The 72,089-nt window shown below is 40.4% G+C and overlaps 2 protein-coding genes and 1 pseudogene across 2 annotated transcripts in view; 2 read left to right on the forward strand and 1 right to left on the reverse strand.

Moving 5' to 3' along the window:
• Positions 1–27,682: 27,682 nt before the first annotated feature.
• On the reverse strand, positions 27,683–27,783 carry LOC117126390 (annotated as a pseudogene).
• Positions 27,784–28,390: 607 nt separating this feature from the next.
• On the forward strand, positions 28,391–29,350 carry LOC103841465. Its single transcript, XM_009118007.2, has 2 exons — positions 28,391–28,580; positions 28,740–29,350. Exons 1-2 carry the CDS (start codon positions 28,391–28,393, stop codon positions 29,348–29,350), a joined length of 801 nt encoding a protein of 266 aa, XP_009116255.2.
• A 40,480-nt stretch (positions 29,351–69,830) lies between these two features.
• Positions 69,831–72,089, forward strand: part of LOC103841512 — a 2,416-nt gene continuing 157 nt past the window's right edge. The window contains exons 1-10 of the mRNA XM_018658047.2: positions 69,831–69,977; positions 70,087–70,351; positions 70,428–70,524; positions 70,618–70,742; positions 70,857–70,941; positions 71,027–71,117; positions 71,245–71,447; positions 71,551–71,674; positions 71,748–71,963; positions 72,082–72,089. The exon at positions 72,082–72,089 is cut by the window's right edge and continues 157 nt beyond it. Of these exons, the coding sequence (XP_018513563.2) occupies positions 69,831–69,977; positions 70,087–70,351; positions 70,428–70,524; positions 70,618–70,742; positions 70,857–70,941; positions 71,027–71,117; positions 71,245–71,447; positions 71,551–71,674; positions 71,748–71,963; positions 72,082–72,089 (1,361 nt within the window). The remainder of the gene's footprint in view (positions 69,978–70,086; positions 70,352–70,427; positions 70,525–70,617; positions 70,743–70,856; positions 70,942–71,026; positions 71,118–71,244; positions 71,448–71,550; positions 71,675–71,747; positions 71,964–72,081) is intronic.

Genomic DNA, 72,089 nt, shown 5'->3' on the forward strand with positions numbered 1-72,089 from the left:
GAAGACACTTCGATTTGATGAGTAGAGGTGGCTGGTGATGGAGAAGAAATTGGCTTAAAGAAGGTTGAATCTCCAGTGACGGCGCATAGCTTTTTTTTTTTTTTTTTTTCTTCAAACGGCTATTCTATTACTCAAGCTTGAGGTGGTCTGAGGAACCAGACCGGAACAGAACAACCAATGTAATACAACTCCCTATGGAAGGATCTCGCTATCTTAGCTAATGAATAAGACAATACATTTTCTTGACGAGGTACAAAAACAATCGAGAAATCCGTGAATCTTGCTTTCAGCTTCATAAACTCCTCCAGCTCGGTAGAGAAGCTCGGCCATGCTCCCGGCTCTTTGGTCATCGCGATTAATTCCTTGCAGTCAGTCCCAAATGATTGGCATGTCGATACCTGTAGCATACACTCCATTGCCCACGATAGTGCTTCCAGTTCAGAATGCAATGGAGAAATTCGCCGTCGTTGATTTCTTGCTCCCAATAGTTGCAACGCTCCACTTGAACTTACCCATGTCCACCCATAACCACTAAAGAGTGTGTCATGTGTCCATGACCCATCTATCATGCATCGCTCGGAGGTTGGGATCTCTACCGTGATTTGTTCTCCCACGATTTCGTCTGGTCTTTGGTTTGCGTCAAACCAAGCTTGGCATTCAGATTCAGCATGTCTGACAGTTTCCAAAGGGTCCCTTTCGATGCCTCTAAAGAGTTTGTCATTCCTCGCTTTCCAAATATACCATATGATCCAAGGATACGGGTCCCTGTCCAGTTCCGGTTCTGCAATATCATTCTTCCTCCAGAATAGGTAATCAATATTCGAAAACTGACTTCCACTTGGGAATAGATTCGGCGACGTTGGAGTCAATGCATGCGCCCAAGTCTGGACTGCAGGAGGGCACTCAAAAATGGCATGATTTACAGTTTCGTCATCTGCACCACAACGAGGGCAGTAGTTGTCACATCGCATATGACGATGGTTCAGGTTACTCGTTACTGCTAGTTGGCCCGATATCACCTGCCAAACAAGATGTTTCATTTTTGTCGGAGCTTTAATCTTCCAAGCGTAGGCCTGAAGCTTTGTAATACTAGGCTCCTGTGTCTCCGGTGACTGATCCTTAAGTATATTTTTTGCCACCCAGTAACCTGATTTGACAGTGTACATCCCATGCTTTGTATAGCTCCAGCAATATCCATCCCGTCGATAGTCCTGGCTTATGGCCAGTGACTGAATCAATGAGATGTCCTCTTGATGTACATAATTCTGTAGCATTTCAGTATTCCATCTCTTTGGATTTCCGATCATCAAACTTCTTACTGGCATCATCGGGTGAAGCACTGGTGCAATTGGTCTAGCTGGTCTCGCTGGTATCGTTGGGATCCACAGATCTTCCCATATCCTGATTTCATTTCCAGAGTGCACCTTTTGTCTAATTCCCAGTGTTATCAATGGCTTTGCAGCCATTATACTCCTCCACCCATACGAGGGGTTGTTAGCTTCATTTAGTCGCAATGGCGAGCTATATCTAAAGTATCGTCCTCTCAAGACTCGTGCCAGTAGAGAGTCCGGAAATTGCACTAATCTCCACAATTGCTTGCCAAGTAAAGCGAGGTTAAATTCATGGATCATCCTGAAACCTATTCCTCCTTCCTCCCTTGATTTCGGCGCATAGCTTTAGGTTTTTAGGAAGGTACATATTAACTTATATATGCATACACGATTTATAATAAACCACTAAAGACAAACTTTTGGGTTGGTTTGGTTTAATTATAATTCTATTTAAACAAACCAAAATCGGTTAGCATAACCGGGTCGTTACAATCTTCTCCCGAGCTCTCTCGTATTTATCTCCTATCATTCTGTAACGACCTGAATTTCGGTTCTGGAATTTGTTAGCCTGCTAAGGCCCAAGCATTCCCGCAGGCCCATTGTTTTGGCTATAAATACCCAGCTCCAACCTTGTTTTCTCCACTTGCATGTAAAACAAAAATCAGAAATTTTATAAAGAGAGAAAGTTCATGAAAGAGGAGTGTGATCTCTTGCAAAGCTGAGCCATCGCCGGAGCTCATTACGACCACCGCACGCCGAGACATTAACAAGCTCTTCATCACCGTTCACTGCAGCTGAGAATCGCCGGAAACCGCCATACTTGAGCTTTGTTTTCGTCCGTTCAGTACACCGGTTATATCTTCCAAACCGTTGAGAATTTCGCGCATACAAACCCATAATCGTGCTCCTCTCGTCGAGACGAAGCCGTAGACACCGACCACGCCGCAATCAGAGCCCAGACGAAGCCGCTAGAGTCTCCGGGAGATTCGCCTCCGCACGCGCTGCCATGAATCATTCTCACCCCATCGCCGCCGGACCACCGCCTCGCCGTTGCCGGATCGCCGCCGTTGTCCGCCGACGTCCGCCGTCACCGCCGGTAAGCCACCGCCGTCACCACCGGTGACTGTCGCCGGTGACACGGTCAACCCAGCCGAGTCAACTCGGTTGACTCAGTTAACCGTTGGTTTGACTGGTTTGACAGGCTTAAATTGATTTCGGTTCGGTTAGGGTAAACCAGTCGGTTAAGTCAAATTGATTTAGGTTAAGGGTTGACAGGATTTGACCTTTGACCAGCGAGTTGAATTTTTTTCAGACTTTGACCAGCCACGTTTCAAACCGTTCGAAAGGCGTTCTGACTCTATTTTTCGCCATGGTTTCAGATTTGGAGTCTACTTGAGCATTATGAGTTCAGAGATTCCACTTCTCTTCATCGCTAGGGTGAGGGCTATGTGGGAACCGAAATTCGCACTGTAGATTTACGTTTAAATTAGGAAACTAGGAAAACCCTAATTTCCCAGAGGTCCCGGATGTGGGAACCGAAATTCGCACTGTCGATTTCCGTTTAAATAAGGAAATTAGGAAAACCCTAATTTCCCAGAGGACCCGGATCTCTGCGAGAGCCAACGACAAGTAACCAAACAAATGCGGAAAATATGAGAAAACATGATAAAACGAATTTACAAAGAAAGTAGATCTTATTTCGAATTCGCGTAAGAGCGTTGCAATCATTACAAGAGAATACAAAGGCTTTGGCCGCAGGGGCCGTCAGCGAGTTACCTAGTTCTAGCAACATAAAACCCTAATCCTAGTTGAGTCGCAGCTCGATAACAAAGGACGAAATAGATAAAGAAAAGGTTTTTGATTGATTTCGGACTGAACCTTGTTAAAGGCTGCCTACGTACCCCTTTCGAGGATCAAGCCGAACGTAGTTCAATTGATAGAGCTGGACAAGAGATCAAACTGCCTGGGCGAGTTCGTCTAGTAATTGAGTGCCAGTCATAGAAACCGAACTTGTCGAGAATAAGCCTAAAGTTTCTAAGTGCTGAGAATTCCGAATCTAAAAAGTTCCCCCCCCCCTTGCTCGTCGCCTAGGACTCCTTATATACTAGCTCCAAGGTCGGTTTACGCTTTTACTCTTCTGCCCTTAAGCCGTCATAGCATAAAAATGGAGATATTCCATTTTTTCCGATCTTCACAATTATCTTCAAAACTTCCGTATTTATCCGCGGAAACTTGACATTTATCCTTCCTTGTGGACCAAGCGTAAACCAGGCTGTGGTTTATGGGCTTTTGGTTAGGAAAATCATAGGATGGGCCTCGAGTCGTGTTTTAGGTCCCTTTGGGCCGTCTTCCGACTCGACACGTTTACTACGAGTTTTCCGCGGTTTCTAATCCGCGAAGTTTGATCGATGAATTAGAATGGCGGGAAACATGGACTGAGCTTGCTACGGTCTTCGGGAGATAGCATTCGAAGGTTTTGACGAGAATGCAAGAACTGGTGTCGTATTGACGTTCGGAAAGGTTCAATCGCTACACAGCGACCAAACTTTGGCTCGAGCCCGGTCGCTTCGTAGCGATCGAGCGGGACGAGCGCTCGGTCGCTACGTAGCGACCGAGCGGGACGATCGCTCGGTCGCTACGTAGCGACCGAGCTTTGGCTCGAGCTCGGTCGCTACGTAGCGACCGAGCGGGACGATCGCCTCGGTCGCTACGTAGCGACCGAGCTTGGCTGAGCTCGGTCGCTACGTAGCGACCGAGCGGGACGATCGCTCGGTCGCTACGTAGCGACCGAGCGGGACGATCGCTCGGTCGCTACGTAGCGACCGAGCTTTGGCTTGAGCTCGGTCGCTACGTAGCGACCGAGCTGGACGATCGCTCGGTCGCTACGTAGCGACCGAGCGGGACGATCGCTCGGTCGCTACGTAGCGACCGAGCTTGGCTGAGCTCGGTCGCTACGTAGCGACCGAGCGGGACGATCGCTCGGTCGCTACGTAGCGACCGAGCTTTGGCTCGGGCTCGGTCGCTACGTAGCGACCGAGCGGGACGATCGCTCGGTCGCTACGTAGCGACCGAGCTTTGGCTTGAGCTCGGTCGCTACGTAGCGACCGAGCGGGACGATCGCTCGGTCGCTACGTAGCGACCGAGCTGTGTGCATGCTTAGTCGCCGCGTATCGATCGAGCTTGGCTTGTCCGCGGTCTGATTTCCATACTCGAGCTTGTCCGCAGCCGATTTGGATACATGTCCGTTGCCTTCGGACAATCGGTATTTAGTGGTTCGATTGAGATTTGGACGATATTTTACTGCAAGGCTGTTCGTAAAGATATCTTTACGAAGATTACTTTTCGTAAAAACGGTTATGCTGATTTTTACGGACTTTTAGACATTGATTCCGTCGTGACCGATTTTGACCCCAACAGTTAGCCCCCCAGCTCGTTAGAACCATGAGCTTCTAGCGTGAGGTTCTGGCGAGTGGCTTTAGGCAAGTTAGGTGAGTTAGGCGGAATTAATGGTCGAAAAGGTCTGTGGTAAGTGATCTTCTCGCTCTCCTAAAAGTAGAAAACGCGATAAGATTGGGGCTGCGCCTTATGACGGCTGCCTACGTACCCTTGTTGAAAGGATCAAGCCTTTCGTAGTTCATCTTGGAGTTAAGGTTCTTATGACTAGTTTTCCAGTAGGACCTTTATGGTCTAGTTTTTATGTAGCGGCTATAAGGCGTGTTGCTGCCGATGGCGTTTTGTATGGGTGTAGAGGGAAGACTACGAGTTGTCGTCTCGTAATCTAACTCTGTGTGAATTGCCATATCCATAATCTGTTTCGAGAGTTTTCCGCAGTGTGTAAACTTGCGGGATTTTTCTGAAGACGTTCGAATATTGGCAAAGAGACAAATTTTGGGATCTCGTATCAGGGTGTTTGATACTATGCCTAGAGATGTTAGAGACCAGTGCGCTGGGTTTAGGGCAAGACCTAGGTTTACTCCTGGTTTTAGAGGGTGCGATGACTAATTCGACTTACGTATCCCGTTTCAGTTTCATCCTGATTCCATACCGATTTAAAATCCGCGATAGGTTTTCGGCTTATACGACTTGTATGGTTGGAATCGAGCATCTCTCCGGAGACCGGAAGTGCTGGACCAAAATTTCGGATTTCTTTTATAGCGCTATTATCCTTGTGTCGGATGTAAGAGAGTCATCTTCTACGAGATGGCTAAGTCTGTTTAGGACGTTAAGAGTTTGTTGTGATCAGCAACAAACTTAATGGTAAAAATTACTATTTTGAGTCTTCGCGAAGAATATGTTTTGAGAAGATGTTAGTGCGTATGACTGTCTGGTCTTCCATGAAAGTGTTTTTATCGAGGAAGGAAATTTCGTCGAAGAACTAATCTTCAGGCGTCCGCGACGTCTCGCGATGCTGAAGATTTGTTATTCTTTCGTATGCCACGTTTCGTGATTGAAATGTTCGCGGGCTTTGAAGTTATTTCGCGATGTTGCAAGGGTTTAGTATTGGCCCTGTGTTTGAGAAACATTCTGGTTTGACTATGAATGTTTGCAGCCAAAAATTGTTGTTCCTGCTCGGATGCTAATAGTTTTATTTGCGATCGAGGAATTATGACTGAGGTGTCGTGTAAATTTGTCCATGGGAACAAGCGTTTTCCTTCATGGTGCTTTGTGAAGAGTTGGCTTTCCGAGATGTATTTCGTGCATTTTTTAGGATGTTTCGTATAGCTCTGGAAGCTTTGTTACGAATTTTCCCTTACATGCCGCGTATTATGGTTAAAACGTTGCGGGCTTAAAGTGAATTGTGGAGCGTATTGAACTTGGTCAATTTTCGAAAAGTTTAGATTTTCCGTTAACCGTTTGGTTGTTAGGACTTAGTTTCATTACGAAGAATTTATCATATGATTTCCGACTGTGGGCTATACGATAATTTATCATACCATATAACCGATTTTACGAAGGTCGTAAATCAGTGATATGTATACATATGTCAAAGTAGCATTGTTTCTGCGGGTTCTACGAGAAACGTTCCCGCTGTGATTTTGATCTTAGGTGAAAGTTGCTTGGAGTTACCCATGGAGTATTACCGAAGTTTATTTCAATACGATCTAGTCGCGGAACGTTTTTCATAGGTTTTTCGAGAGGATTCTCATGACACATTCGTTTCTTGAACGAATTGGTCAACCAGAAGTGGATCCAGCTAACCATCGGGAGGAAAGTGCTCCTTTTAATGTGCACGATGCTACATATATTCTCGAGTTTTCTTCGTCGCAAATGTTTTCGATGTTTTTCCGTGACTTACTTGGTACAACGGAAACTGAAAGAAATGCTTTGGTGATTGAAGATTTCTCGTAGAAAATTTTAAAACGAAACTGGCTTTCTGAAGCCGGAAAAGGCTTCAATACTTTGGCTAATCGTCGAGTTTCAGTTTGATATTGGTACAAGATTTCTGTACGCATGATTGCGACAAGAAATGATGTGTAGTTTTTGAGATTATGTTCATGATCGTCTGGATATGTTGCTAGCGTTTAGACGAATATTAAGATTGTCGTTTGCCTATTCTTGACGATTTGCAGAAGTTTTTTGAAGTTTGGGAGTATACGAGTATAGTATACGTACCTACTCCCCCCCTTTTTTTTTTTTTACGAAAGAAAACGGTTGAACCGATACTTTGAAGGGTTGTGCACGTTTCCTCTTCTGATGTTTGGAATGATCGATAATTCGGGACGATTTATAGACGATGCTTGGACTCTGATTTGGTTGTTTTCCACGTTGACGACTTGGGATATGTCGGTCCCGAGAAAATTGCCAGAAACGAATCGGTTTTAAGACGACGTTCATGTCTCTAACTTTTTCTCTCTTTAGGAAGCGAGCTTGATATGCGTGGCAATCGTTTCTCGACTTTTGGAGAGTTAGACCGGTTTGCAAGATCTGGATGAACAATTATGGAACAATATATCGAGACAGGAAAAATCGCTTAAAACTTAGTTCGCTAGACTATCCGCCTAGGTTTTACATTCCCTAAAGTTCTATGGCAGCCTCAAAGTAATTTCCTACGAAAATTCCAAGTCTGATTTCAAAAATTTCAAGTCGGAAATACCTTAGTTCTCTCGAAGATGCAGTTTTGTCCCTTCTCAGTTTTGCGTGCTCATTTCCGTTTCCTATTCTCGTGCATGTTCGCCATTTCCGATATTGGTGTTTATCCTTTGAAACTTGACATTTATCTTCCGAACTTGACTGTTATCTTCTCCTTAGATAAGACGTCGATTTTTGTAAAAAGGTTCAGCGTAATCGTATAGTTAAGGCGGCTAAGATGTTAAGTTAACCGTTGCCGTTTTATACGATTAATCTGAATCCATGCGAGAAAATAGGTCTTTGCGGTTTTTTTTTTTTATATCATAAAGTCTCAATGGTAACTTCAATCGAGGCGAAACAAGCGACGTTTCGATCGAGATTCGAAAGTGAACGCAAAGATGGAGGTAGGGTGAGCAGAAACAAGCCAATGAGTTTAAGATGAGTTTTACTTGTTTTTGTCGTAAAATCTCAACGGAAACTCCGATTGAGACGAAACGAAAAGCGTTTCGATGAGAATTCAAAGGAGAACGCAAAGGAGGACTCCTTTGAGGCCTGAAAGGTCGCTATAACGAGTGAGGATCTCATCTCGGTCGCTATAGCGAGTGGAAGGGAGCCGAGATGAGTCCAACTTGTTTTTGTCGTAAATTCTCGACGGAAACTCCGATCGAGACGAAACGAAAAGCATTTCGAAGAGGATTCAAAGGAGAACGCAAAGGAAGAACCCTTTGAGGACTTACAGGTCGCTACGTAGCGACTGACAGTCTGACAGGTCGCTACGTAGCGAGTGGAAGCAAGCCGAGAAGCGTTCTACTTGTTTTCGTCGTAAAATCTCAACGGAAACTCCGATTGAGACGAAACGAAAAGCGTTTCGACGAGGATTCAAAAGAGAACGCAAAGGAAGAACCCTTTGAGAACTTACAGGTCGCTACGTAGCGACTGACAGTCTGACAGGTCGCTACGTAGCGAGTGGAAGCAAGCCGAGAAGCGTTCTACTTGTTTTCGTCGTAAAATCTCAACGGAAACTCCGATTGAGACGAAACGAAAAGCGTCTCGACGAGGATTCAAAAGAGAACCCAAAGGAGGACCTGTCTGAGGCCTTACAGGTCGCTACGTAGCGACTGACAGTCTGACAGGTCGCTACGTAGCGAGTGGAAGCAAGCCGAGACGAGTCCCACTTGTTTTCGTCGTAAAATCTCAACGGAAACTCCGATTGAGACGAAACGAAAGGCGTTTCGACGAGGATTCAAAAGAGAACCCAAAGGAGGACCTGACTGAGGCCTTACAGGTCGCTACGTAGCGACTGACAGTCTGACAGGTCGCTACGTAGCGAGTGGAAGCAAGCCGAGACGAGTCCCACTTGTTTTCGTCGTAAAATCTCAACGGAAACTCCGATTGAGACGAAACGAAAAGCATTTCGACGAGGATTCAAAAGAGAACCCAAAGGAGGACCTGACTGAGGCCTTACAGGTCGCTACGTAGCGACTGACAGTCTGACAGGTCGCTACGTAGCGAGTGGAAGCAAGCCGAGACGAGTCCCACTTGTTTTCGTCGTAAAATCTCAACGGAAACTCCGATTGAGACGAAACGAAAAGCGTTTCGACGAGGATTCAAAAGAGAACCCAAAGGAGGACCTGTCTGAGGCCTTACAGGTCGCTACGTAGCGACTGACAGTCTGACAGGTCGCTACGTAGCGAGTGGAGAGTTGGCTTGAGCTCGGTCACTACGTAGCGACCGAGCAGTGTGTGTGCTCGGTCGCTACGTAGCGACCGAGCAGTGTGCGTGCTCGGTCGCTACGTAGCGACCGAGCAGCGTGTGCGTGCTCGGTCGCTACGTAGCGACCGAGCAGCGTGTGTGCTCGGTCGCTACGTAGCGACCGAGCAGTGTGCGTGCTCGGTCGCTACGTAGCGACCGAGCAGCGTGTTCGTGCTCGGTCGCTACGTAGCGACCGAGCAGCGTGCGTGTTCGGTCGCTACGTAGCGACCGAGCAGCGTGTGTGCTCGGTCGCTACGTAGCGACCGAGCAGCGTGTGTGCTCGGTCGCTACGTAGCGACCGAGCAGCGTGTGTGCTCGGTCGCTACGTAGCGACCGAGCAGCGTGTTCGTGCTCGGTCGCTACGTAGCGACCGAGCAGCGTGCGTGTTCGGTCGCTACGTAGCGACCAGCAGCGTGTGTGCTCGGTCGCTACGTAGCGACCGAGCAGCATGTGTGCTCGTCGCTACGTAGCGACCGAGCAGCGTGCGTGCTCGGTCGCTACGTAGCGACCGAGCAGCGTGTGTGCTTGGTCGCTACGTAGCGACCGAGCAGCGTGTGTGCTCGGTCGCTACGTAGCGACCGAGCAGCGTGTGCGTGCTCGGTCGCTACGTAGCGACCGAGCAGTGTGCGTGCTCGGTCGCTACGTAGCGACCGAGCTGTGTAATCGTTTTGTTGTGTTTCCTTTTTCCGCGATTAACGTAGGGGTTTTTCAGCGGTTTTTTTGGGAGAACAAGTTTTATCCTTCCGAAATGTTTTCGGAAAACGTGTTTTGGTAAAACCCTCACGCATCGAGATTTGTTGACGGGGTTTTGATAAGATTTATCGTTTCCCTTCTTGTTTACATGGAGAAATCGCGAGCTTGTTTTAGTGCTCTTCCTGTGGCGGAAGGTCGCGACTAAGTTTTCGATTTTGTTGAAAACTACGGCGTTTGCGTAAGCGTTGGCCATAGGAGCAGTCAGTGCTGCGAGTTTGTTTTTCATATATCCAAACATCGTTTCGATCAAGCGTTTTGTGGCCATGAGTAAGAGTAATCCGTAACCCCCCCTCCTTCTAGCGCCAAACTGTGGGAACCGAAATTCGCACTGTCGATTTCCGTTTAAATAAGGAAACTAGGAAAACCCTAATTTCCCAGAGGTCCCGGATCTCTGCGAGAGCCAACGACAAGTGACCAAATATATGCGGAAATATGAGAAACATAAAAACGAGTTTAGAAAGAAAGTAGATCTTATTTCGAGTTCGCGTAAGAGCGTTGCGATCATTACAAGAGAATACAAAGGCTTTGGCCGCAGGGGCCGTCAGCGAGTTACCTAGTTCTAGCAACATAAAACCCTAATCCTAGTTGAGTCGCAGCTCGATAACAAAGGACGAAAAGATAAAGAAAAGGTTTTTGATTGATTTCGGACTGAACCTTGTTAAAGGCTGCCTACGTACCCCTTTCGAGGATCAAGCCGAACGTAGTTCAATTGATAGAGCTGGACAAGAGATCGAACTGCCTGGGCGAGTTCGTCTAGTAATTGAGTGCCAGTCATAGAAACCGAACTTGTCGAGAATAAGCCTAAAGTTTCTAAGTGCAGAGAATTCCGAATCTAAAAGGTTCCCCCCCTTGCTCCTCGCCTAGGACTCCTTATATACTAGCTCCAAGGTCGGTTTACGCTTTTACTCTTCTGCCCTTAAGCCGTCATAGCATAAAAATGGAGATATTCCATTTTTCCCGATCTTCACAATTATCTTCAAAACTTCCGTATTTATCCGCGGAAACTTGACATTTATCCTTCCTTGTGGACCAAGCGTAAACCAGGCTGTGGTTTACGGGCTTTTGGTTAGGAAAATCATAGGATGGGCCTCGAGTCGTGTTTTAGGTCCCTTTGGGCCGTCTTCCGACTCGACACGTTTACTACGAGTTTTCCGCGGTTTCTAATCCGCGAAGTTTGATCGATGAATTAGAATGGCGGGAAACATGGACTGAGCTTGCTACGGTCTTCGGGAGATAGCATTCGAAGGTTTTGACGAGAATGCAAGAACTGGTGTCGTATTGACGTTCGGAAAGGTTCAATCGCTACACAGCGACCAAACTTTGGCTCGAGCCCGGTCGCTTCGTAGCGATCGAGCGGGACGAGCGCTCGGTCGCTACGTAGCGACCGAGCGGGACGATCGCTCGGTCGCTACGTCGCGACCGAGCTTTGGCTCGAGCTCGGTCGCTACGTAGCGACCGAGCGGGACGATCGCTCGGTCGCTACGTAGCGACCGAGCTTTGGCTCGAGCTCGGTCGCTACGTAGCGACCGAGCGGGACGATCGCCTCGGTCGCTACGTAGCGACCGAGCTTGGCTGAGCTCGGTCGCTACGTAGCGACCGAGAGGGACGATCGCTCGGTCGCTACGTAGCGACCGAGCGGGACGATCGCTCGGTCGCTACGTAGCGACCGAGCTTTGGCTTGAGCTCGGTCGCTACGTAGCGACCGAGCTGGACGATCGCTCGGTCGCTACGTAGCGACCGAGCGGGACGATCGCTCGGTCGCTACGTAGCGACCGAGCTTGGCTGAGCTCGGTCGCTACGTAGCGACCGAGCGGGACGATCGCTCGGTCGCTACGTAGCGACCGAGCTTTGGCTCGGGCTCGGTCGCTACGTAGCGACCGAGCGGGACGATCGCTCGGTCGCTACGTAGCGACCGAGCTTTGGCTTGAGCTCGGTCGCTACGTAGCGACCGAGCGGACGATCGCTCGGTCGCTACGTAGCGACCGAGCTGTGTGCATGCTTAGTCGCCGCGTATCGATCGAGCTTGGCTTGTCCGCGGTCTGATTTCCATACTCGAGCTTGTCCGCAGCCGATTTGGATACATGTCCGTTGCCTTCGGACAATCGGTATTTAGTGGTTCGATTGAGATTTGGACGATATTTTACTGCAAGGCTGTTCGTAAAGATATCTTTACGAAGATTACTTTTCGTAAAAACGGTTATGCTGATTTTTACGGACTTTTAGACATTGATTCCGTCGTGACCGATTTTGACCCCAACACCGGATCTCTGCGAGAGCCAACGACAAGTGACCAAATATATGCGAAAATCATGAAAAGATAACAAACGAGTTTAGAGAAAACAGTAGATCTTATTTCGAGTCCGCGTAAGAGCGTTGCGATCATTACAAGAGATCATAAAAGCTTTGGCCGCAAAGGCTGTCAGCGAGTTACTTAGTTCTAGCGGCCTAAAACCTCAAACCTAGTTGAGTCGCAGCTCGATAACAAAAGACGAAAAAGATACATAAAAGGTTTTTGATGAATTTTGGACTGAACCTTGTTAAAGGCTGCCTACGTACCCGTTTCGAGGATCAAGCCAAACGTAGTTCAATTGATAGAGCTGGACAAGAGATCGAACTGCCTGGGCGAGTTTGTCTAGTAATTGAGTGCCAGTCATAGAAACCTAACTTGTCGAGAATAAAACCTAAAGTTTCTAAGTGCAGAGAATTCTAAGTCTAAAAGAGTTCCCCCCCCTCCATGCCTCTCGCCTTGGACTCCTTATAAACTCCTCCAAGGTCGGTTTAAGATTTTCCCCTTCTGCCCTTAAGCCGTCTTAAGGGAAAATTGGAGATATTCCATTTTTTCCGATCTTCAAGTTTATCTTCGGAAATTTGACATTTATCCGCGGAAACTTGACATTTATCTTGCCTTACGAACCAAACATAAACCGTCATAGGGTTTACAGGCTTTTGGTTAAAAAGTCGTAAGTGAGCTTCGAGCAGCATTTTAGGTCTCTTTGGACAGTCTTTCGAGTCGAAACGTTTATTACGGTTTCTTCGATAAAAACAAACTTTCCGCGGTTTTTATCGTAAAATTTTACTGATGACTCTGATCGATAAGGAACAAGGAATGGTTAAGCCGTGGCTTACGGGAGATATCATTTGAAGAGAGTGCATGGATTTGCGTCGTATCGACGTTTGGTAGAGTCCGGTCGCTATGTAGCGACCGAGCCGTGTAGATGCTCAGTCGTTACGTATCAACCGAGCTTGGTGCAGCGACCGAGCTTGGTGCAGCGACCGAGCTTGGCGTAGCGACCGAGCTTGGCGTAGCGACTGAGCTTGGCCTAGAGACCGAGCTTGGCGTAGCGACCGAGCTTGGTGTAGCGACCGAGCTTGGCATAGCGACCGAGCTTGGCGTTGCGACCGAGCTTTGGCGTAGCGACCGAGCTTTGGCGTAGCGACCGAGCTTTGGCGTAGCGACCGAGCTTGGCGTAGCGACCGAGCTTGGCGTAGCGACCAAGCTTGGTGTAGCGACCGAGCTTGGCGTAGAGACCGAGCTTGGCGTAGCGACCGAGCTCCGCGTAGCGACAGAGCTCAGCGTAGCGACCAAGCATTGGCGTAGCGACCGAGCATTGGCGTAGCGACCGAGCTTTGGCGTAGCGACCGAGCCTTGGCGTAGCGACCGAGCTTTGGCGTAGCGACCGAGCTTTGGCGTAGCGACCGAGCTTTGCATAGCGACCGAGCTTGGCGTAGCGACCGAGTATTGGCGTAGCGACCGAGCTTTGGCGTAGCTACCGAGCTTTGGTGTAGCGACCGAGCTTTGGCGTAGCGACCCAGCTTGGCATAGCAACCGAGCTTTGGCGTAGCGACCGAGCTTTGCGTAGCGACCGAGCTTTGCGTAGCGACCGAGCTTGGCATAGCGACCGAGCTTGGCGTAGCGACCGAGATTGGCGTAGCGACCGAGCTTGGCATAGCGACCGAGCTTGGCTTGAGCTCGGTCACTACGTAACGACCGAGCTTGGCAAGAGCTCAATCGCTACGTAGCGATCGAGCCTTGTTCTTGCTCGGTCGCTATGTAACGACCAAGCTTAGCTTGTGCGTGGTCTGATGGCCATACTTGATACGGTCCGTGGCCAGTTTGGATACTTGTTCATTGCTTTCGGACAATCGGTGTTTAGTTTTTATGAATCAACCGAGATTGGAACAAGATTTTACCGCAATGCTCTTCGTAAAAATTCTTTTTACGAAGATTACTTTTCGTAAAAAAAAATGTTCATGCTGATTTTTATGGATATTCGGACGTTAACTTCGTCGTGACCGTTTTTTACCCCAACAGTTAGCCCCCCAGCCTGTTAGAATCGTGGATCGTTGATGAAATTCTAGCGTGCGGTTAGACGAGTTAGGCAAGATAGGCATGTTGGACGAAGTTCGTATCCGAAGATTCGTAGACAAACATTGACGAATAAACACTTATGCATATAAAAAAAAAGTTTTTTTTTACTGGGGCTGCGTCTTATGCAGGCTGCCTACGTACCCTTGTCGAAGGGATCAAGCCTTTCGTAGTTCGTTTTTGAGTGAAGATGCTTACGATCTGTTTTCCAATGAGACCGTTACGGTTTAGTTATGTGTCATGTAGAGATTATCAGGCATGTTGCTGCTGATGGCATTTTATATGGGTGTATAAGGAAGACTACGAGTTGTCATCTCGTAATCTAACTCTGTGTGAACTGCTATATCCGTGATCTGTTTCGAGAGTTTTTTGCAGTGTGTAACCTTGCGGGATTTCTGAAGACGCTCGAATATTGGCAAAGAGACAAATTTTGGGATCTCGTATCAAAGTGTTTGATACTATGCCTAGAGATGTTAGAGACCATTGTGCTGGGTTTAGGCAAGACCTAGGTTTACTCCTGGTTTTAGAGGGTGCGATGACTAATTCGACTTACGTATCCCATTTCAGTTTCATCCTGATTCCATACCGATTTAAAGTCCGCGATAGGTTCTCGGCTTATATGACTTATATGGTTGGAACCGAACATCTCTCCCAAGGATAATTTTTAAGCCTCCTGGAAGTGCTGACCAAAAATTTTGGGTTTCTTTTATAGCGCTATTATCCTTGTGTCGGATGTACGAGAGTCATCTCTACGAGATGGCTAAGTCTGTTTAGGATGTTTAGAATTTGTTGTGATCAGCAACAAACTTAATGGTAAAAATTACAATTTTGAGTCTTCGCGAAGAATACGTTTTGAGAAGATGTTAGTGCGTATGACTGTCTGGTCTTCCATGAAGGTGTTTTTATCGAGGAAGAAAATTTCGTCGAAGAATTAATCTTCAGGCGTCTGCGACGTCTCGTGATGCTGAAGATTTGTTATTCTTTCGTTTGCCGCGTTTCGTGCTTGAAATGTTCGCGGACTTGAAGATATTTCGCGATGTTGCAAGGGTTTAGTCTTAGCCCGGCGTTTGAGAAACATTCTGGTTTGACTACGGATGTTCGCAGCCAAAATTGTTGTTCTTGTTTGGATGCTAATAAATTGATTTGCGATCGAGGAATTATGACTGAGGTGTCGCATAAATTTGTCCATGGGAAGAAGCGTTTTCCTTCATAATGCTTTGTGAAGTGTTGGCCTTCCGAGATCTATTTCGTGCATTTTTCAGGATGTTTCGTATAGCTCTAGAAGCTTTGTTACGAATTTTTCCATACATGCCGCGTGTTATGGGTAAAATGTTGCGGGCTTAAAGTGAATTGTGGAGTGTATTGAACTTGGTTAATTTTCGAATAGTTTTGATTTTCCGTTAACCGTTTGGTTGTTAGAACTGAGTTTCGTTACGAAGAATTTATCATATGACTTCCGACTGTGGGCAATACGACGTTTTTAGACAAATCGTAGATTGTCGTTTAGCCGCTAAGTGATGGAGCGATGGTTTCTCAAATAGTTTGGCTTGGCGTGAGAGATGTGCTGTGATTTCGATCTTAGGTGAAAGTTACTTGGAGTTACTCATGGAGTGTTACCGAAGTTTATTTCAATATGATCTAGTCGCAGAACGTTTTTCATAGGTTTTTTTTAGAGGATTCTCATGACACATTCGTTTCTTGAACGAATTGGTCAACCAGAGGTGGATCTAGCTAACCATCGGGAGGAAAGTGCTCCTTTTAATGTGCATGTTGCTACATCTATTTTCGAGTTTTCTTCATCGCAAATGTTTTCGAAGTTTGGGAGTATACGAGTATAGTATACGTACCTACTCCCCTTTTTGTTTACGAAAGAAAACGGTTGAACCGATACTTTGAAGAGTTGTGTACGTTTCTTCGTCAGAGGTTTGGAATGATCGATAATACGGGAAGTTTTAAAGATGACAATGGACTCTGATATGAGTTTCTCCCTTCTCTCCTCTCAGAGAAACAATGAAATGAAATCGTAAAGAAGTCTGTAAAGCGTAGCCGTCAACAATGGCTTAGAAATAACATAAATAGGGTTTTTGGTCGTCCAAGGGGATTCTGGTAATTTGTGGTTACTTCTGGTCATAAAATATAGAAGGCCCACGATCTGGGATCTCCATCGATCGACGTGCAGAGTGCTGCATCGATCGACGCAGATTCCTCTTCTCGGCAGCTTCCTCTCGCGAGGCAGACTGACCACTCTTCAGTAAAACGGGCATAACCTCTGCTACAGAATGATGATTGACCTGAGACTGGTGGCATTGGAAAGCTAACTCAAAGCGCTATCGTATGTCAAAATATGGGCTCAATCTAACGGTCGGAAGGACTCCATCTATAGTTAAACATCTGACGCGTCTGTGCAACTCTGCACCTCCAAAGGCTCCAAAAGACTCCAAAATCACCATATTTCTCCTAAACGTCCCTGAACCTGTAAATACTCTAAATAGACTCCAAAACATAATAATTGTATCTTAAAACACTTTAAAACAGTTATAGACCATAATTAAAAATGGGTAAAATATATGGTCTATCAACTTCCCCAGACTTATCCTTTTGCTTGTCCTCAAGCAAAACCAACAGGCAGTCTCTCTGAAAGAGGTTTTGAAAACAGCAGGGACTCACATGATTTAAAACTTAGAATCATCACCTCTACAATATCGCAATCCACATCTAAGAAGTCCTAATCACAAAAGCACATTATACAATATCCTAGCTTAGCAACCAAATTCACCTAGCCAACATCTTAGCAAATCATGTCTGACATTCCCCTGTACCAACCTCATTTCTTAACATAAATAAATGTGTATGCTTTACCTTGGGAGTATCGATCACAAGACACATGGACTCTTACCCCAACAGGTATCTGAGTAAACAAGTAGTCTTGTTCTGGTTTCTTTTACTCTATATCTCCCTTCTCTGAATCCTTTTTATCTCAATTCCAATGAACAAAGATGCTGATGCAGTCCATCTTATTCACCTTCTTTTCGATTTTTATTATTATTATTATTGTTATTTTTTTATTTTCTTTTTCTTGACAAAGTGTAGGCGAATAGTAGGGTCATCGGTAATGTACCTACCCCTCACTTTCAACAATGTGTGATCATTCTCTTAGAGTAGAATAATGAGGTCATCGGTAATGTACCTACCCCTCTAAACCGCAAGAAATCATCTCAATCTTTTATTTTATTTTATTAGGATGCCAAAGGGAGGAGATAAGGAAACCAAAATCACTCAGACTTTTACCTTTCAAACCTGAAGGAGGAATCTGATCCAGTGTATACCAAGCTCCAAGACAAGCAGTTAAGTCAAATTAGGTTGGAGGTCAGCTTCGGTTCCTTCAAACAATCTCAGCAAGTGTGAACATAGTTGACTAGTTGATCCACTTTAGTATCTTTAGTACTATCTGCAATCAGTAAATCTAGAATGGTGCTAAAGAATGGTTAGATAACATGCATGAATCTAATAAGTTCATTATCCCCTTCTTGACTCAATAAAAACAGTTTTGAAAACATTTTATAAAACTAAATAGATAAACAAATATCAGTAAACATCCCCCCCAAACTTAAATTGCACTGCCCCTAGTGTATATATATCTAGTCGGAGTTATGGTTAGAACATAAATAATAAGTAGACAATTTAACAAGTAAGAACGATAACCTGCTCGACATCAGTATCGATCGACACAATGAATAGACAATCGATCGATGTTGATGAAGTGATGTCGATTGATAGTGGCATGGTCTCATCGGTCGATGGCTAGTGCAATCATTCGACACAATGAAGAGACAATCGATTGTTGGATATGAAGCGCTGTCTATCGATATCGAGCCGGTGTCATCGGTCGATGTGCTGAGCAATCGTCTACTCGGATCTGTTTTTTTTTTTAACTAACTAAAACACAATATTAGTAGAACCTCCCCCAGACTTAAACAACACTATCACTAGCGCTATCCAGTCTAAGATTGGTGGGAAAATAAATCATAAGGACAAATTTAACAAGGAAAAATGGTATACCTGCTTGGATGTGAGTGTCGAGCAACACAGTTAAGTGGCGATCGATACTCTTGATGCTCTGTCGATCGATGCTACGTAGCCATCATCGATTCTACTGCAATCTCGTATTCCTCGGATCTTGTCCTTTTACTTAACATAAACAAAACATTTAATACAATTAATAAATAAATAATAAAACCAATAATCAATAAAAATAATAATAATAATTTTTTTTTGATGAACAGTGCTTTGCTACAGTGTCGCTCGATGTTGCTGCTATTGTGTCGTCGTTACTATTCATCTTTTTTTTTTTTTAACCTGAAATCTTTAGAAAACAAAGAATCAGTAATAAATGAAAGATAAACCATATTTAAAATTACCTAACAGTGGGTTGCCTCCCACTCACCGCTTATTTTTAGTCATTAGCTTGACTTCTGGAGATCCGACTAAGTCCGCATAAGAATGAGAACTTGCTCCAAACCAAGTCTCAGTGTCTACTCTTTGAAGCTTTATCATTCTTGTGTGAAAGCCTCCTCCATAGACTTTTCTCCTTTGTCTATCATCTCAACAATAAGGAGTGCTTTAAGCTTTGCATATGGATGTGAGAAGCATCTGCTGCGCACTCTTGATTTTCTGATACTATCTGAAAAGTAAGGAGTCAATGGTAATTGAGAACCTCCTTTGGTTCGTTTCCGCTTCTTCCAATTTCTCCCCTTCTTTCCCACAGACTTGTGTAATCTCACTCTGGATTTCCTGGCATCATCTGAGAAGTGAGGAATCAATGATATCTGAGAACCTTCATTGATTCTCTTTTTCTTCTTCCAGTTCCTCCATTTCTTTCCCCCAGACTTGTCTGAATGCGTGGTGGTATCTCCATAAAAAATATTTCCACACAATTCATACTCATTCTGCTCTGATTCGCGTCTGGTGTCGATCGATGGTATCTGATCGGTATCGATCGATGATGAAGTGTTAGTGTCGATCAATTTTGTTCTGTTGATGTTGCTCGATGGTACTTCTGCTGGGCAGTTATCTACTTCATCTCTAAATCGCAGCCCTCTCTGATAAGCTTCTACATGATGTTGATCATTCAATACCTCAATGTAAGAACTCAGATACACACCTTTATCTGGTGGGATAGGAGATTCAACTTCAAACACTGCACATGGAACCATAATCTTCACAGGATCATGTATCCTCTTCACTCTTTTGCAAATCCCAACAGCTTCTTCTGCGCATATAGGTGGTCTTATATGTTCGAGAATATCAATGTGTGATGTCTTAGACATGTGCATTATCTCCTCAATCGTTCCTGGTTCAATTGGGTATCCAGATAGTTCATCCAAACATGGGTGTCGATCGATACAATCTGGCGGGCGTCGATCGATACAGTCGGGTGTATGTTGATCGATGTTAGACGGCGACTGTAGATCGATGTCGTAGGGTGGGTGTCGATCGATCTCATCAGGTTTATGTCGGTCGATGTCGTCAGCCTTTAAGGAATTTTCCAGACCTTTTCCCAAAGTGTGGTGATCATCAAACTTCTGCTTCGGGTTCTCGTCTAAATCCCCAAGCCATTCCTCCAGCTCCAAGAAGTCTTCCATAGTTACTTCTTCACTCGAATCCAAATCTCCAAGCTGTTGCCCATCCTCTAACTCTAAGAATTCTTCTATTTCCAAGAAATCTTCCATGGTGATTTCTTTTTCTACTTTTTGGCAGGATAACAACTTGATACATCGATGCTCTTCAGTGTCGAGTCTGCAATGTCCTGCGGAAAACTCGATTTTTCAGGTATTTCGAGTGGTATCTATCGACAAGAGGAGTTTGTGTTGATCGATGTTTGAAGGCTGTGGTCGATCGATGTTGAAGTAGGAGTGTCGATCGGTTCTGAGCTCATGTCACTAATATCGACTTTTTCCATTCTGCTCAGCTCTCCAGACACATGTTGTTCATCATCTTCCACCATATATTCTTTCATAGATCTCATCTCAATCTCTAGACTTGCTGCAGCATCATAGAGAAACTTGTTGACGAAAGCGTTTGCAATGTCATTCCAAGCATTGAGAGATCTTGGTGGTAGCTTCTTCAACCAATGAGCTGCATCCCCAGCAAGAGAGTATGGGAATAATTTGCAAAAGTAGTAGTTTTCAGAGACTCCATTGCATTTAATGGTCGAGGCTAGATCTAAAAATGTCTCCAGGTGGCTAGTGGGATCTTCATGAGGAAAACCATGGAAAGAATGCTGACCCACAAGAGAGATATATGCAGGGTGCAGCTCAAGAACAGTATTCTGAAGTGCTGAACTACGTAATGCAGAATTCTTAGCATAGGCGTCCTCAGGACTGTTATAGTCTCTAATTGCCTTCGGTCGTCCAGTCCTTAACATACACAGTGGTAGCATCAGGGATTGTAGAAGGTATCAATTGATGAAAAATATATGTATCGATCGTTTCTGAAGTGCGGCTATCGATCAATTCTGAGTTACTACTGTCGATCGATGCTGAAGTCAGATATTTTGTATCAGCTTCTTCTACTTTGCTCTGATCTCCTAATACATGATATTCATCATCCTCAACTGTATCATGGTTGACCATCTTTTCTCTGTTCAGGTCGTCCTTCTGCTTACTCTCATCTGCATGGTGAACCTGAATGTTTGGCTGCTTGACACGAGTTGTCGGTGTTCCAATATCTCCATTCTCCTCGCTGTAGATGAAGTCAATAATTTGACTCATACTAATCATTATTCCTTTCTCCCGATCTTTAATCATCTTGTCAAGCCTTTTACTTCGTGTTGCTACAGCCTCGCTGAAAAATTTTCCTATGAAGGCTTCTTTGATGTCTTCCCAGCAGGTTAGAGATCTTGGTTGCAGCTTACTGAACCAGCTAAAAGCATCTCTAGATAAACAATCGGAGAAGATCTTGCAGATAATGTGGTCTGCAGATATTTCATCGTGCTTGTTTGCTGAGGCTAACTCCTCAAGTCTCTTGATAAGATCTTTGGGATCATCATGAGGAAGACCGTAAAACAGATCCTCACTTCCCCAATCATACCATTGACTTGTCAGATTAAAGGTATTCATCTCAGCCACATCAATTACATCAGGGATTACACTACCCTTTTCATTAATTAATTGTCCTGTGCGGCTGCAAGGGCGACCTTCTTCGTCTCGCCAAATACCTTTCTTGTCGATCTTAAGTATGAGCGCTTTGACCTTCTCTGTCTCTCCGTAACTGATGTTCGTCATTGGAGGAACAGTGCCGTGATGAATAGTGTTTCGATGAACAGTGTTCGGATGAACAGTATCGCGATGAACAGTGTTCGGATGAACAGTGTCGAGATGAACAGTGTTCGGATGTTGGAGATTATAATTCCTATAGGTACCTATTTGTTGCATGCTTGATATGTTAGAGCTCAACCGCTTAACTCAGTGATCAGCTGTCGCATGTTTCACTGGTTAACAAGGTAGATCTCGTGTCTCAACGGTTAGTATGTTGACAACGTAAGAGTGTCGATCGATGGTCCTATTGGGACATCGACCGATACACCTTTGCCTACGTCGACCGATAGTCAGTTGAGGACATCGATCGACGGGTTCTAGCCAGGCCTATGCGCGAGTATGATATGCCCTATTAAGATACTAAATTTGCGGTTAGCCCTCTCTAGCAATCCTAATATGATAGATAGATGTCACGATGGGATAACAAGGGTGCTTGAGTATGCAATCCTATGATCAAGTTCTAGTTAATTACTCTAAAACAAGCAATGAATACAAATCTATCATGAATATCACAACAAGGCAGATCTATAGTTTGGAGCTAATCCCACAAACCTATCTAAACCCTAAACCTAACAGGTGGATCTATTCAGACATGAAGTTAGTCACATAAATCATAGATGAAATAGATGTAAAACTGAAATAGAAATGATTAAGAAAACCAATGGAGTTCCAGGAGGACTCTGATAGGAGTTCCTCCCATCTCTCCTCTCAGAGAAACAATAGAAATGAAAGCGTAAAGAAGTCTGTAAAGCGTAGCCGTCAACAATGGCTTAGAAATAACATAAATAGGGTTTCTGGTCGTCCAAGGGCATTCTGGTAATTTGTGGTTACTTCTGGTCATTAAATATAGAAGGCCCACGATCTGGGATCTCCATCGATCGACGTCCAGAGTGCTGCATCGATCGACGCGGATTCCTCTTCTCGGCAGCTTTCTCTCGCGAGGCAGACTGACCACTCTTCAGTAAAACGGGCATAACCTCTGCTATAGAATGCTGATTGACCTGAGACCGGTGGAATTAGAAAGCTAACTCAAAGCTCTATCTGGTGTCAAAATATGGGCTCAATCTAACGGTCGGAAGGTCTCCATCCATAGCTAAACATCTGACGCGTTTGTGCAACTCTGCACCTCCAAAGGCTCCAAAAGACTCCAAAATCAACATATTTCTCCTAAACGTCCCTGAACCTGTAAATACTCTAAATAGACTCCAAAACATAATAATTGTATCTTTAAACACTTTAAAACAGTTATAGACCATGATTAAAAATGGGTAAAATATATGGTCTATCACGTTTCAATGAGGATTCAAACGAGAACGCAAGGGAGGACCTTTCTGAGGCCTTACAGGTCGCTATGTAGCGAGTGGAGAGTTGGCTCGTAGCGACCGAGCTGTGTGCGTGCTCGGTCACTACGTAGCGACCGTCCTGTGTTCTTGCTCGGTCACTACGTAGCGACCGAGCTGTGTGAGTGCTCGGTCGCTACGTAGCGACCGAGCTGTGTGCGTGCTCGGTCGCTACGTAGCGACCGAGCTGTGTGCGTGCTCGGTCGCTACGTAGCAACCGAGCTTGGCTAGAGCTTGATCGCTACGTAGCGACCGAGCTGTTTAATCGATTTGCTGCGCTTCCTTTTTTGCAACCAAGCTTGGCTAGAGTTCGATCACATCGTTTCGATCAAGCGTTTTGTGGCCATGAGTATGAGTAATTCGTAACCTCCCTTCCTTCTAGCGCCAAACTGTGGGAACCGAAATTCGCACTGTAGATTTACATTTAAATTAGGAAACTAGGAAAACCCTAATTTCCCAGAGATCCCAGATCTCTACAAGAGCCAACGACAAGTGACCAAATATATGCGGAAATCATGAAAAGATAACAAACGAGTTTTGAGAAAATAGTGGATCTTATTTCGAGTCCGCGTAAGAGCGTTGCGATCATTACAAGAGATCATAAAAGCTTTAGCCGCAAAGGCTGTCAGCGAGTTACTTAGTTCTAGCGGCCTAAAAGCTCAAATCTAGTTGAGTCGCAGCTCGATAACAAAAGACGAAAAAGATATATAAAAGGTTTTTGATTGATTTCGGAATGAACCTTGTTAAAGGCTGCCTACGTACCACTTTCGAGGATCAAGCGGAACGTAGTTCAATTGATAGAGGTGGACAAGAGATCGAACTGCCTGGGCGAGTTCGTCTAGTAATTGAGTGCCAGTCATAGAAACCTAACTTGTCGAGAATAAAGCCTAAAGTTTCTAAGTGCAGAGAATTCTAAGTCTAAAAGAGTTTCCCCCCCTCCATGCCTCTCGCCTAGGAGTCCTTATATACTCCTCCAAGTTCGGTTTAAGACTTTTCCCTTCTGCCCTTAAGCCGTCTTAAGTGAAAAATGGAGATATTCCATTTTTTTCGATCTTCAAGTTTATCTTCGGAAACATGACATTTATCCGCGGAAACTTGACATTTATCTTGCCTTACGAACCAAGCATAAACCGTCATAGGGTTTACGGGCTTTTGGTTAAAAACTCGTAAGTGGGCTTCGAGGCGCATTTTAGGTCTCTTTGGACAGTCTTTCGAGTCAAAACGTTTATTACAGTTTCTTCGATAAAAACAAATTTTCCGCGGTTTTTATCGTAAAGTTTTACTGATGACGCTGATCAATAAGTAACAAGAAATGGTTAACCCGTGGCCTACGAGAGATATCATTAGACGAGAATGCATGGATTTGCGTTGTATCGACGTTTGGGAGAGTCCGGTAGCTATGTAGCGGCCGAGCCGTGTAGATGCTCGGTCGCTACGTATCGACCGAGCTTGGCATAGCGACTGAGCTTGGCGTAGCAACCGAGGTTGGCGTAGCGACCGAGCTTGGCGAGCGAACGAGCTTGGCGTAGTGACCGAGCTTGGCGTAGCGAACGAGCTTGGCGTAGCGACCGAGCTTGGCGTAGCGACCGAGCTTGGCGTAGCGACAGAGCTTGGCGTAGCGACCGAGCTTGGCGTAGCGACAGAGCTTGGCGTAGCGACAGAGCTTGGCGTAGCGACCAAGCTTGGCGTAGCGACCAAGCTTTGGCGTAGCGACCGAGCTTTGGCGTAGCGACCGAGCTGGTGTAGCGACCGAGCTTGGCGTAGCGACCAAGCTTTGGTGTAGCAACCGAGCTTGGCGTAGCGACCGAGCTTTGGGTAGCGACCGAGCTTTGGCGTAGCGACCGAGCTTGGCATAGCAACCGAGCTTTGGTGTAGCGACCGAGCTTTGGCATAGCAACCGAGCTTGGCGTAGCAACCGAGCTTGGCGTAGTGACCGAGCTTTGGTGTAGCGACCGAGCTTTGGCGTAGCGACCGAGCTTGGCGTAGCGACCGTGCATTGGCGTAACGATCGAACTTGGCATAGCGACCGAGCTTTGGGGTAGCGACCAAGCTTGGTGTAGCGACCAAGCCTTGGTGTAGCGACCGAGCTTTGGCGTAGCGACCGAGCTTTGCGTAGCGACCGAGCTTGGCGTAGTGACCGAGCTTGGCGTAGTGACCGAGCTTTGGCGTAGCGACCGAGCTTTGGCGTAGCGACCGAGCTTGGCGTAGCGACCGAGCATTGGCGTAACGATCGAACTTGGCGTAGCGACCGAGCTTTGGGGTAGCGACCAAGCTTGGTGTAGCAACCAAGCCTTGGTGTAGCGACCGAGCTTTGGCGTAGCGACCGAGCTTTGCGTAGCGACTGAGCTTGTCGTAGCGACCGAGCTTGGCGTAGCGACCGAGCATGCCGTAGCGACCGAGCTTGGCGTAGCGACCGAGCTTGGCGTAGCGACCGAGCCTGGCATAGCGACCGAGCTTGGCGTAGCGACCGGCGTTGTGAAGCGACTGGCGTGGTGAAGCGACTGGCGTGGTGAAGCGACCGAGCGTGGCGTAGCGACCGAGCCTGGCGTAGCTACCGAGCTTGGCGTAGCGACCGAGCTTGGCGTAGCGACCAAGCTTGGCATAGCGACCGAGCTTGGCGTAGCGACCGAGCTTGGCATAGCAACCAAGCTTGGCTTGAGCTCGGTCGCTACATAACGACCGAGCTTGGCAAGAGCTCAATCGCTACGTAGCGATCGAGCCTTGTTCTTGCTCGGTCGCTATGTTACGACCAAGCTTGGCTTGTGCGTGGTCCGATGGCCATACTTGATACGGTCCGTGGCCAGTTTGGATACTTGTCCGTTGCTTTTGCACAATCGGTGTTTAGTTTTTATGAATCAACCGAGATTAAAACAAGATTTTACAGCAATGCTCTTTGTAAAGATTCTTTTTACGAAGATTACTTTTCGTAAAAAAAAAACGTTCATGCTGATTTTCATGGATATTCGGACATTAACTTCGTCGTGACCGTTTTTGACCCCAACAGGCTACTACGATTAAATCTCGAACTAGTTTAGTACTACCGTTATGGAAAGTATAGTTTCGAAACATGATCCGTCTCTGTGAATCGAGTTTGTTTGAGAGTTTTTTTTGTTCATTATTCTTATTGATTGTTAAACCTGAATTAGGATAATAGAGGATTCAACAGTTGATTGAAATGATTGATGTTAAGAACTGTTATATATATATATATATATATATATATATATATATATATATATATATATATATATATATATATGTATATATGTGAGTCCATGTGTTGAGATTGCAGGGTGCAGAGGTGTCTGCATTAGGCCAAGGGATTTGCGGGCTGCAAAGGTGTTTGCACTAGGCCGCGGGATTTGTTGGGCACAAAGACGTTTGTACTAAGCCGTATGTTTGAGAGATCGCGGAGTATGGAGATATTTGTACTAGGCCGCGTGTTTTGCGGGGTACACAGACGTTTGTACTAGGATTCTTGTTTGTGGAGATTGCGGGAGTACAGAGTGGACTACTGTACTTATGAAACTTGTAGAGTTATATATATTTATATCCTTATGAGAAAATACAGTATGCTATCATCGCATTGGTTGAAGTATGTCTAGTCCACTAGACATATATAGATTGTTCTGTGTGGTGTAATAGGCACCGTGATTGTCTCATGCTAGAGCTAGGCCTAGATAGTTGTAGTACTATAAACTGAGCCAGTGGTTTGCGGTTTAGCATCTCATACTGACATATGGTGTTTTTAGTGCCATTATATGTGTGCTTTGAGTTAATTCTCAGTCGTGCTTAATTGATATCATTCCAGGTTTGGAGCAGGTGAAAGAGCAAAGAAGAGAGATTCATGAAGTCAGATGTCATTTTGGAGATTCGATGCGGAACAGCCAGTTAGATCAACCCAAAGGTTTTTCTCGAAGAGAACAAGCGTCGGACTGTTCCCGATCATAAAGGACACTTCCCATTCTGGAAGTTTGCCCTAGATTCCATCCTCTTAGCTCTTTGCCACCGGCGCCTCCATATAAAAAGGCCTATGCTATTATTTCTTTTACTTACGCTAGTTTTAGAAGAGACCAAGAACTATTTTGGATTTAGCAACTTGTAAGGGAGAAGGCTTCATCTCTCATTCTCACGAGAAGATTATCCTGAACCGTTGTCTTTCTACTTTATTTTATATGCAGTATTATTTAGAAACCATGTCTGTGTCATCATGCTTTATGATTGAGTAGTCGGCTAAGCTTGCTTAGGGTTGTAGGGTGTTAGTCGCATGAGCTGAACACAAATAAGTGATCTTAACTGTTCTTCATTCATATTTTTCTTACTGCTTGCATTGAATTGATCACTTAATGTTTGATCTCTAGTTTAATCACCTAGCTAACCGCTTAGGAGATAAATTGACATATATTGAATGAGCTTCACAACTCTAATCAGCGAGAGTAGATATTAGGGTATTAAGTGAACTAATCGGACCTGATCTCTAAGGCTTGCTATCGCGTTTTGTTCCAAGTGAGAGCTTAGGACTCAGGACCGATCAGCAAAAGGAGCAAGTCCACGATAGTGGATTGTTCTAGCCGAGTGATCCGAGTTCTAGACTGCACCTCATTGCACTTGAATAGTTGTTCGGTTCCATTCTCTCTTCAGGGGAAAGCTTCTCGCTGGTTGCAATCTCTCCCAACCGGTTCTCTCACTTCATGGGAACAGGTTCGATCAGCATTCCTGAGCCACTTCTACACAAAGTCCAAAACCGCGGCTCTACGGCACAAAATCTCCAATTTTAAGCAGAAGTCTGATGAACCTTTTCATGAAGCTTGGGAAAGGTACAAGGAGTACCAGAGAGAGTGCCCACACCATGGGTGTGACGATGACTACATATTGGAGGTGTTCTACGATGGAGTGAGCTATGAGTTCCGAAACACCCTTGACTCTTTGAGTAATAGAGACTTCATGACTCAAACCACACCTGGTGCGTTCGAGCTGATTGAGAACATGGCTTCAAGTTCACTAAACAAGAACAAGGAGCATGACCGCTCGAAGAGTGTGAACAGCATAGATGATCTCGCTGCAAAGGTGGACCAACTGCTTAAGGGAAACCAAAGCCAAGTGTTCATAATGGAAGAAGCAACTCCTGAGAAGAGTGCCGGTGACCTGGCGTTTGAGGCTGAAATATCAAGAGACGATCAGCAAGAGGTGAGCTACTTGAATGGGCAAGGATATCAGCTCAAAAACTACCACCCAAACCCTAACGTGCGGAACAACCAACAGCTTTTCTAGCCTAAGCAAGACAAACCAGCTGATCCTGCACAGAGTAACCAAGGTCAGTATGCTGTGTATCAAAAGAAGTACCAACCCCCGACTTATGTTCTAAGCCAACCGCAGAACAACCCACCTCAGATGTAGAAACACCAGAACACTCAACCAGCTACCTCCGCTCCTGTCGTTGCTCTGCAAGATGAGACAAAGGCTATGTTGCAGCAGCTGATCCAAGGACAACATCTCCAGGGGAAGGTTCTAAACCACGTTACTACCGAGATCAATACCAGAATGAACCATATGTTCAGAGATTTAAGCACCAAGTACGACAATGTCGCGAGCCATATGAGACAGATGGACATTCAGATTGCTCAGACTGCTGAGAGCGTTACAAGGCAGCAAAGTACTCTACCTTGTAAAACTGACAAAAACCCTAAGGAGTGCAATGCGGTTTAACTGAGAAGCGGAAAGCAACTGCCTGAGCCAGAGAAGAAGAGGTTCACTACGGCTGAGAAAGGGAAGCAGAAATAGTCGGAACAACTACCAGCCGATACCCCGACAGTTGAGAAGAATACAGAACCAGCAGTTGGAACCAATTCGCCAGGACCAGAACAACCAGCTCAAGCTGTTCGCCCGATCCCAGAGACTGTTCCTCCTCGCGAATACACTCCTAAAGTCCCTTACCCTGTTCCAGCAAATGCTACTCGTAAGGAGAGAGGAGATGAAGTGCAGAAAGATGCTGGAGGACCAAACCGTCTGACTCCCCTTGATGGATGCTATCCAAATGATGCCCTCCATGCGCAGCTTTATGAAGGGATTGACTCAGGAAAAATATCAGAGGAGAGCGAATTCATGACAGTTTCGAAGGAGTACAGCGCAGTACTTCAGAACAGGCAGATAAAGAAGCGAGGAGACCCCGACAAGTTCGTCCGCTCTATCCAGATTGGGAAGACAGTTTTTGCATGCTCCTTGGTTGATCTTGGATCCAGCGTGAACCTCATGCCCTACTATGTAGAACGACGTCTAGGATACACGCATTTCAAACTAACTAAGATGTCATTGGTGTTTGCGGATAGATCAGTCAAATCCCCGGTTGGTTTTCTAGAGGATCTCCTAGTAAAAGTCGGAAACACCTCTGTTCCAGCAAACTTCGTAATTCTGGAGCTGAAATAAAAATCTAAAGATCCTCTCATCTTAGGAAGATCATTTCTATGTATTATTAGAGCCATCATTGATGTGCGACAAGGGAAGATTTATCTGAACCTTGGGGACATAGTCATGCAGTGCAAGATGGATGAGTTGCTAAAGAAGCCGATGTTAGATGGGTAGACCTTTGAGGTTGATGAAGGGATTGACCCGCTGCAACCTCGCGAAGGAATGATCGAGGAGATTCTTACATAAGATCCACTTGAGCTTGCACTAGTAAGAGCTGAGGCCGAGCAGAGTGTCGTAAACATTGATGCAGACGGGTATGCTAAAATGCTTGATTCCGCGAGGAGTATGGGAAGACTGGTGTCGAGTCTAAGTCTGGGGGAGGCAAGCAACAGGGACGAGAACACTCCAGCTGGAGCGACCCCTACACCGAACTTGCCTGTTCCGCCGAATCAACCTGATGATCCCTGGAGCGAGCTAAAAGCTCCCAAGGTTGAGCTAAAACCCCTTCCCAAGGGGCTCAGATACGCTTTCTTAAGTCCGAATTCCACCTATCATGTCATTGTGAACGCTGAACTCAATAATATGGAAACTGCATTGCTTTTGTGTGAGCTTAGAAAGTATCGTAAGGCATTAAGATATTCACTAGCTGACATACCTGCCATTTTACCTGATTTATGCATGCATAGAATACACCTAGAAGATGAATCAATGACTTATGTCGAACAGCAGAGGAGGTTAAACCCAAATCTAAAAGATGTTGTTAAGAAAGAGATTATGAAACTTCTTGAAGCGGGTGTAATTTATGCCATATCTGATAATAAGTGGGTTAGCCCTGTTCATGTAGTACCTAAGAAGGGTGGGATCACTATTATCACAAATGAAAAGAATGAATTGATCCCTACTAGAACAGTGACAGGACATCGCATGTGCATTGATATCAGAAAATTAAATGCAGCAACTAGAAAGGATTACTTTCCACTTTCTTTTATTGATCAAATGCTTGAGAGATTGGCTAACCACCCATATTACTGTTTTTTAGATGGTTATTCAGGTTTCTTTCAGATCCCTATCCATCCACACGATCAGGAAAAGACGACGTTCACATGCCCTTACGGAACGTACGCGTACAGGAGAATGCCATTCGACCTGTGCAATGCGCTAGTAACATTTCAGCTCTGCCTGATGTCAATCTTTACTGACCTGATTGAAGACATTATGAAGGTTTCATGGACGATTTCAGCGTCTATGGAAGCTCCTTTAGTGTCTGTTTGTCAAACTTGTGCAGAGTACTAAAAAGGTGTGAGAAGAAACATCTGGTGCTAAATTGGGAGAAGTGACACTTCATGGTCAGAGATAGGATTGTTCTGGGGCATAAGATCTCCGAGAAAGGCATTGAGGTGGATAAGACAAAGATCGAGATGATGATGAGCTTGCAACCACCAACAACTGTGAAAGCTATCAAGAGTTTCTTGGGTCACGCGGGTTTTTACAGAAGGTTCATCCAGGATTTTTCAAAAATAGCGAGACCACTCACCAGACTGCTCTGCAAGGAGATCAAGTTTGATTTCGACAGTGAGTGCTTAGCTGCGTTCCATACCATCAAAGGAGCTCTAGTCAGAGTACCTGTTGTACAACCGCCAGACTGGGATCTCCCCATTGAAATCATGACTGATGCCAGCGACTTTGCAGTTGGAGCAGTCCTTGGGCAGCGCAAGGATAAGAAACTTCATGTGATCTATTACGCAAGCAAAACCATGGATGAAGCTCAATGCAGATACGCTACGACTGAGAAGGAACTTCTGGCTATTGTTTTTGCATTCGAGAAGTTCAGATCCTACCTGGTGGGATCTAAGGTGATTGTGCACACCGACCATGCTGGTTTTAAGTACCTGCTCACAAAGAAAGATGCAAAACCGAGGTTGTTGAGGTGGATTCTTCTTCTCCAAGAATTTGATCTTGAGATAAAAGACAAGAGGGGAGTCGCGAATGGGAGTGCAGACCATTTGTCCAGAATGAAGATTGAGGACGACATAACTCTTGATGAAGAACACACAGTGGAACACGTCAATGCGATTGGTCTGCGTTTCGCGGAACAACCTATGGGAATTACATCCGATTGTTCTCGCATGGCGGAACAACCTTTGTGCATGACATCCGATTGTTCTCGCGTAGCGGAACACCTAGTAGCCGCGATCCAAAAGCAGTACTCTCACCTCCCTTGGTTTGCGGATATTGCGAATTTCTTTGCTGCTGAAAAGCAACCACTTAAGTTCACTGGAAACAAGAAGAGGAAATTTTTAAGAGAGGCGAGACAGTATGTTTGGGATGAACCGTACTTGTACAAACATTGCAAGGATGGCTTATTCAGAAGGTGTGTTCCAGAGGCAGATATTCCAGGGATCCTACATCATTGCCATGGTTCTTCTTACGCAGGTCACTTCGCTACGTTCAAAACGGTTTCCAAAATCCTTCAAGCGGGTTTTTGGTGGCTAACTATGTTCAGAGATGCTCACGCCTACATAGCTCGATGCGATGCATGCCAGCGACTTGGGAACATCAGCAAGAGGAACGAGATGCCTCAGAATTAAATTTTAGAGGTTGAGGTGTTCGACTGTTGGGGAGTTGATTTCATGGGACCCTTCCCTCTGTCCTTCAAGAACGAGTACATCCTCGTCGCCGTTGACTATGTCTCTAAGTGGGTAGAAGCTATGGTGAGTCCCACTAACGATGCAAAAGTGGTGACTAAGATGTTCAGCTCCATCATCTTTCCGAGATTTGGGGTACCTAGAGTGGTCATTAGCGATGGCGGAACACACTTCATCAACAAGGCATTTCAGGGCCTGTTGAAGAAGAATGGATAGAAACACAAGGTGGCAACCGCTTATCATCCCCAGAAAACTATCAACACCTCGCGCAAGCACTGGTCACTTAAGCTGGACGATGCTCTATGGGTCTACAGAACAGCCTACAAAACGCCGCTAGGGACAACTCCCTATCACCTGGTCTACGGTAAGGCTTGTCACCTTCCTGTCGAACTCGAATATAAGGCTACATGGGCGGTCAAGTTACTGAATTTCGACATCAAGCCAGCAACTGATAGGCGCATGATCCAAGTTCACGAGCTGGAAGAGATAAGGCACCTCGCCTATGAGAGCTCCAAATTTATAAGGAGAAGACAAAGGCCTACCATGACAAGCGAATCATTGCCAGACGTTTCGAACCAAACGATAAGGTCTTGCTCTTAAATTTCAGGCTTAGGCTGTTTCCAGGCAAGCTGAAGTCCAGATGGTTCGGACCCTTCACCGTTAAGGAAGTTCGACCTTACAGAGCTGTTGTGTTACTGGACAGAAAGGGGGACGAGTTTGTAGTCAATGGTCAGCACATAAAGCATTACCTTGATGACTCCACTATCGCAGAGGGTGAAGAAATTCCCCTAAGTGATCTCCCATCAGCCTAATCGGCTGAGCCAAGTCAAACTAATGACTTTAACTAAGCGCTTGGTGGGAGGCAACCCACTGGTGACTGTATATATTGTTTTCTATAGTCTATTTTATTTCTTTTCAGATTTATTTTGTAGGTCAAAAACAAGAAAATCCGGACACTTCAGTCAGAACTACCAAAGGACTGTTCTTCTGGTGGAACAACCCATTGCATGTTCCAGGTAAGTGTTCTGGACCCAAAAAAAATAATATATATATATATATATATAAAATTAAGGAGAGTGATTAGGGTTTCGCATATTTAAGGCCCCACCCTTCAACTTTTCCATTTTCACTCCGCCGTACACTGCTCCCTCCCATGCGATTTTGAAGCAATCACCACATCATAAACTCTCAAACTTTTTAAGTGATTCTTGCTTCTAATCCTTTTTGCATTTTCTAGTTCTTTTTGCAGACCATTTGCTCCATTCATCACGGTAAGAGGCTCAGCAATCACCATTCAATCACGATTTTGGTTTGAAAAGCTCACCCTTCTAAACGATTTGAATAGTTCGGTTCTTGTTAGAAATAGCTTGGCTCGAACCCCCCTTTTGCTGTAGGGTTGATTTAGAAGTGGAACTTTTTGTCTCTTAGCCCTAGAGAATCGCGGTTTTGATAGGCATTGAACATTTGAATTTTGATTGTGCTAAGTAGAAATGTTCTGATTACGCGAGTGATTGTTCCGGTTTGTTGAAAGCGGGTTGCTTAGAAAGAAAAAGGAACAGTTCCTTCAAGGGACTTACTTTGATTCCTTTTCTTCTATGCAACCGAGAATGGAACTAATAAAGAACTTTTGGTTGCCTTGCAGATGCCTCCACGCACCAAGCAATCGGCCAATAGAATAAAGAGGACGAACAACACCCCCCCCCCCCCCCCAAAGCGAGCACAACAACCTCTCTCCGCTTTTTACCCATGGCCGCGAGAACAAGAGAATGAGCCAATCAATCTTGATGATCCTATGCTTCTGGATTTCAATTGCGAAGGGTGGAACAAGGAGACAGCTAGTCAGTACAGTGCTCTCCTCAAGGTCGAGATACTGCCTACCCGTTTCTGCCACGCCGAGACTCTCGTTGAGCTTGGTATCAACGAGGATGTGTTCGAGACACTGCAAGCGATGGGGATCGCTCCCCTTTGTTACGCTATGCACGAGCTCTACCCTGATCTAGTCCGCCAAGTGCTCGCCACCGCCACAATCACTTATGAGGACTGCGCTGCTCCTTCCTACGCCAACTGTTCCTTATCATTCATGCTGATGGAGAATATTGCTCCCTGTCCCTCGACAAACTCAATGAAATCTATGAGATTGCGAATGAGCCGAGAGAGGTAGCAGTAGCAAAAAAGTTTGCCCCATCCAACACCTTTTGGGACTTCATTGCGAATGGGAACTTCACACCACGCAAGGCCTACCAGTCCCAGATCAGGAACCCGGCACTTAGAGTCATTGCAAAGATCATCTCAAAACTCCTGTTTGCCAAGGATCAGACTTCAAAGGTGACAAACGGAGAGCTGCAAACCCTGTATGCAGGCATTGAGGATGAGATCTGCGCCTCAGGGTCATGCATTCCCATTCAGAAAGTCAGGATGAACCCAGGCTTTCATTTCATCACCATGTTCTGTGAGAGGAAGTTGTGTCTGATGCACGGCACAAATAAGAAGGACAGAAGCGGTAGCTTGCTCACGCCACTCTTCAAACATTTCGGCATTGATCTCAGCAAATACAAGGTGAACATTGAGATACAGTACCTCGACATCAGGGACCTCATGGTGTGACACATCATGCAAGGTGAGGATACCTACAGCTTCTTCGATAAGGATGGTATCCAGCTGTTCACAAAACTGCCTCACCCCGAGATCACCAGGTTCAGCGTGTTCGACAACATACGCTTCCTCCCACCACCCGAGCTCCTTTGCACTGATCCACGTGCTGCAGCACCTGACGCGGACATGGAGGATGTTGAGGACATCACCCCGGAGGCTGACCCATCATACGAACTCGGAGAGCTGGCAGATGTGACCGATGATCAGGCTTACCGATGCTGGATGGTTGACTCGCAACGGAAGAACAACAGCATCATGCGGAGGATCCTCCACCTCGTCACTGGCGGCTGCATTGGCGGAAGTACCCAGCGACAGCCTCCAGCAGAGCAGACTCCACGATCGCACCGTCCAAGAAAGGCGCCTATGGGAACAGGCCCTTCAACCGAGGAGGTCAATCGCTCGCGCAACAGACGTTCGTTTGATCCGGCCGAGAGCGGCGAGTCCGACTGAGGTCACAAGGACTATTCTCTATCCATTGTTCTATCCATCTGAACTCTTTATTTTTATGTTTTATTTTCTATGCTTTGTGTTGTTATTTGGCTGACCTCGGCTTCGTTTCACACCAGGGATGGTGTAAATTAAGTCTGGGGGAAGCACTTGTTGTGTGCTGAAACTCTATTTATTTACTTCTGACTCAGTCCTTATGTCTTTTGCATGTTTTATTGAGTCAGTTTAGGATTGAGTCAGTTTAAACTCTTGTGGGAATTAGGACCTTCTGTTGTGATAATCTTTTTAGCCACCTCGTGCTCAAACATTCTTATCCAGTGACCTTAGCAGTGATGAAAGACCCACACTTGGACCTGGAACACCCCTGACTTATCTCATTTGATTCTCCAGAAGCTCTCAACCGATCAGGTTACACTGGGTAGACTCAACTCCACCTAACTTGAACTTAATCTTGACTGAAATTCTTCTTTTTATAGGCACTAGATCAGGGAAACGAGACTTACACTCAGGACTTCTTATTCCTTTTACCGATCTTGCTGATCCTGAGTGGCTAGCTCATCTTTAGCAAGTTCCCACCTTGCGCCTATGCCTTTATTTTCACCCTCATTGTAATAACCCTCACGACCAGATATAATTTTGGTCGAAATTTTTTTTTAAGATCAGTTTGAAGATTGATCAATCAGAATTTAAATAAAAATCGACACGGTGAATTAATCTCTCGACGGCCTGTCTTTTGGTCGAAAAACCATCTCTTGATGGTTCTGGCCGAGTGCTAATTATTATTGTCAATTTTTATTCATGCTAGGCGAGTTTATTCAGAGCAGGACGAGATTCGAATGATGAAAAATATTTAGTCGAAACAGTCCAAAAAATATCGATAAAACTCTTAAAATTATTTTTGAACAGTCACATGTCTTGCACCTTCTAGCCTACTTGCTTTCTCAGTAATTAGGTCACATGATATGCACCTACTTGCTTACTTGCTTGCTCATTAGAAGACACATGCTGGTCACAAGCTGTTTGCTTCAGCTGCTTGGAGCTTTCTTCTTGTAAGGGAAAGGTGAGCTGCTTGTGCTGAAGCTGGTTGCCACATGTTTCTCCAAACTACCACTTTGTGTAAAGAGAAAACCCTGAAATGAAGCAACCCCATATGGTATAAAACATCTTCTTCTCTCCTCTGGACGTCCTGTTACTGCAAGAAAAACCAGAGAAAATTCAGAGAGAAAGAGAGAAAGAAAAGAGAAAAATCTGTGAGAAAAATTAGTTGAAAAATTCAGAAAAACATCAGGGAAGAGAAGTGAGCTTGGACGACCCTTTCTAACCATCATGGGACTTTAATCAGTGTGTTCTGGTGTGGTTAAGAGCTGAAGGTTTGGTGTTCAAGAGTTTAAAATCACCCAAGTTCTTTAGCCTTGGATTTTATCGGTAAGAACATATGGGTTTGATGAGATCAGTTTTGCTTGAGCTTCAGTTCTTGTTAGGTAACCAAAACTATTTGGTCTGTTTCTGATCTTGAACCTATCATGGGTATCTTGTCCTGATCAGGTTAGACGTGTGTTCAGATTGAAGTTTATATCAACCAAGTTTATCTTAAAGCTTGAGGAAATCGGTAAGCCATAGCTACTAGTTCAGAGAAGTTTTGTTTGGAACAAGTGGAATGATTTGTTAAGCTTCCTGTCCAGATTAGTTTTTAAACATGTATGTGGATTGATCTTGGTTCAGTTATGTCCCTTAGATATTTTTTTAAAGGCTTAGCTGAACTGAATTATCCTTCAACCGAACTGAACTGCTTTGAACTAAGCTGAGTAGAGTTTCTGTTGGAATCAACCTGACTGATCTTGTATCCACACATTCTGAATCAGGAGTGAAATGGAGTGTTATTAGTTGAGTTCGAGTCTAGTCTTCCCTAGCCAATCTCATGGAATCAAAGGTGAGTCTAGATAGATGATTGATGAGTAGTGAATGAATATTTCTTGATTGAACGTACTGATTGTAGATGATTGATAGGCTTTGTCTCTCGATCAATATTGAATTGGTAAGGTGTTTACTTAGTGTAAACACTTATTAAATATTTATGAATGATCATAGAGGTTTATTCCAAACCTTAGTACTTGTTCTCAAGTACTAATACATATGTATAGTATTAAATATAATTAAATATGGAAGTATTAATCATGTGAAGTCTTATTATAAACCTGTCTTCCAAAATATTCCCGTATGAATGATGATTACCGTGAGTTGGTCCTGTGATATGGAACAAGGTCACGAAGACACGATGATGGGGTCGCACCCTGGAGGCCGTGTAACTGCATGCAGCGTTAGATGTTCAATTTTTGAATATCTGATGACGATGATGGTGATGCTAACTCGCTAGACTCGTTTAGCCTTTGTGGTTTCTCGGGTCTGGTAAATATATATATATATATATATAAATATGATTATATGAATGATATGAGAGACGGGATTAGGAAGTGAGGTATATAATTATATTCACAATGATGGAAGGATAGTCCTTATATATAAATATCCAGATATGGAATATATTTCCACTGCATACAAATGAAGTTGATTGCTTGAGATATTATTAATATATGTTGGGGTCCGGGACTAGGCTCACTGAGTAAACTAGTTACTCATGACTCATTTGTGATGCAGGTAACCAATAGGCGGGAGACTTTACTCTAGGCCGGGAAGGAACAGCATTAGCCAGCGGTAGTTTTATTATCCTTGCAAAGTCATTTTGATATATCTTATGTATAAGATTTGTTGACCGAAAACCGCGAGGTTAATTTATAACAAATTTTGTAAGATGCTTTCAAATGATATATATAAAGATTGTTTTTAAAGTATGGGTTCCATATGATATTAGTTCTTGTCCGGACGAACTAACTATCAGATATTTCTTTTTCGGGTTGAAAAGCCTAGAGTGATATTCGATAGGAGCGTTGGTGTTCTTTGGTTGTTGGTCTAAGGTGATCGGAGGTATTCTGAGAACTTCGGATCGACCATCGAGGAACATCGACCGTGTTATTTCCGGTTATCAACGATCGGGGGTGTCACAAATGTGGTATCAGAGCATGGTTATACGATGCTAGAATGGGACTTGTTTCAAATGTTTTTCGAGTCAAAATGAGTCGCAAGGATAACTAGGATATGCTGGCTTGTTCCTTCATTTTAGGATAGATAGTCATGGGTAGTTACCTAACAGTGATATTTCATAGCAGAAGCACCGAGACAAGCTTGAACGGGTGGACCGTACTTACCGATGTTAGTATCATCATGCTCGAGTTTGCTACCCTCATGGTGGGGTTCACTACCGCCCTGTTAAGAGTCAGTAACGTCATGCCTTCCTGTCGTTCTTTTGAATTCTAGTGGGGGATGCCAATTCTTTAGAGAGAGATATGGGACATAATTGATACATCGAATATATCTCCGGACTCGTGTGTTATCGATGTCAAGGTGGGCGTTTTTTGTGGTCCGATTCAGAGCGATGCGACTGCACATGATCACCTAGATGCACTTATTCTTCCAGCTTCTCAAGTCTCCAGCTTATGCTGAGACGTACAAGAAACAGAGCCGTACAAGCCTGAATTGTTCAACATTTGTTTGGAGCTTAGCGTTGGAGGAAGAGATGGTTCAACTGTAGTACAAGACGATGGACACACATGCACCTTTCTGTTGGCAACAAGACATCTTAAAGCTTATGATGGAAAGAAGTAGTGGGACCATAAGATACTGAAGAAACACTAAACCGTTTGAGGTATACTTTGGCTTGAGGCAGATTTGGGATGAAACACCCAGAGTAAAACATTGACGTGGCCAATGTTCAGAGAATTACATGAAGGATTTGGTAGCAAGCTATTTGGAGATGAACGCGATGAGCTGTTGGTCGAGAGTCAAGAATTACTTCAGAGAGGTGAGATCGAGTTGGACAGATCTCAAGAGTTCATGAAGTAGAATTTTCTACACAAGATATGGGACCGATTGAAGATTCAGTTTACGGAGTTGGTACAGTGGGATGTTTCAGCCAAGAGGTTCAGGTTGAGTTAATCATAGACAACAATTTCAGCATCAAGATATGTGGTCGAGTGAATTTCATTCATCGATTATGGTTTGGAGAATAAGCCAAAGATCAGATGGAAAATATTTGGGAACTTAGCCAAGAATTTTGTAGTAGATAAAAGACCATGGAGTCTCAGAGCTTCGGGGAGATGTTAGAGTATGACGCGAATACTAAAGAAGTTATTGCTGAAGAAGTTCACCAAATTCTGCAGAGCGTTTAATTCCCAACCAGTGAAGATCGAAGATTATTTTAAATCAGTAGATTAAGTCGCTGGGATGATTTTGGGTGTACGTTTCATCAGATCAAGATCTAGGAGGCTGAGTTGTTATGGTGGTGACATGCCAGGACAGCATAGTCGGGATCGTCCAAGTGCAAAAAATTCTTATTATTTGCATCAATGCGCTTCAGTGATTCCCTTGTGAAGAGTAAGGATGATTATTTTACCCTTGCCCATAAAGTTACCCGGTTCCTTTACCTATACCTAGGATACCAGTAGTTGGACTTGTTCACGCTTCCTTACCATTAGTCTTGATCCAAGTGTTAGGCTATTTGGGTAGAGCCTACACTTTATGGTTGTCTGGACCGTCAAAACCCCTGAAAGGTTCAATCACAGGTTTGCTTCTTATCCCATTGTGTGTTGTGTGCATTTTTAAAATTTTATGAATGATTGAAATAAAAAAAAACTTATGTGAATTGTGATCAAGGTGTCGTTAGACACCTTGCCTATGGATGGAATTCTCCGCTCATATTGTTTTTGATTCGGGAACAACACATGGTTGTAGTTCCTGAGGGATGCCATAGTATTAGAGAGGATTCACTTTTGTGAATTCAAGTCTACCATTCTTATTTGGAAGTACGGGCTGCCAGTTAAAGTTATGGTATGTCTTCCCCATTCCATAGTACTTCCGTTAGAGCGGTATGTTTCTATCTAGAATGAGATTGGCTATCTAGTTACCGAGCTCAATTAGGATATTAAGGAAAGAAGTCTTTTGAAGAGGACCAGTTATTGTTGGCCTATAATGGTATACTACTAAGTGTTCGAGTATCACTCAAATCAGTCTGGCGTGTTGAAGAACCTTTGGGAAAAGGTGAAGAAGTGTACTCTAGTAACTTGATCGTTTAAAAAGTAGAAGATGAAAAGGAGCAGAGTAGAAGACAGTCTGATAATCAGGGAAGATGAAGATGTGTTTAAGGCATTGAAAGGATGGTCGACATCTAAAAAAGTAACATGTTCAGTATTCTTGTTGAACATAAATTCACTGCAATAGCCTAGGGATTTCACCAAGTGGTTCTTGTCGAGTTTTAGTAGTAGTTAGAAGATTATGAAGATCATTTCAGATAGATCAGAAGTGTAAAGAATATTGTAAGTGAAATCATTCTTGGAATGGGTGAGTGTGTTTATTTGAGAGTAGCACCCCTGGTCTGAATCATGTTGGCGTGATTGATCGTGCATGTTCTTGTTTGATTGTTGCACGGTTAATCAAGTTAACATTGACTAGACTTGAGATGTTACATTCACGTATGGCACATCACCTCACGTTCCAAATTTTATGTTGTTGTTATGGGGGAGAGCCAGATAGAAAAGGTTGAGAAGTAATAGTCTACAGATAGAAGATTGTTAGAAAAAGTATGCAGACCGTAGTTGACAAGAATTGTGCAGAGTAAAGAATTTGGTTATCTTGAAAGTGGCTGCTCAGAAAAGAAAGGATCGGTTGGGGGAATCAAGGGATCGACCGTGAGTTGTTTTGATATGGGCAGATTAAGATAAGGTCAGATCTAATATCCAGAACTCCTTTCAGAGACTGTTCAGTAAAGAGTGTACAGCTACGTTTTTAGAATTCAGGGACGAATTCTTTTGAGGGGGGAATAATGTAATAACCCTCACGACCAGATAGAATTTTGGTCGAGAAAATTCTTTAAGATCAGTTTGAAGATTGATCGATCAGAATTTAAATAAAAATCGACACGGTGAATTAATCTCTCGACGGGCTGTCTTTTGGTCGAAAACCCATCTCTTGATAGTTCTTGTGGGAACCGAAATTCGCACTGTCGATTTCTTTTTAAATAAGGAAACTAGGAAAACCCTAATTTCCCAGAGGTCCCGGATCTCTGCGAGAGCCAACGACAAGTGATCAAAAATATATGCGGAAATCATGAAAATATAACAAACGAATTTAGAGAAAACAGTAGATCTTATTTCGAGTCTGCGTAATAGCGTTGCGATCATTACAAGAGGTCATAAAAGCTTTGGCCGCAAAGGCTGTCAGCGAGTTACCTAGTTCTAGCGGCCTAAAAGCTCAAACCTAGTTCAGTCGTAGCTCGTTAACAAAAGACAAAAAAGATACAGAAAAGGTTTTCGATTGATTTCGGACTGAACCTTGTTAAAGGCTGCCTACGTACCCCTTTCGAGGATCAAGCCGAACGTAGTTCAATTGATAAAGCTGGACAAGAGATCGAACTGCCTGGGCGAGTTCGTCTAGTAATTGAGTGCCAGTCATAGAAACCGAACTTGTCGTGAATAAAGCCTAAAGTTTCTAAGTGCAGAGAATTCTGAGTCTTAAAAGTCGTCCTCATGCCTCTCGCCTAGGACTCCTTATATACTAGCTCCAAGGTCGGTTTACGCTTTTACTCTTCTGCCCTTAAGCCGTCATAGCATAAAATGGAGATATTCCATTTTTTCCGATCTTCGTATTTATCCTCAAAATTTCGTATTTATCCCTGGAAACTTGAATTTATCCTTCCTTGCGCGCCAAGCGTAAACCGTCATACGGTTTATGGGCTTTTGGTTAAGAAATCGTAAGTTGGGCCTCGAGTCGTGTCTTAGGTCCTTTTGGGCCGTCTTCCGACTCGAAACGTTTATTACGACTTCTTTCGATAAAGAACGAACTTTCCGCGGTTTTTACCGCAAAGTTTGATTGATGTCTTAGAATGGTCGGAAGACATGAACTGAGTTCGCTACGGTCTTCGGGAGATAGCATCGTAGGATAGACGAGAATGCATGATTTGGTGTCGTATTGATGTTTCGGAAGAGTTCGGTCGTTACGTAACGACCGAACAGAACGCACGCTCGGTCGCTACGTAGCGACCGAGCTTGGCTGAGCTCGTTCGCTACGTAGCGACCGAGGGAGACAGACGCTCGGTCGCTACGTAGCGACCGAGCTTGGCTCGAGCTCAGTCGCTACGTAGCGACCGAGCCGGACGGACGCTCGGTCGCTAAGTAGTGACCGAGCTTGGCTGAGCTCGGTCGCTACGTAGCGACCGAGCGGGACGGATGCTCGGTCTCTACGTAGCGACCAAGCTTGGCTCGAGCTCGGTCGCTACGTAGCGACCGAGCGGGACGGACGGTCGGTCGCTACGTAGCGACCGAGCTTGGCTCGAGCTCGGTCGCTACGTAGCGACCGAGCAGGACGGACGGTCGGTCGCTACGTAGCGACCGAGCTTGGCTCGAGCTCAGTCGCTACGTAGCGACCGAGCGGGACGGACGCTAAGTCGCTACGTAGCAACCGAGCTTGGTTCGAGCTCGGTCGCTATGTAGCGACCGAGCGGGACGGACGCTCGGTCGCTATGTAGCGATCGAGCTTGGCTCGAGCTCGGTCGCTACGTAGCGACCGAGTAGGACGGACGCTCGGTCGCTACGTAGCGACCGAGCTTGGCTCGAGCTCGGTCGCTACGTAGCGACCGAGTAGGACGGACGCTCGGTCGCTACGTAGCGACCGAGCGGGACGGACGCTCGGTCGCTACGTAGCGACCGAGCTGTGTGCATTCTTGGTCGCCGCGTATCGATCGAGCTTGGCTTGTCCGTGGTCCGATTACTGTACTCGAGCTTGTCCGCGGCCGAATTGGATACATGTATGTTTTCTTCGGACAATCGGTATTTAGTGGTTCGATTGAGATTTGAACAAGATTTTACCGCAAGGCTCTTTGTAAAGATATCTTTACGAAGATTACTTTTTCGTAAAAACATTCATGCTGATTTTTACGGACTTTCAGGAATTGATTCCGTCGTGACCGATTTTGACCCCAACAGTTCTGGTCGAGTGTTAATTATTATTGTCGATTTTTATTCATGCTAGGCGAGTTTATTCAGAGCAGGACGAGATTCAAATGATGAAAAATATTTAGTCGAAACAGTCCAAAAAATATCGATAAAACTCTTAAAATTATTTTTGAACAGTCACATGCCTTGCACCTTCTAGCCTACTTGCTTTCTCAGTGATTAGGTCACATGATATGCACCTACTTGCTTACTTGCTTGCTCATTAGAAGTCACATGCTGGTCACAAGCTGTTTGCTTCAGCTGCGTGCAGCTTTCTTCTTGTAAGGGAAAGGTGAGCTGCTTGTGCTGAAGCTGGTTGCCACATGTTTCTCCAAACTACCACTTTGTGTAAAGAGAAAACCCTGAGCTGAAGCAACCCCATATGGTATAAAACATCTTCTTCTCTCCTCTGGACGTCCTGTTACTGCAAGAAAAACCAGAGAAAATTCAGAGAGAAAGAGAGAAAGAAAAGAGAAAAATCTGTGAGAAAGATTTGTTGAAAAATTCAGAAAAAAATCAGGGAAGAGAAGTGAGATTGGACGACCCTTTCTCACCATCATGTGAATTTAATCAGTGTGTTCTGGTGTGGTTAAGAGCTGAAGGTTTGGTGTTCAAGAGTTTAGAATCACCCAAGTTCTTTAGCCTTGGATTTTATCGGTAAGAACATATGGGTTTGATGAGATCAGTTTTGCTTGAGCTTTAGTTCTTGTTAGGTAACCAAAACTATTTGGTATGTTTCTGATCTTGTACCTATCATGGGTATCTTGTCCTGATCAGGTTATACGTGTGTTCAGACTGAAGTTTATATCAACCAACTTCATCTTAAAGCTTGAGGAAATCGGTAAGCCATAGCTACTAGTTCAGAGAAGTTTTGTTTGGAACAAGTGGAATGATTTGTTAAGCTTCCTGTCCAGATTAGTTTTTAAACCTATATGTGGATTGATATTGGTTCAGTTATGTCCCTTAGATATTTTTTAAAGGCTTAGCTGAACTGAATTATCCTTCAACCGAACTGAACTGCTTTGAACTAAGCTGAGTAGAGTTTCTGTTGGAATCAACCTGACTGATCTTGTATCCACACATTCTGAATCAGGAGTGAAATGGAGTGTTATTAGTTGAGCTCGAGTCTAGTCTTCCCTAGCCAATCTCATGGAATCAAAGGTGAGTCTAGATAGATGATTAATTAGTAGCGAATGAATATTTCTTGATTGAACGTACTGATTGTAGATGATTGATAGGCTTTGTCTCTCGATCAATATTGAATTGGTAAGGTGTTTACTTAGTGTAAACACTTATTAAATATTTATGAATGATCATAGAGGTTTATTCCAAACCTTAGTACTTATTCTCAAGTACTAATACATATGTATAGTATTAAATATAATTAAATATGGAAGTATTAATCATGTGAAGTCTTATTATAAACCTGTCTTCCAAAATATTCCCGTATAAATAATGATTACCGTGAATTGGTCCTGTGGTATGGAACAAGGTCACGAAGACACGATGATGGGGTCGCACCCTGGAGGCCGTGTAACTGCATGCAGCGTTAGATGTTCAATTTTTGAATATCTGATGACGACGATGGTGATGCTAACTCGCTAGACTCGTTTAGCCTTTGTGGTTTCTCGGGTCTGGTAAATATATATATATAAATATGATTATATGAATGATATGAGAGACGGGAATAGGAAGTGAGGTATATAATTATATTCACAATGATGGAAGGATAGTCCTTATATATAAATATCCAGATATGGAATATATTTCCACTGCATACAAATGAAGTTGATTGCTTGAGATATTATTAATATATGTTGGGGTGCGGGACTAGGCTCACTGAGTAAACTAGTTACTCATGACTCATTTGTGATGCAGGTAACCAATAGGCGGGAGACCTTACTCTAGGCCGGGAAGGAACAGCATTAGCCAGCGGTAGTTTTATTATCCTTGCAAAGTCATTTTGATATATCTTATGTATAAGATTTGTTGACCCAAAACCTCGAGGTTAATTTATAACCAATTCTGTAAGATGCTTTTAAATGATATATGTAAAGATTGTTTTTAAAGTATGGGTTCCATATGATATTAGTCCTTGTCCGGACGAACTAACTATCGGATATTTCTTTTTCGGGTTGAAAAGCCTAGAGTGATATTCGATAGGAGCGTAGGTGATCGGAGGTATTCTGAGAACTTCGGATCGACCATCGAGGAACATTGACCGTGTCATTTCCGGTTATCTACGATCGGGGATGTCACACTCATACACTCTGTTTTTCAGTGTCATATGTGCAGATATGTGCAAAAGGGCCGGAGAGGAAAGGATCGACGCAGCCTCTTACTCGTTAATGCCACACATTCAAGAAAGAGAGATCAAGCATGAAGAGAACAGTCGATAAGACCAGGCTCTAACAGGAGAACAGTCTAAAGGTGTATGTTCTAACCCAAGGAACAATGGCCACCAGTGAGAAACAAAAGAATAGACCACCAGTGGCTGCAAAACATTCATTCTATTGCCTCTCCCTCGCAACCCCATCACTGTTTCAAAAAAAAAGAAAAAAATGTATATATATATATAACGTTTCTATCTATATATATATATACACGCCACTGGGAGGGCTGAGCAAGGAGTTGGTACCAAATTTTGAGGAGTAAGAAGGGGAAGTCAAGAACTTAAGAACAGTCCCACAGTTGATCCGAAGGAAAGAACAACTTCATCTGTGAAGCAGAAACGAGTAAGGGCTGTGGATATCAATGGATCCGTCCTCTCCTGCTATTTTGCGCGATATCCTGCATCCACTCAAATTTGATAGCCCCTAAACACTCTTAGCTCCATCATGAAAAAGCATGTTCCTTACCTAACTCGTCTACCTTGAAAAGTGCCTGTGATGAGAAACTCACGCTGTTCTTAAATTGAATTCAAAGAGTTTTGTCTCGATAGTGTACCCTTTTTCAGGTATGAGATATAGAGTATGGAGCTGATTCTCGAACAGTGGGTGTTTTGGTAAGGGTGTGTGGTCTGAGTTTTCAGCTTGTATGGTTCAAAGATGTGTGGTAAGAGTATGGCTATTGAGATTCAAGCGAGTTCCTACTCTTTCAAACCTTTCTCCCTGTTCTTGAGGCTTGGCCTTGTTCGAGGACAAACAAGGATCTAAGTCTAGGGGAATTGATATATGGTGTTTTTAATGCCATTATATGTGTGCTTTGAGTTAATTCTCAGTCCTAATTCGTACTTAATTGATATCATTCCAGGTTTGGAGCAGGTGAAAGAGCAAAGAAGAGAGATTCATGAAATCAGTTGTAACTTTGGAGGATTCGACGCGGAACAGCCAGTTAGATCAACCCGAAGGTTGTTCCCGAAGAGAACAAGCGTCTGACTGTTCCCGATCATTAAGGAAACTTCCCATTCTGGAAGTTTGCCCTAGATTCCATCCTCTTAGCTCTTTGCCACCGGCGCCTCCATATAAAAAGGCCTATGCTATCATTTCTTTTACTTACGCTAGTTTTACAAGAGACCTAGAACTATTTTGGATTTAGCAACTTGTAAGGGAGAAGGCTTCATCTCTCATTCTCACGAGAAGATTATCATGAACCCTTGTCTTTCTACTTTATTTTATATGCAGTATTATTCAGAAACCATGTCTGTGTCATCCTGCTTTATGATTGATTAGTCGGCTAAGCTTGCTTTGGGTTGTAGGTTGTTAGTCGCATGAACTGAACACAAATAAGTGATCTTAACTGTTCTTCATTCATATTGTTATTACTGCTTGCATTGAATTGATCACTTAATGTTTGATCTCTAGTTTAATCACCTAGCTAACCGCTTAGGAGATAAATTGACATATATTGAATTAGCTTCATAACCCTAATCAGCAAGAGTAGATATTAGGGTATTAAGTGAACTAATCGGACCTGATCTCTAAGGCTTGCTATCGCGTTTTGTTCCAAGTGAGAGCTTAGGACTCAGGACCGATCAGCAAAGGGAGCAAGTCCACGATAGTGGATTGTTCTAACCGAGTGATCCGAGTTCTAGACTGCACCTCACTGCACTTGAATAGTTGTTCGATTTTGCATTGACACCCGATGAATAACCCTAAGCCGACTTTCATTTAAATCGAATTTGAATCTCTAGGTATTCTAGTTACTTGCGTCACAATTGTTTTAAAAACCCCACTTGTTTCTCAGCTTGATATTGAACTCATAAGAGTAAAGAATAAACTGATCCTCTGGATTGAATCTCAAATATTACAATTACAACTGTTAACTTGACAGTAGCAAGGATTCATTTTTTGTGTATCACATACCTCGCTGAGCAACTCCCTTGTTGCTCACCCCTCATTCCTTACCTCCTTTTAGGTGAGACTGACAAACAGGAGTGATTACATCGGTTTGGTGTTTTGGGTGTTATTGGGCTTTTGGGCCCTTTGGACTTCAGACATTTTCGCTTATTCATATATTTCAGACTTTCGGCTTTATGTTGTTAATTATATTTTAGACGTTTATTTTATTTACTGGATTTCCAGCATGGATGTTGACTTTCAAATATTTATAAATGGAGATTACAGATATTATTATTTATCGTATTATTTTTATTATTTCGAAACTGACGGGGTGTTCTGTCCACCTGTGTGGTTCTTCTTATCTCCTCTCCTCACCATCTCTCTATCTCTTGGCTTTTATGGCGATCAAAGGAGGAGCACCATCGTTGTCACCAACCACCACGACTTAACGCGCGGAGTTGTGTCAGACACTGGAGATCTATGCCGTCATCATTCAGCCATCCCAAGCCACCGCCGTAGATCCGAGCTGCTTATATCGCCGGTGTGGTTGTAGCCGCAAAGCCGTCATCACCACTCGTCTTACTTGCGATCTCGTTCCATGTTCATTATTACGTAATGAGGAATGGAGAAGGAGAAGTTTGTTACGATGAAAAGATATTTTTCATTCCTTATCCCTTTACAACAGTCTCTACTTCTATTTATATACAAGCTATGACTAAACCGGTCAAAATCATAATTACATTGAACCAGCGAAAGGAAAGCAATTCAATGATATAACCAACTCCAATAGGCCCCCTCAAGATGAGCTGTATATGTTAATTAAGCTCATCTTGGATTTGAGATGTTCAAACTGATGAGGGAATAAAGGTTTAGTCAAAATGTCTGCAACCTGATCTTCAGTACGCACATGAAGGGTCTTCAATACACCTTTATCCAACTTCTCATGAACTGTATGACAATCAAGCTCAATATGTTTTGTCCTCTCGTGAAAAACCGGATTGGTGGCAATGTATATGGCAGCAGTACTATCAGAGTAAAGAACAGGCACCGTGGAGGCACACACCCGAAGATCTTTGAGCAAATGAGTCAACCACATTATCTCACAAGACGCCAATGCCAAAGCTCTATACTCTGCTTCAGCAGAAGACCTAGAAACAGTAGGTTGCTTCTTGGATCGCCAAGTAATCAATGATGATCCCACAAACATTGTAAACCCTGTTGTAGAACGTCTACTGTCTTGACAAGAAGTCCAATCTGCATCAGCAAATCCCTTCAGAGTCAAGTCTGCAGTAGCTGAGTAGAAAACTCCTTGACCAACCGTTCATTTAATGTATTGCAGGACTTTATAAACAGCATTAAGATGAGACGAACGCGGTTTGGAGGAGTACTGACAGAGCTTGTTGACTGCAAAAGTTATATCCGGACGAGTGATTGTAAGATACATCAAACGACCTACAATCCTTCTGTATCTTTCTTTGTCTTCCAATATAACTACATCAGTCTTTGATAACTTCAAATTTGGCACCATTGGAACAGAGGATGGTTTGCAAGCTAACATGCCAGTAGATGCTAGAAGTTCCAACGCATATTTCCTCTGACACAATGAAATACCAGCCGATGTTCTTGCAATTTCTAAACCCAAAAAGTATTTCAAATCACCAAGATCCCGGAGCTTGAAATAACGAGTGAGCTCATTAGTAACTTGATCAGTAAGTTCCTTGCTTGTACTGGCAATGATAATATCATCAACATAAACCAGAATAGCAGTGAAGGCATTATCATACATTCAGATGAATAATGTATGATCCCCTTGTCCTTTAGTGTATCCCATACTGATCAATGTAGCAGAGAACTTCTTGAACCACTGCCTAGAAGCCTGTTTTAGACCATAAATCGATTTCTTCAACCTTAAAACACTATTCCTGGGCAGTGTATATCCCTTTCTTTCTTCATATCCTTCAGGTAACTTTATGTACACCTCTTAATCTAACTCTCCATTCAAGAATGCATTAGAAATGTCTAACTGTCGTAGATACCATTTCTTAGATGCAGCTACCTTGAGTAACAATTTCACAGTGGCCATCTTTGCAACTGGTGAAAAAGTATCAGTGTAATCCAATCCTTCCTTCTGAGTATATCCCTTAGCAACAAGGCGAGATTTACGTCTTTCCAAAGTCCCATCCGCATTAAACTTCAAAGAATGTAACCACTTACAACCCACAGTTCTCTTTCCTGCAGGTAATTGTGCTTCCTCCCATGTATTTGTGCGTTCCATAGCCACAATTTCCGTATCCACTGATTCACACCATTCTTTAGACTCTCGAGCTTCAGCATATGAAGTGGGAATAGGTATTTTGGTGATGGTGTTTATATAAGCAAGATGATCTGGAGTGAGTTTAGAGTATGAAAGAAAGTCTGAGATAGGGTGAGCTGTATCATTAGTAATAGAGTTACAGTAATAGTCCTGTAAATGAGCAGGTGATTTACGAGGACGAGATGAAGAAATTTCTGGTGGAAAGATAGGAATGGAAGGCGTAGAAGTTGATTTGAGTGGTGATGAAAAAGATGATGGAATGATAGGAGATGATGGTGGATTAGTGTTACCTGAGAGCTGAGAGTCTATTGATGTGAAGCTCTTCAAATAATTCTCAGGTGTAGAATCTTTCTTCAATGGGAAAATGTCCTCATGGAATGTTACATTTCTGGTGATGAAAGTTCTATTACTTTCCAAATCCAGGAGTTTGTAACCCTTATATCCTGAGGGGTAGCCAATGAAGACACACACTTTAGAACGAGGTTGAAACTTATGTCTCTGCTTTGGTGAAGTTGAGGCGTAACATAAACATCCAAACGTCTTGATCTGTGAGTAATCATGAGCTTTACCCGTTAAGATTTCATGTGGTGCCTTTTTCTGTAGGACCTGAGAAGGAGTCCTATTGATCAGAACGGTAATGGTAATTGATACTGAAACATGATCGCACGAGCAACATTGAGAATGTGCTGATGTTTACGCTCAACCACTGAGTTTTGTTCCGGAGTCTCTGGACAAGAATGAAAAGCCTTAATCCCTTTCTCCTGATAAAAATCTGTAAACATGAGTTCAGGGGCATTATCTGATCGCACAGCCTTGACTCTCACGTTGTACTGATTCTCTACCAATTTGATGAAAGCTGGGAAAACAGTTAAGACTTCATTCTTTGTGTGTAACAAGTAGATCCAGGTGGCTCTAGAATGGTCATCAACAATCGTTAAAACATAACGGTAACCTTCATTTGTTTCCACTGAAAATGGACCCCAAGTATCAATATGTAACAGTTCAAAGTTTGAGTTACAAATATTGTGGAGAGAAGTATAAGACAGTTTCTTCTGTTTTGCCAAATGACAAGTATGACAATAAGAAGATCCTTTATTCTTCATTCTTGTAGTACCCAATGCTTCAGAGATGACATCCAATCTGTGGTAAGAGGGGTGACCCAACCTCCTGTGCCAGACACCATGATCGACAACTGCATTAACAGAGACTTGAGGAGCAGTTGTATCCAGCACATAAAGGTTGCCAAGACGTCTACCCTGACCAATCGTCAACCCTCTGATAGGATCCTGGATAGTACAAGAAGAAGGATCAAATATCACACGAGATCCAATATCAGAAGTCAGAGAGCTGATACTGAGTAGATTCAATCTGAATTCAGGAATAAACAACACATTGTTGAGGCATATATGTTTGTTGAGTTGAATCTTCCCCACACCACTGATCTTAATAGTGGCTCCTGTTGATAAATTCACAAAACTCTCAACTGATGTGTCAATTGTGGAGAATAGATTCTTATCATGAGACACATGATGTGTTGCTCCAGAATCTATAACCCACGTCTGAGATGACATAGTGTTTTGAGAAACCATCATTATACCAACAAAGAACTGTGTGGAAAGAGAGAAATTGATACCAGAGGTGCTTGGTTCATGAGGAGCAGAGGTAGAGTTTGATTGAAGCTGAGAACTGAACAAGGCAATGAATTGTTGGATCTGATCTTTGCTTAGATTTCCAATCATGTTCTCAACTGTCGAATTCTTTGTCTCTGCATTCACCAAGGGAGATAGAGTAACTTGAGCTGCGACTTTAGGAGTTGAAGAAGATCTCTCATTTCCTTTGTATTTTGAGACAAATCCAGGAGGAAAACCATGTTTCTTGTAACATCTCTCTGCTATGTGTCCCACTCTTTTACAAAAGGAACAGATAGGACGACCTTTGTTGGGACCATTCTGAACATAGGAGATGCTTTTCTCAGTCAAGTTATTCTCAGAAACTTGAAAAGCGGTAGGAGATGGTACTGTGGTTGAGAATCCTTTCTGGCTGTCGTCTTGATCAAGAATGTTATATATCACACCAAGGGACGGGAGAACTTTCTTCATGATTATCTGTCTTCGAATGATGGTGTAAGACTCATTCAATCCAGCCAAGAACTTGACAATCTTAGCTATGTCAGCTTTCAATTGAATGCGAGCCGCATTTCCACAAACGCAAGGTTTATCAGGTTCGTCTGCACCCTCAAGATTATCCCACAGAGTTTTTAAAGTTGTGTAATACTCTGATAGAGACATCGTTCCCTGGCGCAGATCCTGTATCTCCTGAGTGAGGTTGAATGTGCGTGGAAGATTGGTGAGATGGATACGTCCATGGAGATCACGCCAAATATCTGAAGCATCAGTCAAGCGTAGGATACTGCGATATATCTGAGGAGATACATAGTTCAATAACCATGACTTGACCATGCTATTGCATCTGGACCAGAGGCGAAAGGTAGGATCTATATCAGGAGGTCTGATGAGAGTTCCATCGATGAAACCTATCTTATTCTTAGCATCCAAGGAAATACACATCGCAGCATTCCAATCATCATAATTAGGTCCATGTTTCTCGTAAAATCCGCAGAAACAACGCTACTTTGACATATGTATACATATCACCGATTTACAACCTTCGTAAAACCATTCCCCGTTACTTACGGAAAATCCCACGTACAATCAGACCAAGTCTTACGAAGAAACTTTCTAAAGTTAACATAACAGGCTTTATGAAAAACCCAGCGGCTCGCTGGCTTCTGCTTTCTTTTCCCTCGGTCACATCCGAGAAGGCAGTCATCCCGCCGCTGACTCCACACTGGTTATGTAGCAAACCTCTTGGGCTTCGTCTTCCTCAGACAAAAAAGACTCGATTTCATAAGACTATAGGTCACATTATACGAAATATTCATCGTATAACTGAAACTTAGAGCGGAGAATCGTTTTCTACGACTATCGGCCATATTAGCATGGATAACCCCGACAAACATGGCATATCAATCTCGACAAGCGCTCTTTGGCCCTCGGTCAATTACGCCTTCCACTAAAGGTCCAAACCAATATTTGCCATCCCCTTAAGGACGATCGTAAACTAACATAATGTTAAAGTACCATGGTCTAATCCTTGACCTACAACATCCTTGGCTATCTGAGCAAAGTTGAATAGAGATGAGAGATAGACCTGGATGATCCGCATTTTTCAAAAACAAAGGAGATTGGTTTGGATCATTCAGATTCATGTTGATCGGAGCTTGCTGTTTTGCGACCGGAGCAGTATTTGCTGATGGAGCTAGAGGTGGTGCAATCGGAGCTTGGGGAGGTGAATCGGGAGGTGTAGTGTCGGTTTCATTGACGCGCGAAGGTCTCCGAGCTGGATTCCGAGCTGCGCTTGTCGATGCAACCGAACGAGTCGAACGGAGAGTTTGGATCTTCCGTACAGAAACCATCGGAGCTCAAAAAACGTATGGATCGGGATAATGAGATGATGAGAGAAGCTCAGATGATGAAGAACGAAGAAGATCAAGTAACCATGGAGCTCGATGGCTCTGATACCATATTACGTAATGAGGAATGGAGAAGGAGAAGTTTGTTACGATGAAAAGATATTTTTCATTCCTTATCCCTTTACAACAGTCTGTACTTCTATTTATATACAAGCTATGACTAAACCGGTCAAAATCATAATTACATTGAACCAGCGAAAGGAAACCAATTCAATGATCTAACCAACTCCAATATTCATCATAAGCTTCCGCAACGTGTTTCCCTTACACAATGACTCTTAATTGTGTTATTTGCTCAACCGTGAGCTCATGCATGGGGGTTGCATCACTTTTCTTTGTCTCTTGATAAGCAAGTAATTCCAACCATAAACCCTAGCTTTACATATTTATTAATATACTAGGTAATAACCCGCGCAAGTGTGATTATTAGTTTCGTTATTTTTTAATAAAGAGACGTTAATCTGTTTAATCTGGATATCAGTTCGGTTTTAGGTTTTTTTTTGGTTTTTAAACTCCTAAAATATAACTATTATTTTAAATCAATACTTATTTGGTTTGTTCGGTTAAAATGTTTGATGTTTTTGGTTTTTTTTCTGTGATAATCAAAATTACTATTATTTGTTTGTTTTCATGTTATGAATCTTAGATAGTCGTTTATGTCAAACCAATGGTTTCGTATTATAGTTTATAAACAGGTAATAGTTAAAAAAGAAAAGAACTTATTAAGAAAAATAATTTTACTACAATTTGATCGATAGTGGAAAAAGCATTAAGAAAAAAGAATATTTTAACTTTTAAAAAAATAGATATTTCAGTTGTGGTAAATACTTAGTTATAAGGTACTCACGTCAATGTGCACATGTATGTGTATGTAAAAGTATATAAAGATGGTTGATAAATATATAAAGATACTATTAATTAATATTAAATGACATTTTTTCAAAATAATACATGAAAAATAAAATTCTTAAAATAAAATTATTTAAAAACAAAAATATTGCAAAATTTATATAAACTATAATATATAACTTATATATAACTCTTTAAATGTATGTATATATATATGCATATAACAGATCAAATTGGATATTCGTTCCTATAAATATTGATATTTTTGATTTTCTTTTTTTTTTACGGACACTGCATTTTAGTATTTGATTTGCTTTGTAGAGTAACGGATATACAGATTTTTCGGTTCGAATCAAAAGGGATAACGAATCGAATCAAAATTTATGAATAATTTGTCCAGCTCTATTCGTAAACTGTACAAATAACGTAAAGAAAAACCATGCATGTGAGTTTTATATTAAAAAAACGTAAAGTACATAGTGTGAACATGTTTATGTAGAGTTTGGCAGAAAAGCTCTCTACATGTGGCATGTGTTCATTTTAGTGTGAACGCATTTTTTACAATACTTCTACACGTGACATGTGTCCAGTTTAGTGTGAACGCATTTATTACAATGTTTCTCCTTTAATATATAAGGGATTTCTTATTTTGTTTCTAATTTTCGATTCGGTGTGCTGTGGCCAGAAGTCAAAGATCAATGGTGTATCTTTAGTATTTATTGGTGATAGAGTTACCTCATCTGTTTTCCGATCTGCTCTTGATCCTCCAATCATGTCTAAGGTGAGGGCTATTCCGTTAAATCCAGTACTAATGTAAAACTCTTTCTATGGTAGTTTAGATTTCAAGTCATGATCCGTCTCTTTGAATCGAGTCTGTCTGAGTCTTGTTTGTTAGTTAGTTTATTCAATGTTAACCAGAATTTAGCGGTCTAGAGGATGCAATTATTTTTTCGATTGTTTGATGTTAAGTGATGATGTACATATATATATATACTTATATAATAGGGACTATGTGATGAGTGTGGGGGCCAGAGAGATCTAGGCTAGCGATCCATATGAATACGAGGGCCAAGAGAAATATGAATTAGTGACGTATAGAGTGCGGGGGCACAGAGATATCTGAGCTAGCGACGCATATTGGATGAGTATGGAAGCCTAGAGACGTCTGAGCTAGCGAGGTATATTGTGTGGTGTGGGATGCAGAGACGTTTGCATATTGACACATATTGGTGGAGTACGGGGGTCTAGAGATGTCTGGACGAGCGATGTATATTTTATTATCATATATCCTTATGAGGAGAATGCAGGGTGTGTGGACTAGCTATGTACCATCAGCGCATTTATCTGAGTCAGTGGTTTGCGGTTTAGCATCTCATACCTCACTGAGTGACTCCCATTGTTACTCAGCTCTCTTTCTTTCCATTGCAGTTAAGCTTACCGAGTAGTTGGATATCTGAACAGTTTGATGTCTTTGGGATAATTGTATTTATTTTTATTTTAATTAATCACTAGGTGGACCGCCCACACGCATGTGCGGGCATTAACATTAATATTAAATTGATAATTACATATTTACAACTATATAATACTTATGTTACATGTATGTGGTTAATATGAAAGATTTGATGTTACATATTGATATTTATACTATGTTCATATGAACAAAGAATACATTAGAACGTCTAGATTAAAAATTTCAGTGTTTCGTATAAACAGTATGAGTTATGGAAAATACAAAGTACCTTAAATCTTTAAAGTAGAGAAACCAGACCTTAAGACCAAGGCTTCGAGTTCTGTCTAGATTAAAGTAAAACTCACACATCATATAAGATCATATTTCTCATGTCTTGAGCGCCAGATCATCATGAAGAGTGCTCTCGATTTTCTTAGCACCAACATCTTTCCAGTCTATTGAAAGCACTGTCCCAATAGATTCCACCTGTTGATTGTGCAAAACTGGAAAATAGTCAATCAAAATGCCAAAAACATTGTAATCTCCATGAGAGAAGAAAGACTAAATAGGAATATAGATAGATAGATACTCACAAATGATTTTCTCTAGCACTCCTCATATCCTCATCAGAATTCAAATATATCTCACGGAAGAACTTGTTCAAAGCAGCGTCTCCTTCAAGCTTATCATCTTTCTATTCTTCTTCACTTCAGCTTCAAGCTTGTCATAGTCCTTTACTTTCTTTGAAGAAGGATAAGTCGGTCTCATTGAAACCACTGCACCATTACACAAATAAATAATATAAATTTTAAAATGTCAAGAGTCTGTGATTCAAACTTCTCATCAGGTGAAACTAAATAATAAGAAAATAGAAAGTAGAAAACATGTTTAAGAAATTCGGGTCTGGCAAAACTGCTGGTTGTTTGCCATTTTCAAAAGAGGCTCATGTGATTATCTCTGCTTTTAAAAGACTTTTCTTAATTTTGGTTGATATTACTTCATATATGCACTTCACTACTGCTATCTGAATACACACCGCAAGGAAAAAAAAAGGTCAATACAATGTGTACAACTCAGAACATGGCATTGTTTGAGTTTAAAAGGACTGTTTGGTACTATTTAATAAAACGTATCATTTATATATGATAAAGCGTGTCCTTTAGATACATAACTCTTTGAACTGCTTATAAGTTAAGCATGATTATTCTGTTAGTTCAAAAAGTTAGAGTTCAAAATGTTTAAAAGGACTGCTTGGTACTATCTAATAAAATGTATCCTTTAGATGTCAATTATCCAATTACATCTATAAACCAATTACCTTTCCCAACAATCTCGGTTTGAGATGATACGCTTTCTCTCTTGGAACATCAGTCACAATACTTAGATGCAAAATCACTAACATAATTGACACAATTTACATAGAGGTGTTTATCATGGAGGTGTGTTCTGAGAATGCATTATGCTTCAAACAATCACATTTAACACTAATCTTAAAACATCAGAAAAATATAATTGAGAAAAAAACAAATATTTCACGCATAACCCCAAAATAAAATCAGCCATGAAATATAAAAGAGAGATTTGAATTACCTGAGATTTATTATCATTGGTTTCATTGTAACAGCAGAGATGATTTACGGTTTTCTTCTCTAAGCCTTGAGTCAGAAAAGAGGTAATTCTAATAAAAATATTTAAAGATGTAAATAATCCCCAAAAGATAACAAATTATATAATTGATAGGAAAACGTCAATGAGTTTCAAAGTTTTTAAAAAGCTTTGAGATTACCTTTGGCTCTCAGACATACCTGAAGAGGATCACGCACAATAAATAAATTGCACTTGATTAGCATACGCATCTTATATTATATTCTTGCTAAGTGATTTAACTTTATAAAAAAAAGAATTACCTTTTTCGAAAGGGATGATAAGTTCCTGGATAAACAGAATCGTCTCTTTTTGTTAGTTGAATCACTACTGATGCAAAAATATAGATAGAGATACAACATGGAGAGGAAGAGAACAAAAATAAACGGAGAAGAATAATCCCCCATAAAATTACCAGTAATGGTGTTAACGTCTATGAGTTACTTATTGATTATAATACACCTGCGTAAGATCACAAAAGTAGAATTTAAATTAGAACGATCAAAAACATATGAAAACATAAAAGATAGATGCATGAAACTAATGGGGGTGAAATAATATTTATATAGCAAATTAGTTTAAGTTTCTAAATGAATTAGCTTTCAAGAGAAACTATGAAATAGAATATCCTCTAATAAATTTTAATTTAGCTATGAGATAGAATATCTTCTAATAAATTTTTAAAGATATTCTGGTTATAATATATACATAATTTTGGTAACTCAAATCTTGCTATATATATATTTAAATATTAAATGCATGATATTAGGAAAGAAGATATCTTGGTTTTTGATAAAACAAATCCCACTATAATGTTTTAAATAATAGATAATAAGGAAAAAATAAGGAATTTTAACGTTAAAACCCCTCAACAAAGTTTGTTTTGGGTAAAAAACTTCAAACTAAGTATTTAACGAAAAACCTCCTAAACTAACTTTATTTAATGAATTAAACTCTAACATATCATAATTACCATTACTACCAGTAAATCTTTAGTTTAGGGGTTTCTACACTAAGTAAACATAGTTGAGGAATTTAACCATTAAAAATGAAAATATTCAAAATATTGTAAAAGGAAGATAAATTTTCAAAATATATTTTATAAATTAATGTATAAGCTTCTATAAATGACTTAGAACCTCTTATAATAATTTAAAACATCTAATAAGCCAATATAAATAATTTTATAAATGTATTTATAATTTTATAAATGTATTATAATTTTATAAATGATTTATAAAGCATGCATTGATTATTAGACATTAATAGTTATTATGATATTTTATATACAAATATAATTGTTTCTATACGAATATAAAATCATTATATCAATTCAAATAAAAAAATTTTGTTTATTATTTTATGTAATTTATAAATATATAAAAAAATTGGTCGCATTATTACTCTTTCATAGTTTCAACAATTAGTTACCATAAATAATTATTTCTAATATTATGTAGATTATTTGGAAAGTGGTAATTGAATTATCCTTTCCTTTTAGGTATAATTATAATAAATAAAATTAAAAATCATCGGCCAATCAAATTATAACAATTTGAAGAGTTCATTTATGATCAACACGTAATAAAAAAATCACTTATATGACTTCTCAATCAATATATAGTTGAATTTATATTTTTATAAATAATTTATAATATTATATAAATAATTTTAAAATTCTGATAAATTTATTCTGTAAACAACGATAAATAATTTAAAAATCATATTAATAGATATGTTTGGATTTTGTTATATTTTAAATAGTTATTATATAATTATATTCGAATACAATTCATCAAGAAAAGTATAAAACTATTATAATTATCATATATAAAAATTTGTTCATTATATTTTATAGTTATAAATATTAAAAGTAATAAATAAAACATTATTAATCTTTCTATAATTTCGAGAAATAGTTGCCATAAATTGTTATTTGTAATATTCTTTAGATTATATGGCAAGTGATGTTAAATGTTTTTAGACTTACTTTAAATATTTAGCTCTAATTTAAATAAATAAAAATTAAAAACAATCGACCAATCAAATTATAACAATTTTTTGAAACTTGACCTATGAACGACACGTCATCAGAAATCACTAATGTGACTTCTCATTTAATATATAGGGGGCTTTATACGATTTTTACATTCGACTTAGTTGACATACTTTTATAATTCAGTTTAAGGATCTATTTATTTCAGATTAACTTTATTAATTGTTTCGATATTTTATTCGGTTTTGAATAACTCGGTTAAATTTGATATTTTTGGTAAGTAGCACGCCGGTCTCGAGAGAGGAAGAAACTAGTGTTACAACATCATTCCATGCAATCTTATATTTAGAACTTTTTTAACTCTCTTCCTCACTATAGGAAAGCTGCATATATACTTTCAATTTCCTTCAACCATTGACTCGGAAGCCAAAATGCTGAGTACCAAAAATTCACCATACTGATGATGCTGATTTGAGGAGTTGTAAACGTCGTGCATAAAAAAATATTTTATTTAAGTTATATTATATTTAACGATTATTTATTTTAAATATGTCTCTTATTCTCTAGTTTTAAATATGACTTTTGTTCTCTAGTTTTAAATATTACATACTTTATTACATAAATTCTAATAAATTTTAGATTATGTTTGTTTTAGTTAATATACATTAAACTTATTAAAAAATTAGTTTTTAATTAACCTGATTAGCAAAAAAAATTAAATAAAAATTTCAGTTATTTGACTATCAACAAAAAAAATCATTTGATTAATAGTGTTTTAGTTTTTATTTGTTAATACACACTAACAATTTATTTTGATTATATATATATATAGATATATATATATTATTTACACAAAATATTATATATATAAGTTGATGTAGTATTTTTATATTTGTAATTATATTTAGCTTAATTTTTGGCTATCATGATATATATATATATATATATATATGTGTTGGGGTAAATTCGTGTAGGTGCGTTTGGGGTACTACAAAACGTATAAGCAAGCAAGAAAAAGTACGGAAAAATATAAAAGTAGCGTTTTATTGAGTTTTAGATTAGGAAGTACAACGGTTAGTGCATAAACCTCAGTTTTAGCAGTCTAATTCTAATATTTTGTATAGAAATAGTTTATCCCTTATTATAGCGTTTGAGCTCTCCTAATATAAATATTTTATAGTCAGCAATTAGTCTATATACTTTGATATCTGGAATTTCCCGAAATCCGAAGTGGCACCCGAACCCGATCCGAAAAACCCGAACCGAAATCCGAACTGAAGTAGCAAAATATCCGAACGGGTATTGAATTAGGAGAGATTGGATATCCGAACCCGAACGGGTAATATCCGAACCCGAATGGATATCCGAAAATAACCGAACATATGATAACTAATCTTATATTTATAGTTTACATCTTTCATTTTATATAAAATATTTATATTGATACTACACATACTTTAAATTCATATGATATACATACAATTACGTAGAAGATGATTTGTTATTCGCTTAAAATGCATGTCAAACTTTTTATTTCAGCAATTAACAAAAAGTTACATCCAAAATTTAAAAACAATAACCAAATTAATGTCTTTTTAGTTTGAAAATGTTATGTCCAAATCTATTAACCATGAAATCTATTAAAAATAAAAAATAGTTAAGTGAAAAGTTATATATTTAAATACAAAAAATTTGAGAAATGAAAATTTTCATTTTTTTTCTTCAAAATCTAAATATCCGAACCCGATCCGAAATAACCGAAACCGAACTTAAAATACCCGAACCCGACCCGAAGTACAGAAATACCCGAACGGGTTCTACACCTCTATACCGAAATACTCGAAAATCCGAAATACCCGATCCGAACCCGAACGGGTACCCGAACGCCCACCCCTATATGGAAATATGGTATCCGGAAGTAAAGATGGAGCTGGGATTTTCTCCAAGCAAAAATCAGAAAATCGTCGTCCTACTCTAAACAATTAGTAATATTTTCCTAAATTATTTATTCATATATATTAATGTCTTCCTAAATTTTTTATTTATATATATATATATATATATATTACTTTTTGGTGCGACATGATTTATTAATTATTTAATATTTCAAAACCAAATGTTTACATAGAAAATTTATTTAGTGATATATGAACCATTAGTCATTACTTTAATATATGTAAATGAATAGTATATATATATATATATTTACAAAATATAATATATATAAATTAATGTAAGAATTATGATGTAATTAATTTTATTTTTTCTTTTTAATGTGATATATATATATATATATATATTATATTTTTATGGTAATATATAAGTAAATATCTAATAATATATTTCAAAAATGTTGCCAAAATAAATATTTATATATAAAATTTAATTTAATGATTTTTTGAGATTTATTAATAATTATGATATTAAAAATTTGTCAGAAATATATATTTTTTACAAGAGAATTTTATATGCACAATTTGACTGATATAAAATTATATTTTATGAAAACTATGTCTAGGAGTTTGTGGTCAACTGGTAAGGAGAAAGACTTAGGATGTTAATACATTTTAGGTTTTGTTCATTTTCCATGCGAAATTAAATTACATGTTACCTGGACATTTTACATAGATATATGTTTTTTTCTTTTGGCCCATTTGAATATCTGAAAAAAGGAGCTATCCATAAAATGCACCTCCACTTGAAAACTAGTTTGGGTTTTTTCATATAAGCCTGGAACACCCCTAAAATAATAAGAAAAAAAACCATGTCATTGTTTTATGAGAATGTATACTTTATAACATATTAGGGTAAACCCGCCCTACGGGCGGGACAATAATTTAAAAATAATATTGAAACATCTTATATTTGAATGAGAATTTGTAAATATAATTTTTTTTTAATTATAAATGTAATTTTCACTATTTGTTTTGTTATTTTTGGTAGAGATCACAAATGTTTTTTGATTATGATAGTATTTAGAATAAATATCTTTAGAATGGTAGTTGATTATATTCTATAAGATAAATATAGATTATTTCTTATTTTTGTATGTGTATTTTTGAATTTATTGAAATTTTGGAAATAAAAACATGTTCACAAAAAAATAATTGATTCAAAATGATGTTGAAACTCACAAATCATTGATTGAATTAAATGGTTTAGATGTAGACAAATGAACTAACTCTTTAGAAGTAAACACCTTCTATCTTTTTTGTTTCACATGATATGATCTATTTTGACTTTTGAGCTTTACATGATATTTGTTCTTAGTAAACTTACATTGGGATACACCAACCAAATGATCTGTGTGTTTGCTCGCTCTTTAGAAAATCTGTTCATGACATAAAGTAATGCTTGCCTTAAAAACGTATTGATTTCACATAGGTTTTGGTTTTTTTTTTTTTGTCATCGACTTTTACAGACTCATACTGACTCTGTAAACCATATCGGAAGATCTGCATCCATGTAAACAACAAAAAACGGTTGTATCCTTGCACTGCGTGCGAGGCTATCCGCTTTAGTATTTTGCGTTCTTGGTACATAAATGATCTCTGATAGGTTTTGGTTTATTTTTTCTAGTTTAAATGTTTTTTATTATTAACTAAAAAGATTATCGAAACTATATTTTTATAAAACATGTACATTCAGTGAATCGAGGAAGTATATTTTATTGTTAAAATATAGTCTTTTTAACTATAATTTGGGGTTAACAACTATATTGTGGTTTTAATTATTAATTATAATATTTTTGTTCCTATACTGGTTAGTTTTATGTTTTCCAAAAAGGGTAGTTTTATGTCTTCTGTTATGATAACTTTTTCTTATCTCTGTTATTTTTTATTTGTCTTTTTTGAATTCATATTATTATTTGCTGCAAATTAAATGTAATATATATATATATATATATATATATATATGTATACTTCGTAAATGAGCGGTTTTGATTTAGCTTATAAGATATTGTTTGTTATTAACATATTTTTTTGTATTCATTTTTTATTTCATGTCTCATTATTCGGTGTATTTGGTGTGTGTTTTTATTTTTAAAATGCTTACGTTTTTAGTATATTAAACTATCATTTGATTTTTGATTTTTGGGCAGTGTAAAACCTTTTCGGTTGAGGAAGTGGAGAGAGATGTAAGAGACATGGGCAGCTTCAAAGCGCCAGGACCTGATGGTTTTCGGCCGGTGTTCTATCAGAGGTGTTGGGAGACAGTAGGGAACTCGGTGGCCAGATTTGCTACTCTCTTTTTTGAGACGGGGAAACTCCCATAAGATACGAATGATGCTCTAGTGGTTTTAATCCCGAAAGTGAATAAGCCGGAGAGTATTACGCAGTTTCGCCTTATAAGTCTTTGTAATGTGTTGTTCAAAATCATTACGAAGGCTATGGTAGGGAGATTGAAGGGGGTCATGAAGAAATTAATAGGTCCTGCACAGTCCAGTTTCATTCCGGACAGGCTAAGTGCTGATAATATTGTGGTGGTTCAAGAGGATGTACATTCGATGAGAAGAAAGAAGGGGCGAAAGGGTTGGATGCTATTAAAATTGGATTTGGAGAAAGCTTATGATAGACTGAGATGGGACTTTCTGGAGGATACGCTCAGGGCTGCTGGTTTGTCAGAGGTTTGGGTGAGAAGGGTTATGGAATGTGTCTCTGGTCCCTCGATGTGTATTTTGTGGAATGGAGAAAAACCAAATCGTTCAAGCCATCAAGAGGTCTCAGGCAAGGAGATCCCTTGTCACCGTACTTGTTTGTGCTATGTATGGAGAGGCTCTGTCACTTGATTGAGGAAGCGGTGGAAGAGAAGAGATGGAAGCCTATAAAGCTGTCGAGAGGTGGTCCGGAACTATCACATATTTGTTTCGCAGATGACCTTATTCTCTTTGCTGAAGCATCAGTGACGCAAGTAAGAGTGATAAGAAAGGTGTTGGAGAAGTTTTGCAAAGCTTCGGGGCAGAAAGTAAGCCTTCCGAAATCCAAAATTTTCTTTTCTAACAACGTTACTACAGAAAGAGGGGAAAGAATAAGCCGGGCAAGTGGTATTGCTGCAACAAGGGATTTGGGAAAATACTTGGGGATGCCGATCTTACAGAAGAGAATAAACAAAGATACGTTTGGGGAGGTCCTTGAGAAAGTTGCCTCACTACTATCAGGTTGGAAGAAGCAGACTCTAAGCCTTGCAGGAAGGGTAACCACGACAAAGGCGGTCCTATCATCAATACCGGTACATACGATGAGTACGATAAACTTGCCAGTGAGTACACTTGAGAAACTGGATAGTTTATCAAGAAGCTTTGTGTGGGGTAGTGGTCAACACTTGGTCTCATGGGAGAAGATCTGCAAACCGAAGGCTGAGGGAGGTCTTGGGATTAGGGGGTCGAGAGACATGAATAAAGCTCTGATAGCTAAGGTGGGATGGCGGCTGCTGCGTGATACCGAAAGTTTATGGGCTCGAGTTCTTCGCAGTAAGTACAATGTGGGTAGCATCCATGATTTATCTTGGACGGGAAGGCGTAGTAATGGATCCTCTACTTGGAGTAGTGTGGTATTGGGGATTAGGGAGGTGGTAATGACAGGACACAGCTGGGCTATTGGAAATGGAAGAGACATTAAGTTTTGGACAGACAGATGGCTCTCAAACCAACCTCTCAGCTCAGTTACGATTGGAGAACTACCAGAGGGATATGAGGATGTTACAGTCAGGGAAATGTGGGTTGTAGGTGGAGGATGGGATCTAGCTCACATTGCTCCTTTTGTAACTGATGAGACACGATTAGAGCTTGCGGCCGTAGTGGTGGACACGGTTAATGATAGTGAGGATCGGTTAGCTTGGAGCCAGACTAAGAATGGACAGTTGACAGTGAAGTCTGCTTATGCTCTGATCACGCGAGATGATGCTCCAAGACCAAATATGGAGTATCTCTTTCGACGCATGTGGCATGTTGTGCCTCCTGAGAGAGTGAAAATGTTTCTCTGGTTAGTTGGAAATCAAGCGATCATGACAAATGCTGAACGTTACAGATGGCATTTAAGTGGGACTGATGTGTGTCAAGTGTGCAAAGGAGGAATTGAAACGATCCTACATGTTCTTAGAGACTGTCCTGCGATGAGAGGAATATGGGATCTGTTTGTTCCAGCTGTGAAGAGGCAAACTTTCTTTTCTATGCCTTTACTTGAATGGCTCTACAAAAACTTGAGTGATAATGGAACAGGGAGAGAGATTCCGTGGCCTACGACTTTTGCGTTGGCGGTGTGGTGGGGTTGGAAGTGGAGATGTGGAAATATCTTTGGTAAGAATAGTCTCTGGAGAAATAGAGTTGGATTCTTAAGAAATTTAGCTAAGGAAGTGATGCTAGCAAATGAGGCTGAGAAAGGTAATCCTAATGTTGATCATAGAACTGAAATAATGGTGGGATGGGCACCTCCTCAGAGCGGGTGGATGAAGCTTAATACAGATGGGTCGTCTCATGGAAATCCGGGGCCGGAAACTGCAGGTGGGGTGTTGCGGAATGGTGAAGGGGAGTGGTGTGGTGGTTTTGCTCTAAATATAGAGAGATGTGGAGCTCTGTTGGCAGAACTTTGGAGAGTTTATTATGGGTTTGTAGTTGCTTGGGAGAAAGGTATTAGGAGGTTGGAGTTAGAAGTTGATTCTCAGGTGGTGGTAGAGTTTCTTACGACAGGGATTGGAGACACTCACTCTCTGTCTTTCCTTGTACGAATGTGCCATGGCTTACTGAAAAAGGACTGGTTGGTCCATATTGTTCATGTGTATAGGGAAGCAAACCGCTTAGCTGATTGTTTAGCTAACCTTGCATTTTCTCTTCCGTTTGGCTTTCATAGATTAGATGAGACACCGATCGAGGTGGTTGTTTTATTGCAGGAGGATGTTGTTGGACCCCCTCGGCCACGACTAACTCACTTGTAATCTGAAGTTTGTTTTTGAATAAAGTTTGGGAGTTTCTCCCAGTTTCTTACCCAAAAAAAAAAAAATCCCCTAGTTTATATTTTTTTTGATGAAATGTTAAATTTATTGATCATCATAGGAATAAGAGTTTATGTACATGGTTGAATAAAGAATAAAATTTTCTATCTAGTTATGTGTTTGGAACCAATATTGCATTAGCCCCATTAAGCGAGGCTTCTCCCAGTATCTCACAGACAAGAGTTTATTCCTTACATCCCCTAGTTTATATTTGCGACGTGATTTTGCTACATGTCATTTATACAATCAATTTCACAAAACAAATATGACATGACTACTCAAATTGATGACATGTCTTATAGCTAAATATGACATGACAATTGCATTTAATGTTATTTTATATTTTTGGTAAACTTTTTAAAATATGGTAATAACTCATATATTACATTTAATGTCAATTTATATTTTTGGAATTTTTTTTAGAATATGGGAATAACTCATAAATCATCATTAAAATAAATATATTCAAATATGACATTATAAATTTCGAAATATAATTTAATTATATATTTTTAAATTATACAATTTTATTACTAAAATTTTCAAAAATGTATACAATTTTTTTAGAAAATTATAAAAATTTAATCATAAAATCATTATTTTCTTATATATCTACAAATTTTATAAATATTGTTTAATTTTAATTTTTGGTAATTATGCAACTTTTACAAATTTATGGTAAATCGATAGAAAAATCTATCTAAGATTACAATTTCAAATATATACATGCATATTCTTAAATATAAATAATTAATATAAATAGATAGAAAAATCTATCTAAGATTATAATTTCAAATATATACATGCATATTCTTAAATATAAACTTTATGTTTAATTAAATCAAATTTATATTAAAATATTGATATGAAAAAGAAAATTTACAATATTAATAAAATTTCATTTTAAATTATAATTTATATTTATTTGTTAAAGATATTTTAAATTTTTTTACTGCACATGGTGCAGGAAGACACCTAGTATATTAAACTTATGTAGAGAAGGTGTGATGTGTAACAAATAAGGTCCTTCAGTTCAGAAAATCAAACGAAGAAGGTTCTTTAATTTTATTACAATGTAATGTTTTGGCTGCCGAAGATGAATAATACCATATACTGTGTTACATGGAAACGGAAGCGGATACGTGGAAGCGGAAGCGTAAGGAAGCGCAGAAGCGAGATTTTTTAAAATATTAGGAAGCGGGTACGTGTTGGAAGCGTATATCCATATATAAATAAATATATATATATATATATTAATTTTTACAAAAATTAGGACTAAAAATTATATGATTTAAATTTGAAATAATGCATTTATTCATTTCTAATAATTTTGAAATGATTTTATATTAAAACTGTAAAAATACACATAAATTAAATTTACAAAAAATATTATATTAATTATTTTTAATACTTCATAAAATAATTGACACAATATATTTCAATATGTGCTATATCTTTAATAAAAATCTCAATGCATAAAGATAATTTATAGTATTATTTTTAATATTTGTATATTTATAACTCAATATTCATTACTATTAATTTTTTTATTGTATATAGATTAAAACTATGGTTTTATATTTTATTGATATACATTGCATTTAAAAAAAAAAACGGAAGCGTGATTCCAAACCGGAATCATAAGCTTCCAACAGGTTTTTAAAGAGAATATTTTAGAAACGTTTTGGAAGCGAGATTCCGCAAGCTTCCACAAGATTCCGATTCTGATTCCGGTTCCGAAGCGGAAAGCGAACGTCTGATGAAGCTTCCATGAAACATATCGCATGTGAGCATGACACCTTCCAACAAAATTTATGTCATATATTATTTTTTCTTCTACTGATTTTGATGACCATTCACTATTATGTCTTATGAATATTTGTCGCTTTTGTTTTTATGAAACTACTGATATTATCTAGGAATTTATCAAAAAAGACTTGTTTTTCAGAAATCGATTTTGTAATTATTGAAATCACTTTTCAGCATTCGGTGATGTATTTTTATCTTACCAGAAAGTTTGATTATAAATATTTAAGTCCCATAACATTATGTTTCGTTAAAACTTAAAACCATAAGTTTTACATTAAATTTTTTGACAGGTTTTCTTTATTTATACAAAGTAATTAATATTTATTCCTTTCATAATTATTCAAGATAAGGTGGAGGCTGCAAAAGAAGAAATCAAGTTAGGGTAACTAACTTTACATTCCATAAGCAATATCACATTTAAATTTTGTCTGTGACTTATTAGGAAGCAGCCATATGTCATTTTGTTTAGAATATACAATAGATCAAAGTTGCTTAAAATCAGAGTGAACCCATTCTTTATTCTTGTTCAAAGTGTGTGAATTGTTTGCTATATTAATTTTATCTGCTGGTATGATAGTAGTTTTTTCTTAGCTATGTCTTCGGACTTGCTAGTTATCTTATATATTAAAACAGAAGTCACAACCTTGATTCGTGTATGATTTTTTAAAAAATAGACCTAATGGACCTATTACTAGAAATTCATTTTACATCTTTCATATTAATTTTGGACTATCTATTAGGAATTTATCACATTTAATTCATGTCCACATCTTAATATTTACTCTTCCTAAACACACGATTAACTTACCCAAACCATCTACTTTCAAAACCTAAACCTCTCTGCAAACGAAACATGAAATGAATGCTTGAGGTTTGTTTCATAGTATATCTCCATACGAAACTGGTAAGGAATTGTTGCTACGTAGTTAGATGCAGTCATATACATCAATCAAAAGTAGCAGAAATTAATTGACCACCATGATATTACGCTATCAAATGCTTTTGTGTGAGAATCCACACACAAAATTCCAACCATAGATTTTAAATTGACAATCGAATAAGCTTATATTGTTTAAAATGAAAATATTAGTTAAATGAACATGTTTCTTCCATTACTGTTACGTTATTTGATTGTTAGTCTTGAACATGACCATTTGTTCATAATCTTATTACTTAATAACCTAAACACAGTGAGCATTTGGAGAAGATGAACATGGTATACCTGCATGTTTTCAAGTTTAAGATATGATAATTGGTTAATTCATGTAAATTAAATTAATAATTAATTGTGCTCTAAATTCGTGGAAACCCCGTTAACTAAACAATCTTTTTCATACATTTAAAATTAGAATAATTATATGCCGAGAATATGGTCGATGTCCAACAAAGGATCATTCCTTGGACAATATAACAAGTTTTTCAAAACGTGTATTCTGTTAAAATAATAACCGGGATTTGCGAAATGATAGTTTATATGGAATCAACGAAATGTTACAATATCATATTACTGGTAACATTTAAAAAAGGATATTCTAACCATATTGTGTGTGTTTCCTAAAACTTTGCTATGAAATATCCAAACAACTACCAAGAATATCCTCTAATATATCACATAATTTATATCTACGATATAACTAACCATAAAAACCGATTTAAAATTTTCTACAATTAATTTTATTCCTAAAGTCACAGTATATTCTCCGTAAATACCCTAACAAACCTAGCGATATATATATATCGATTGCACTACATTTAACCTCAACCATCACCTAAACTAAAACAGTTTGAGCAATGTCTATGATTCAAGCATTTTCGTTACTAAAAGACGTCAAGCCTTACAAACAGGGCTGGCGAGTCCAAGTTAAGTTGCTTCACTCCTGGAGGCAGAAAACCAATTATGGAGGAGATACCCTTGAGATGATATTCGCAGATGAAACTGTAATATTCATTTTATATGTTGTATGTTCTGTTTTAGTTTTTGTTTATGTACTTTATGAACTAAATAACTATGTCTATGTACTAATTTTTATGATCTATTTTGTTTCAGGGTGTTAAGATACACTGCTCGGCCAGAAAGACTCTCATAAAAAAAACAGAGAGTAAAATTCGGCTTGGTGAATGGCGACTCATAGACACATTTACAGTGTCTCACGCAAGAGGACAGTACCGTCCCACAGACCATACTTACAAAATGTCTATCATCGAAGACACCTCTATAGACCAAAGTACTTTTGAGTGTGATGATGTGTTCCTGAATTTTCCTCCTTTTGACAATATTGGAAATGGAACTCTTAATACTCACTTCCTGATCGGTTAGTCAGTCAATGAGAATTTTTTAACATAATATATGTATATTGTACTAATATTAAGCAATTAATTATTTGACAGATGTAGTTGGTCAAGTATCCAGTCTGCGTGACATCCAAACTGTCCAAGTTGCAGGGAATGATAAGAAAAAAATTGAATTTCGCTTAATGGACATCAAGTAAGTGATTCAAGATATTATTGTGGTACTTTTATTAAGCTATATATTATATATACTTTCAGTTTAATTTTTTGAAAAACCTTTTTATTTCAGGGGTCAAAGCATTGCATGTTGTTTGTGGGGTAAATATGCAGAACAGCTAGATGAGCATCTCCAACAAACAAATAATCCTAATATGGTGTGCATGATCCGCTTTGCTAAAATTGGGTTTTACAGAGGTATTACAAATATAAAAATAAATAATTTATCCTTTTATCTTTTGTATATTTATATTTATCCATTTTATATACGGTTATAATATTTACCAAATATTACATGCTTATTTTGTGTAGGAGATGTGCAGATAACCAATGCTTTTGATTCATCCCTGGTTTGTTTCGATCCTGACTTACCTGAATGTCTGGCTTTAAAAAACAAGTAAGATTCTGGGCGAAATAGAATTTGTTATCAGTTACTTAAAATTTGTCTAAACATCTAAAAACGGATTTATTTTCATTTTCAGAATGCCAAATGATGAGTTTGCTCTTGCTCTAACTGATACAAAGAATGATAAGCGTCCGATCAAGGATCAATTGATGATTGGAATGATGTGGGTATTAAATCTATATCTGAAATCATCATGGCAACTCAGGTTTCTTTTGTAAAATTCTAATTAACTTTATATTTACCAACGTCTACATTTTATCAGTTCTAAAACTATTGCTATGTTTGTACCCTTAGGAGGAGGATTGCAAAATAATTTGCTCAATTGAATCTATTGATACGGATTGGAGCTGGTTTATTTTTGGTCATGTTAGCCGGAACAGGTGTAACAAACGTTGCCTTCGCATCAAATCGAAGGAAGGTGGTAATTTGCCTCCAAATGAGAAACCATTATTCTGGTGCACATCATGTCGTGTTAATACCACCACCGTAACACCACAGTTAGTTTTTGTTTAATTTTAACGAGAGTTTTATTTTTTTAATATTTTTTTTATATACGTTTACGGTTCAAATTGCTGATTATTTTTTTTTGTTTTGAAACAGATTCAAATTGCATCTGATTGTCAAGGATGATACAAGTACTTGCAAACTGATGCTTCTTGATTCTGTTGCTAAAGTCGTTGTGGGCTTCGAAGCTAAAGATATTTGGGATGGTTCCTATGAAGAGGTTATAATAATTTATAACATCATAAATATATTTTATACACTTTGTCAATTTATATCTTATATATTAAATACAGATTGAAGATCCAGATATTTTGCCAAAAGCTATAACAGATATGGTTGGAAAATCTATTTGTTTTGGTCTTTCTCTTGGCTCTGAAAATGTTAAAAATGGATCAGACATCTTTCTGGTTTCACAAGTATGGTCTGGTGATAAGATTCTCCAAATCGAGTCCAACTCTGAGCCTATTACTCATGTTAGCTCTGCTTCATCAATAATGTCCGGTGGAGAGGTATTTTTGGAATCTTATATGAAAATGTGTTGTCGTGTATTATTTAAAGACCTTTATTTGTTTAATCATTTTTCTGATTTTTAATATTATTTTCAATGTGTTTTTGTCTTGTGATAAGGTTTCTTT

The sequence above is a fragment of the Brassica rapa genome, chromosome A06 (genome assembly GCF_000309985.2).
Source record: "Brassica rapa cultivar Chiifu-401-42 chromosome A06, CAAS_Brap_v3.01, whole genome shotgun sequence".
In the NCBI taxonomy this organism is placed as follows: Eukaryota; Viridiplantae; Streptophyta; class Magnoliopsida; order Brassicales; family Brassicaceae; genus Brassica; species Brassica rapa.

Coding starts and splice junctions, on each gene's coding strand:
- LOC103841465 (XM_009118007.2), top strand. CDS start 28,391: ATGTTGCAGCAGCTGATCCAAGGACAACATCTCCAGGGGAAGGTTCTA. Junction 28,581..28,739: donor GAGCGTTACAAGGCAGCAAA/GTACTCTACCTT, acceptor ATACCCCGACAG/TTGAGAAGAATACAGAACCA.